General features: G+C 36.1%; 3 protein-coding genes across 5 annotated transcripts; 1 reads left to right on the top strand and 2 right to left on the bottom strand.

Annotated features, from left to right (window-relative positions):
• Positions 1–53,827: 53,827 nt before the first annotated feature.
• Positions 53,828–59,376, top strand: LOC142629610 (potassium transporter 5). Of its 3 annotated transcripts, none has more exons than XM_075803622.1 (9): positions 53,828–54,014; positions 54,113–54,335; positions 54,787–55,035; positions 55,128–55,166; positions 55,311–55,571; positions 56,087–56,139; positions 57,489–57,603; positions 57,709–57,963; positions 58,159–59,376. In XM_075803622.1, the coding sequence occupies exons 1-9, from the start codon at positions 53,847–53,849 to the stop codon at positions 59,220–59,222; spliced, it is 2,427 nt and encodes an 808-aa protein (XP_075659737.1). In that variant the 5' UTR covers positions 53,828–53,846; the 3' UTR covers positions 59,223–59,376. The 3 variants fall into 3 exon arrangements, with proteins under 3 accessions (XP_075659737.1, XP_075659736.1, XP_075659738.1); XM_075803621.1 differs by having other exon boundaries at positions 54,110–54,335; XM_075803623.1 differs by lacking the exon at positions 53,828–54,014 and adding an exon at positions 54,442–54,535 and having other exon boundaries at positions 54,200–54,335.
• Positions 59,377–62,612: 3,236 nt separating this feature from the next.
• LOC142628870 (uncharacterized) lies at positions 62,613–63,197 on the bottom strand. Its single transcript, XM_075802905.1, has one exon. It carries the CDS (start codon positions 63,195–63,197, stop codon positions 62,613–62,615), a length of 585 nt encoding a protein of 194 aa, XP_075659020.1.
• Positions 63,198–63,855: 658 nt separating this feature from the next.
• On the bottom strand, positions 63,856–64,272 carry LOC142628869 (uncharacterized protein At4g02000-like). The gene has a single exon (XM_075802904.1). The coding sequence runs from the start codon at positions 64,270–64,272 to the stop codon at positions 63,856–63,858; it is 417 nt and encodes a 138-aa protein (XP_075659019.1).
• Positions 64,273–72,089: the final 7,817 nt, after the last annotated feature.

Raw genomic sequence — 72,089 nt, 5'->3', positions numbered from 1 at the left:
TATTAGTGATTAGTCATTACTAGTGCCTATATATAATGGAAGAATATATGTCGTGTCTGTTTTGCCTTTTGCCTTTTACTTTGTTTCTCCTTCCTTTTTTGGTTTGAAATTGAATTCAAATGAAACAATTGCTATTATATCTATACTATTTATAAGAGGATTCCCCTCTTTGTATTGGACTTTTATGTGGTTCAAAAATGCCATCACTAATGAAGAATAGTTTCTCGTAAAAATAGGGTCATAAATGTCAAATAACAAATTTCATTTTGGATTCACCAAAATTAAAATTTTTTTTTCCTTCAATTCATCTTTTTATTGCCTAAAATCTAGCATTTTTTATTCCTTTTTCATTTGAATTCAAAATAAAAATAAAAATAATAGAACTTCTAAATTTAGATTTCTTTCCCCTTACGTTCATCTTATTTTTTCTACCCAAACTTTTCTCTATATCACTACACCACTTTCAAATACATGTTCAAAAAAGAAATTACATTCATAACTTATCTCTAAAGTATATCATTCTTATTTGTTTGAAAAACTCAAAAAAATATGTGCCTTTGAGCATTAGCAACACGCGTGCTTAGAGACTTGTACTATATCTAATTGCAGAAACAAATTCCACAATTTACTAAAGTTCTGTCACATGGATATCAAACATATCCCTTCCTCAAGAAAGTTGGTAAGCACATTTAAAGCTAAATAGACAAGCAAAGATTGTATGGAATGGAAAAAGACTGTTAAAGCATTATTTATTCATCGCAAAATTAGACCAATGAAGCATAGCTAAAATCATCCAAGCAAGGTTGTCAAAATTGGGATCCTACGTAAGATTGTGGGAGATAGGTGAGATCATGGATTGTAAGATCGAATCGTGGATCGTAAGATCCTACATTATTTGAGAAAAAAACAAAAAATACACATTGGTTTGTTAAATAATCACATAAATTATACATTCGCTAATATAATTATCATACATCACTGCATCCATTTGTAAGCATCATTTAAAGAGGCCAAAAATCTCAAAATGTGACATTCTATTGAGATATTATTTATTTGGGTCCAACTGATGCTCTCTCTACATTAGAATGGAAAAACTTGGTCTATTGGGATTTTATTTTTCCTTTGGGTCCAACTAAGCATTTTGTCAAGTTAAAGAAGATTACAAGAAACCAAGATCGTTTGGGATCATCAGAGTTGTATGACTCTACTAATCTTGAACAATCGCAAAGATTCTTGAAAGATTCGGATCGTTTTGGACAGGTGGGATCGTAAAATCATAGGATCGTAGGATCCATATCGGGATTTTGACAACCATGTATCCAAGAATCAAAGGAAGAATGTTATCAAAGAGAATTAGCGAGAGAATTTCAAGCTAAGAACTAAGGAAACTCAAGCATAGAATAAAAGTAAGCTTAAAAGCACATTACTTTGAGCATCATTCTACAGTACACACATGTATCCACACACAAAATATATATATATATAGACACACACACATCAATCTACACGTATAACATTAAATTAAAGCATCACATTCATAACATTATTTTGAAAACAATGGAAAGGAAAAGTATGTAAATGAGAATGGGTAAGAGAGATTACTTTGTGGACTTTTTTTGATAACTCATAGTTGGGGGAAAAAGGGGGAGGGGGAGGTGGAGGGGTAGGGGTAAGGGGTTTTGAAATCTGAATGTGCTCATTGGAAATACGGATGCCAACCAATTGATTTACAATATCTTGTATATTAGCTAGTGGGTTTTATTCTTGGTAAAATTGGGCTTTGAGTCTATTTCTAGACTAATTATCGTTGGAAATGGTAGGTCGTTTATATTGAAGAAGTTTAGGCCCATACAAGGTATGCTCTTAATTTGAAACAAGCCCATAAGCATGTAAGGCGCATACCGTGTAAATAAACAGGGCCTCTTTGGAAGAAGCGGTAAGTACATAACTACTAACTGGTATGAGTTCGAATTTTAGGTCTTTCTTGATGGTTACCGCCCACAATTTGGCCATTTTTGACCATTTCACATTGTCTTCAAATTGAGGTCAATAAAATACTACGATTTTAAGATTATTAGAAAAGTATAATAATAATTTTAGTTCTATGCTGCTGTTTAGACTTTAGACTTTAAAGTAGACTAATTTAGCATTGTCTAGTATATTCTTTTTTTATTATATATATATATATATATATATTTTTTTTTTTTTTTTTGTCTTTCCCTTCGTCATATAATATGGGTATATCCTTCATTTAGATTGTCGTGACTCTAAAAGTATAACCGCGGCACCGCCCAAGTTGTAAAGACTATGCACATTTCAACACTGTTTTCCAAAACCAGGTGCTTTATAATAAGACATTATTGATTTACATTTCCCCCTCAATGCTATATAATATTGGCAATGATTGCAATGATGTTTGATTACAACCCCCAGGTGCCTTTCAAAATGAACCTTCATCTACATTTTTGGAATGAATTTCTTTGTTGGGAAAGGATTGGTTCTCCACTTTACATGAATTAATGATATAAGCAAGAGCTCATCTTCGATGAAAAACCTTTTTAAAATTTGTCTTTAAAAAAAAAAAAAGAAGAAGTCATTTTTAAATTATTTTAGATGATAGGAATTGAATCGGCACAAATGCTTCTTGATTTTAATAACTTAAATCATTGATGAGGAATAGTCAAGGATTTAATTTTTTATTTTTACTTTGTTAATAAGTGCAACTGATTCCATTGATATACTTTAATTTTAGTAGCTGAAAAATACATAAAATTTCAATATGCTTAATTATTAATAGTTAGAAAGTTAATGTCCAGCCCTTGAATAATTTGAAAAGTCACAACTAGGTCTTCTTTTATTATTTGAGACTGGTAGAAGTTGATGTAGTATGTTTATTCTTTTTTAATGAAGGTATATCCTTTTTTTTTTTTTTGAGAATCTAATGAAGGTATATCCTTATTCATCATTAAAAACAAGAAATTATATTCATATATTTTACAATTTTATTTTTTGAGAGCGTTTGGGTTTTTTTTAGACAGAAAAAGAGAGGATTTGTGTGTAGGATTGGCACTATAGGAAGAAACTAAATCTGATTTTAGGCAAGAATATGAATTTTTATTTAAAATTTTTTATATAGAATAGGATTGTTAATTTAAACATTTTCCTCATTCTTCATCTAAAAATTATTTTTTTGGTTGCGGATAAACTTATTATTATTATTATTATTATTGTAAGTGCACAATTTGTACCCGGACCCAAACGCGTGATGGGCTCAAGCCCAAAAAGCCTTATACAATCAAATTTGTAGAGCGTGGGCTGGAAACCTAGGTTTTATGGATGTTGGATAAAAAATATGATGGGCTAGATCGTCAATACATATGCAATGAAATAATTATATGACAAAAACTATCCTCGGACATAAGCCAAGGATGACTTGTATTGCCCTTCCTTCTTTTTACAATGAATTATAGTTGAAGGTATTGTGTATAGTGTTTTCTCTCTCTTTTTTCCCAATCCCCCACCTCTAATCCCTCCTTTCTTTCTTTATACCTCCTTTCTTCTTCCTATAGCACAGACCACCAATCTAGATACTTGTCTCATCCACCACCTTCTAACAGTCTTTAAATAACAGTTGTAAAACTGATTTATACTGTTCAGATGTCATTTCCCCCATTAATGCAGCCAGAAGGGCAAGTGCATACTCTTTAATGCGGTGGTAGCAGCTTTTTCCCTTGATATTTCTCATACATTCTTTCTCTCCATAGCTATGTGGAACATATCTTTATCCAACAGACCTTCCAAAATTCTCTCTCCAAACACCATAACGTGTCCTACGATCTTCACTTGACTTAGCTGAGGAGATGCCCTTTCTCGGACAACCCCATCAACCTTTCTAACTAGAGCTGGCTTGTGGGCTTCAAAGGCTCTGCTCGAACAAACTTGCACCACCAAATTAGGCCTAAGGCCCAAATGTGTGTTTTGACCATTCTGCCCCTACAATAGCCTCTCAAAACTTCATTTTCTTCCCATCTGAGAAGGAAAGTGAAGTTTTGACCCAACACCACAACCTTCACACACCTTTCAAATCAGCACGCGTGAGAACATCATCTCGCCTCTTTTAAACCGCTTCTGACGTTTCGAAATCCGTCACACTCGCATTAATTACTATAAGTAACGCCCTGTCCCCCACGTCCAATGGTGTGATGCACATCCAACGGCTCGAGTTCTTTCTCAAATTTGAGTGGGATAACTCCCTTTCAATGCCGCCTCCCATACATCAAAATACCTAGGGAACCGAAATTCAACCCATCACTTCAGAATTCAATCAAATCTCAAAATTTCCCATCTTTTCTCCTCTCAAGAAGCTCGCGAAGAATTGTCTACCTATTTTCCTGTAAGTTCTCAATCTTTTAAATTCATTTCTCCTCGGCTATTGTCCTCGGCCATTGATTACATCCTTCCCTTCTCTAAATCTCTACTCTTACCCCCACCAAATGGGTAGATTTAAGTGTTTAGTAGATACTGATGCCGGTATGGAGGGTTTCCAAGCCAAATATCGTATTCCTCAAGACGTAGGCTTGAGATATTGCCCTCTAGAAGCCATAGCTAACGATAGGAGAGAAGGAGAAGTTGTCATTCCCATCATCACATTTTTGGAAGGTGGGATGACACTTCCAATGAGAAACGTAACCAGTGAATACCTCCGTAACCATAGACTATGCTCAGATCAATGTACACCCAACGTGTTTAGAGTCTTAGGCTATGTCGATATTCTAAATGAGCAAATGAGTCTGAACCTCACATGGCACGACGTCGTTTACATGTACGAGTGCCATAAACTTAAAAATGTAGGATATTACCTCAAATCTAGATCTAGCATTTTAGGCTCATATCCTGTCTTCCCAAATCCAATAAAGGTATGAAAGATGACTACCTAATTGCTTCTGGAATGTGGTACGCTGGTCCTCATTGCCCAGTCGAAGGGGGAATCCCAGGTGTGACTCCATAGGAATTAGATTCCCTAACCTGTGACTTGATTCTTTTAACTTTATCGTTTCTGACTACATTGTATACTATCCCCTCTTCATTTGGCATTTATTGTTGATCTAACCATATTTATTTCCTCGAACATTTTTGTAGACAAACAACACGTACGGCCCTGTCTAAGCCTTTGCAGCGTCACAGACCTCAATCGCGTTTTACAATCCGAGGTATTTGTGAGTGAAGACCTGCAGGTGAGGGCAACCCATCTCATATTAGGATATGACCCTCTGTCAGACGACTTCCAAGATATCAGCAACGCAATCACCGCGGGTGACCAGAGACGCAGAAGGATAGACATGTCGAGACCGGGCTTTCTTGCTACACACGAGTTACCAGACGACCCCTCTGTTATCCTCTACGTACGCCCAATTACAGCGGTCCCTCTTGTAACATGCTCTGAAGCAAAGGTCGTCCGAGAAGAACCCGAGTCTCCTGGCCTATCCCTTGAAGACGAAATAGACTAATTTCGACTTGAGGAAGCGGAGAAACCATCAAAGAGACATATTGTCACCATCTCGGACGAAGAAGACGAACCCACTGAGGGCTCGGGTATCGCAAGTCTGATAGCTGCTCGTATTGATAGTAGTGACGAAGAAGAGGAAAAAATGTCTCAAAAATCAGGGATAGGTTTGAGGGGTCTGCTCACTCAAAGAGGCAAAAAAGTCACAAAAGATGCTTTTGGATCCCAACCCCCAGCTAACCTTCCTCCTCCGCCTCCTCCTCCAGTCCCAATTCTTCTTGCCCCTCACCTCAAGAAGAGAAGATTAGATGAGGTTGAAGAGGAGGATTTGGTTGAGAGAAAGAAACAAAAACAACAGAGGGTAGGAAAAGGCCAAGTTCGAGAATCCTCGGTGGAAAGTAGGGACAGCCGAGATTTGGCCGAGGTGTGCCAAACACAATCCCGCTGGTCACCCCCATTGGAGTTAGATGGGACTCCCATTCCTCGCCATTCTTCTATAAGAGAATTTCAGAAAGGGCATGGTCATTACCTGGCAGAAACCTTGGAGCAACCCATCCTTTTACCCAATGACATGGATGCCTTGGATAAAATGAACCAACCTCAACTCTTCCTTTCCCTCAAAAGGGATTTGGCTCTGGTATGTGTCATTTAGCTTATCTTCTTTTCATAAACTTGCTTATATATGCTTTTCTATTCTCCACATCATACTGTACTTGTTCCCCATATCTACGCAGGCCATCCAAGAGGTATTTGCAGCTGAGAAATGGGTAGAAGATGCTCGAAAAAAAGCTAATACCGACTATCAAAGTTGAGACGGAAAAAGCTTTAGGCCGAGCTGACCTGGAAAAGAAGAAACTTGCTGACAAACTTGTGGCAGAAGAGCAATTAAGGAAGAGCGCTGAGGCTGGTCTTAACATAGCAGAGGCACAAGCCAAGGACCAACGCAAATAGCTTCAAAGCCACAAAGAGGACCTGGCCACTGTCCGACTAGAGATTGAACGCTTAAAGGGCGAATTAACATAAGTTGAAGAATTAGCTCGTACAGCTAAGGAAACTGCTGATGCTGCATCACTCGCTTCTTTTAACAGAGGGGTTGAAGAAACAGAAAACCGATTAGTTGAAGAGGTTGCTGAAGTGTGCAGAGAGTACTGTCAGCAAGTGTGGATGGAAGCATTCAATGTGGCAAGTGCTCCTGCCACATTTGAGTGGAGAAGAACCGAGAGTGTATGGTATCCTCTCGATATTCGTGCACTTGAGGTAACACCTGCTACAGCTGCCTCTGAGACAGCGTCTTTTACCCAGCCTTCCACCATCCAAGGCACTCTTCCCCCCACACAAGCCTTTACGGGTCTTGGCCAAGTCATACCCTAAGGAGAGAGCATCGACAAGGATCCAAGCAAGATAGCTGGCTAAGGAGATCCTCCACCAGGGGCTAAGGTCAAAGGAAAACAAACTGTGACTTCGACCAAGGTCGTGCCTTCAAACGCTCCTATTACCATTAAAGTCGTGGCCCCCAAATCCCAAGAGATCAAGCTTAAAGCAAAAGGAGAGGAAGATAAAACGAAAGAGATTGAACCTAAGTCCGCAGAAGATCTCACATCCAAAAGCAAGGCATAAATGACCTAGGACCTCATCTTTGTTTTCTGCCTATTTTTGTATTAGTTTAACTTAGTTTTGTTTTGTTTTTTTGTTTTTTTTTTTCAATATTGTCACTGTTTTGTTACGCTTTCATTCCCATTGTAATTTCAAACAATTGTATCATGAGTTCAAAACTTTAATTCTGACTTCATTTACTGGGAATAAATGTTCTTTTATTTTGATACAACTCATATTCATAACATGACTAGTTGTAATGCACAAAGGACTAATATAGGCCTTAGTGATGGATTTAACTAGCAACAGCAACATAAGAATATATCTGAACTCAAAGCAAGAGAGATAGGGTCTGAGGCTAAACTTTATGTAAAAGTTAGGCACAAGAGTAAATTACCAATCATAACAAAGTATATAGTGCGAAAATAAAAATATAATCACAGAGTTTCTTGACACTTAGAAACAATAAACTAACATGTTAATTTTCCAAAAGGAAGTGATCCGAGGACCAAACTTAATTAAAGTTCTGTTTTACATCCAATAAAATATCAGTTTCCAGGAGGACCAGACGTAACTGAAAAAATGAACTGAAATGTTAATTTCTCCAAAGTAGATGATTTGAGGACCAAACGTAACTAAAGTTTTGTTTAACACTTAATAAAATATCAATTTTCACAAGGTATGTGGTCCGAGGAGCCAGACATGACCAAGTTTCTGTTTGATACTTAGAGAAAATGAACTGAAATGTTAATTTTCCCAAAGTAGATGATTCGAGGACCAGATGTAACTAAGGTTCTGTTTAACACTTTATAAAATATCAATTTTCACGTGGTATATGGTCCGAGGAGCCAGACATGACCAAGTTTTTGTTTGATACTTAGAAAAAATGAATTGAAATGTTAATTTCTCCAAAGTAGATGATCCGAGGACCGGATGTAACTAAAGTTCTGTTTAACACTTAATAAAATATCAATTTCCACGAGGTATGTGGTCCGAGGAGCCAGACATGACCAAGTTTCTGTTTGATACTTAGAAAAAATGAACTGAAATGTTAATTTCCCCAAAGTAGATGATCCAAGGACCAAATGTAACTAAGGTTCTGTTTAACACTTCATAAAATATCAATTTTCACAAGGTATGTGGTCCGAGAAGCTAGACATGACCAAGTTTCTATTTGATACTTAGAAAAAATGAACTAAAATGTTAATTTCCCCAAAGTAGATGATCCGAGGACCAAACGTAACTAAGGTTCTGTTTAACACTTAATAAAATATCAATTTTCACGAGGTATGTGGTCCGAGGAGCCAGACATGACCAAGTTTCTATTTGATACTTAGAAAAAATGAACTAAAATGTTAATTTCTCCAAAGTAGATGATTCGAGGACCAGACGTAACTAAGGTTCTATTTAACACTTTATAAAATATCAATTTCCACGAGGTATGTGGTCTGAGGAGCTAGACATGACCAAGTTTCTGTTTGATACTTAGAAAAAATGAACTGAAATGTTAATTTCCCTAAAGTAGATGATTCGAGGACCAGACATAACTAAGGTTCTGTTTAACACTTAATAAAATATCAATTTCCACAAGGTATGTGGTCCGAGGAGCTAGACATGACCAAGTTTCTATTTGATACTTAGAAAAAATGAACTGAACCACAACACAATAATAATAGAACAAAAATGGCAGAAGTGCCTTTCATTAATAGTAGTACCTTCATAGGTTATTTACATTCCAAGGACGTTGTACAACTTTTTCATCTAAATCTGCTAAACGATATGCCTCTATTCCTGCTACAGAAGTGATACGATACGACCTTTCCCAGGTAGGTCCCAGCTTTCCCCACGCTGGATTCTTGGCGGTACCCAAGACTTTCCTCAAAACCAAATCTCCAAGTGCGAGTGGCCTTAACTTCACATGAGCATCATACCCCCATTTGAGCTTATGCTGATAATAAGCTAACTGGACCATGTAATTCTCTCGCCGTTCCTCAATTAAGTCTAGGCTCTTCTCTAATAAACTATCGTTATTACTTGGGATAAAAGAGCTCGTTCTCAACGTTGGAAACCCAGTTTCCAAAGGGATCATGGCCTCGGCTCCATAAGTCATAGAGAAGGGCGTTTCTCCAGTGGATCTACGTGGTGTAGTTCGATACGTCCACAGAACGTGTGGCAACTCTTCCACCCATCTTCCCTTTGCATCGTCCAGCCTCTTCTTGAGTCCATTTACGATAACTTTATTAATTGCCTAGACTTGCCCATTCCCCTGCGGATAAGCTGGAGTGGAGTATCTATTCATGATACCCAGGTCACAACAGTATTTTCTAAAGGCCTTACTATCAAACTGCAGGCCATTGTCTGAAATAAGAGCATGAGGTATTCCAAACCTTGTGACAATGTTCTTCCAAACAAACTTCTTTGCATCCACGTCCCTAATGTTTGACAAAGGCTCAGCTTCAACCCACTTGGTAAAGTAATCGGTTCCTACGAGTAACCACCATTTATTTCCCACAACCTTTAGGAAAGGTCCTACTATATCCAGTCCCCATTGAGCGAACGGCCAAGGACTAGACATAGGGTTTAGTGCACCACCGGGTTGATGGATGTTAGGAGAAAATCTTTGGCATTGGTCACATTTTTTTGCATAATCCTGGGTCTCTCTCCGTATATTAGGCCACCAATATCCCTGGGTCAGAGCTCTATGAGCAAAAGACCTTTCTCCCGTATGACTTCCACAAATCCCTTCGTGCAATTCCTCCAAAAGTGACTACGTTGCTTCAGGGTGTATACACAGCAAGTATGGTCCAGAAAAGGAGTGTTTGTACAACTTTTGATCCTCAGACAACCAAAATCAAGGTGCCTTTCTACGAACTTTATTTGCTTCAAACCTCTCCTCAGGCAGAGTATCGCTCTTAAGAAAGGATATTATGGGGTCCATCCAACTAGGTCCGAACCTAACTTGATGAATACGGACGGTATCTACAGCCGTCCAAGCAGGTTTGAAAAAATCTTCAACGAGAATGACTCTGGGCAAATCTTGAGCCGAAGATGTTGCAAGTGTGGCTAATGAATCAGCATGTGTGTTCCCACTCCTAGATATATGCATCAAGGTAAAAAAGTCAAGTTTGGATTGTAAACACCTGACCCGGGTCAAATATTCTTGCATTCTTGGATCTCTAGCATCCAATGTCCCTACCACTTGGCCCACGACTAATTGAGAATCTGAGAACATTTTGACTGATTTTCCCCCCATTTTTTGAACCATATCCATTCCGACCATTAAAGCATTATATTCTACCTCATTGTTGGTAGTCGAGAATCCCAATCTCAGCGACTTCTAAAACGTAAGCCCCTCCGGAGACACAAGAACTAGCCCCACACCTGATCCTCTTTGATTCGTCGATCCTCTTTGATTCGTCGCTCCATTAACATACACTTTACAAATTGGAAGCTCCTTGCACGAGATCATACCAACTGATTTTTCATCCATGTCCGACCCCTTTGCACTTTCTTCTAATGAAGGTTCAGCGAATTCTGCCACCAAATTAGCAAGGACCTGGCCTTTGACAGAGGCGCGAGGCATATATTTAATATCAAAAGCCCCCAAGATAGTTCCCTATTTAGCTACTCTCCCGGAGTAATCAGCACTTCGCAATATCGATTTAAGGGGGAGCTGAGTTAAAACAACAACTGTGTGGGATTGAAAAAAGTGAGAAAGCTTACGCGTAGTATGCATTACAGCCAAAATCGCTTTCTCCAATGGCAAATAACACACCTCTGGTTCATGCAGAGATTTACTCACATAGTAAACTGGTCTTTATAAACCATTATTGTCCCGTATTAGAACCAAACTGACGGCGTGAATGGCCACAGCTATATACGCAAACAGGATTTCATCTACCTCTAGCCGAGACATGATGGGTGGTCGAGAAAGGTACTCTTTAAGTTGTTGAATGCTGAGGCATACTCCTCGATCCATTCGAATCCCTTCCACTTATTCAGCAACTGGAAGAAAGGTCTACACCTATCAGCGGACCAAGAGATAAACCTGTTGAGAGCAGCAGTCATCCCAGTCAACTTCTGAACTTCCTTTGGATTCCGAGGTGGTTGTAAGCTGTTAATTACCCTGACTTGTGCCGGATTTACTTCTATTTCTCTATGAGTCACCATGTAGCCTAGGAATTTACCAGAGCCTACACCAAAAGAGTTTTTAGAGGCATTGAGGCACAATTTGTACTTCCTGAGCATTTGAAAGGTGTCATCCAAATCTTTCACATGCATAGGCACCATCTTGCTTTTCACCACCATATCATCCACATACACTTCAATAGTCTTCCCCAGCCGCGACTCGAACATCCTGGTCATCATCATTTGATAGGTAGCCCCTGCGTTTTTCAAATCAAATGATATCACCTTATAATGATAATTCCCCGTAGGAGGAATAAAGGTTGTCTTCTCCTGATCATCCAGTGCCAAAGGTATTTGGTGATAGCCTTGGAAAGCATCCAAAAAACTCATCCGAGGATGTCTAACTGTAGCATCCACCAACTGATCTATACGAGGCCTTGGAAATGAATCTTTAGGACAAGCCTTGTACAGGTCTGTGAAGTCCACGCACACTCTCCACTTCCCATTCTTCTTTTTCACCACAACTGTGTGTACCAACCATTCCAGATAAAAAACTTCTTTGATTGCCCCGACCCTTTTGAGCTTGAGCACCTCTTCCTTAACAGCCTCGGCATGCTCCTTAGAGGAACGCTGAGGTGGTTGCCTCCTCGAAACAACGGTAGGATTGACGTTCAAATGATGACAAATGAAACTTAGATCAACCCCGGGAGCTTCATAGGGATACCACACAAACACGTCTACATTCTTTTTCAAAATCATAACCAATTCCATCTTCTCCTGATGTGGTAGCCGAACACTAACTTGAAAGAACCTTTCAAGGTCATTGCCTATAAGAAACTTTTCTAATTCTTCACATGTTGACTCCTCTACTGTCACCGCATTGGGCACATCCAGAGACGTTAATTGCTTTAAGTCCTCCGTAGCTGAGACCGAGAATCCTGGTTCAACCTAATGCAGGATTGCCGCCGATATACACTGTCTTGCACTGATTGGCTCCCAAGAATTTCTTCAATCAGTCCCCCGACGGGAACTTCACCTTAACATGTAGAGTTGAGGAAACAACACCCAGAGCATGCAGCCAAGGCCTTGCCACGATGGCCGTGTATGGGGAATAAGCGTCAACCACAATGAAATCCACATCGACTGTTTCCGGACCTGACTGCACAAGGCAAACGAATTTGTCCCTTTAGTATGACAGCTTTCCCTTCAAAACTTATTAATGGCAAATCATAAGCAGTAAGATCCTCGAGCTTTAAATTAAGCCCCTTAAACAAGTTAGGGTACATAATATCCGCACCACTACCCTAATCAACCATCACTCTCTTCACATCATAGCCTCCTATCCTCAGCATAACCACCGGAGCATCATTATGCGGTTGAATGGTCCCAATCTTATCTTCATCCAAGAAGCCCAAAATAGGCGAAATATTCCCTTTAATCCTCTTCGGCTTCGAGCCAGACTCCTCGGCGAGAGTATGTGACACAGACATCACCCTAGTAGGACAAGAGCCAGTCCTGCCAGAAGCAGCAAAAATGACATTAATCGTTCCCAAGGAAGGCCTGGATGAGTTGTTCCTTTGATTAACCAAACCTGAATGGCTTCCTTGTCCATTGGGATGATACAAAAATTGCTTCGACTTTCCTTCACTAACCAACTGCTCCACATGGTTCCATAATGTCTGACAATTCTCGATGGTATGACCTACGTCCTGATGATAGTGGCAAATGAGATTCTGATTCCGCTTAGTAGGATCCCCAGCCATCTTGTTGGCCTATTTGAAGTATGGTTCCTTCCGAATCTTCTCCAACAACTGATGCACCGGTTCTCGGAATATGGTGTTGACTACCTGAGGAGTGGTTGAACTAGATTGCCCAGCGAAATCTCTCCTCGGCCTATTGTTATTGTATCTATCCGACCTAAAATCCCTCCTCTCCTGAGGGATAACCTTCGCCTTCCCCTTACCTTGCTGCTGATCTTCCTCAACCCGCTTGTACTCGTCAATACGATCCATGAGCTAACGTACACTTCGTACAGGCTTTTTGGTTAGAGATTTCCTTAAGTTGTGATCAGTTGGAAGGCCCACCTTGAAAGTGTTAATTGCCACCTCATCAAAATCGCCATCGATTTTGTTAAATATCTCCCAGTATCTATCAGAATACGTTTTCAAGGTCTCTCCATTCCTCATGGCCATGGACAATAATGAGTCCAAAGGTCGAGGAACTTTACTATAGGTGATGAATCGAGACCCAAATGTCCTAGTAAATTCCATGAAGGAATCAATAGAACCCGCCTTCAGGCCATTAAACCATCTCATCGCAACATGTCCTAAGCTAGAAGGGAAGACTTTGCACATTAAAGTTTCATTCTTAGAGTGTACAACCATCCTCTAATTGAAATGACTCACGTGTTCTACAGGGTCTGTTCTGCCATTATAAATGGTGAATGTGGGCTGAGTGAACTGTCGTGGAAGCTTTCCCCTCTCGACCCTACGTGTGAAAGGTGACTTGGAGATCTGGTGCAACGCCCTGCTTATAGCATCGTTTCCCAAGACCCTGGAGGAAGAATTCTTGTCCTTATGACCATGAAGATCGTCTTTCGCATATGAGAAAGTTTCACTAGGAGGAGTTCTAGACCTTCGCCTGTAACTACTACTACCTTGGGAACCTTCAGAAGAAGGATCAGAAAGAGATGGCGTTCACCTTCGTCTCGCACGGTGTAACTTCTTCTTAAGGTAATCAATCTCCCTTTGCATGGCCTTCGCATCATCCTCATGGGGGATTCTGCTTCCACCCCGCGAACGACTCCTTCCGGTGTGCACCGTGTGAATTTTGCCCTCTCGATCTCTTTCTCGCTCAAGATGTTAGAAATGATCCTCATGCTGGGACCCCAAAGACTCTGCATGATGCGGATCCGAGCCTGCCATAGTGTTCTAATTCCTTCAACACAAGATTCCCCACAGACGGCGCCAATTCTAAGTGCACAATTTGTACCCGTACCCAAACGAGTGATGGGCTCAGGCCCAAAAAGCCTTATACAATCAAATTTGTAGACCGTGGGCTAGAAACCTAGGTTTTATAGATGTTGGATAACAAATATGATGGGCTAGATCGCCAATACATATGTAATGAAATAATTATATGATAAAAACTATCCTCGAACATAAGCCAAGGATGACTTGTATTGCCCTTCCTTCTTTTTACAATGAATTATAGTTGAAGGTATTATGTATAGTGTTTTCTCTCTCTTTTTCTCGATCCCCCACCTCTAATCCCTCCTTTCTTTCTTTATACCTCCTTTCTTCTTCCTATAGCACAGACCACCAATCCAGATACTTGTCCCATCCACCACCTTCTAACAGTCTTTAAATAACAGCTGTAAAACTGATTTATAATGTTCAGACGTCATTTCCCCATTAATGCGGCCAGAAGGGCAGGTGCAAACTCTTTAATGCTGTGGTAGCAGCTTTTTCCCTTGATATTTCTCATACTTTCTTCTCTCTATAGCTATGTGGAACATATCTTTATCTAACAGACCTTCCAGAATTCTCTCTCCAAACACCATAACGTGTCCTACGATCTTCACTTGACTTAGCCGAGGAAATGCCCCTCCTCGGACAACTCCATCAACCTTTCTAACTAGAGCTGGCTTGTGGGCTTCAAAGGCTCTGCTCGGACAGACTTGCACCACCAAATCAGGCCCAAGGCCCAAATGCGTGTTTTGACCATTTTGCCCCTACAATTATTATTATTATTATTATTATTATTATTATTATTATTATTATTATTATTATTATTATTATTATTATTATGTTTTGGGTATCATAATTCATAAGTTTATAAACATTATTGTTGGCAAAATGATAAATATTATGTTGGTCTTTAAATTTTGCCAAAAGTTTATTTTTATCCCTAAACTTTGAAAAGTTTATTCTTCGTTTCTAAACTATTGAAGAGTTCATCTTTTATCTTTAAATTATTAATTTTTTTTATTTGTGTCCTTTAATTTTACGAAATGTTATTTTTTCCTCCCTAAACTATTGAAAAAAGTTTTTTTTTTTTTTCATTCCTATTTTTGCTATTGAAAAAACTCTTAACAAAGTCTAGGAATGAAAAAAGAACTTTTTAAAATTTAGGGACAAAAAATAAATTTTTGATAAAATTTAGGTACCAAAATATTAATTTACCATATTTCCTATAATTTGTTGAAATGATAGATTCTGTTGGGTTGAAAATGAAAATGATGTTGATAGTGAAACCATGTAAAAATGATTGTCCACTAATCACAACATGCCATCTCAACAATTTGTGACCATAGTAAAGTCCATTTTTTTCATACACCAAAAGGTAATAGACTAATAGAGCAGTGCAAAAAAACCCAGAACAAAACCTAAATAGCCCTCAAACTATTTCAAACCCAAAAGCCATTAAAAAGAAAGTAGTGTCTATTACACACTCACTAATATACTCACTATTGCACTCACATAAAAAATGAACTGAAAAAAAAAAGTCACAATTTTTAACTTTCTAACTTATAAGGATCATGACTTTTAAATCACGATTTCAGTTATTTTGTTCGTGCAATAGTGTGTCTATTAGTGTAAGTATAACATAATTTCCCCCTAAAAAAATTCTTAGATGCTAAAAGTTTGCTAATTGCCAATTAGCCGTCCGCACTATAAAACTTCTGATGTCATTCACATTCCATTTTGTTTGCCATTTAACTTTATGTCTTCGATTTGCTTGTTGCCAATCAAAAGGATATAATAGACCTGAAATTAAACTGTACATAGATTTTATTATTGCTTCCCAAAGCAAATCCTCCCCCATCATCTTCTATTCCTGCTCAAAGTCCAAAATCTTTAACGCTGCTGAGCTCTTGAGGGGCAGCTCCACACAATTGGAGGCTTAAGCTGATATATTTAAATGAAGCCTTTTTATTATCATTTAATTTTTTTTTTTTGAGAAACCTACTTAAATAATATTTAAATAGTGTTTAATATCATAATTTTTATATAAAAAATCCATTCTTTTTATTTTGTAATATGTTTTTTTTTTTGTTGGAAAAATGCTAAAGCTATAACAAATTTTACTACAAAAAATTTAAACGATGTAACAATGAATGTGATTAGTGACACTTCAAGAAGATAAACAAGTATTTGAATAGATTATGCTAGAGATATTATAAATTTTACAACATGAGACTTAAAAAGATATATCATTAATCACAAAAAGTAATTCAAAAATGCGTTTAATAAGTTGTTGATGTCCACAAATCATATTAATTCTCATATCAATTTATAACACCCATGTATTTAAATTTATAGCATTTTCTTATCTGAATTATTTCTTGTGATTAGTGACATATATATCTAATTATTTGTATAAGAGTTACACATTTTTTAGACTATTGATTTTCATTAGATCTGATAGTTAAAAAAACACTAAGTGCCATGTCAGACTTAATATCATTAACTCATTACCTTTTCTTCTAAAAATAAACAAAAAGTCATTAAAGTCTTTCACCCTCCATGTTGTCTTCTTCTTCTACCTCTCTCTCACTCGTCTGCCTGGACATGAACTCCTCCAATGAATCAAATAAATCAACAAGGGAATTGATGTATGGTACTTCTATTGTGGTACAAGCAGCAGATCTGAAAACATGCAACAACTAGAAGATCCTTTTAAAAGACTTATTAGAAGTACCAGCTATCCAAATCCTAGATTTAACATTGTCTAACATGCAACAGCCACTAGATTGCAACATCTTCTCTACAGTATATTCATATGGGATTTTGGGTGGAGGGCATAACTTCTCTATTAGGAATACTAAAGAGTCAAGGAAAAATGCACCAATTTGTATCCAATCTTACATTCCCATCACAACAAAATAAAGTTAATAAATCAGTTAGTCTACTAATGTAGTGAAGGTTGTTTATTACTTATACCTGTTTGCTTCAGGAGAATTGTCAAATAACAAGTTAATTCAATCGTTGCCTAATCCCTTGAAAAATATTTACACAGATGCATATCATTCACGTCTAATTGAAAAGATGAAAAATGCTAATGCCTTATCACTTATTGAGTTATTTGGTTCCATTAGAGGAGTTCATGGAGGTCCTGGCATATGAGAGAGGAAGAAGAAGACAACAGTGGAGGGTGAGAGTTAAATGACCTTTTGTTTTTTTAGAAGAGAATTTAATGACTTAATAATATTAAATTTGACATGGCACTAGTGTGTTTTTAACCATTAGATCTAATGGAAATCAATGGTTTAAAAAAATATGTAACTCTATAAGAGTTACACTAGGTGTAATTTAAACCCATCTCATATTTGTAAGACCGATATATTTAAAGTTGTACTTTCTCTAGCATTACTCAATTCTTTAAAACTTCTTAAATGTAGACAAAAATGTAAAACTAACTTTTTTTCCCATATTTCAAAAAAAAAAAAAATTAAAAAAAAAAGAATATATCAAATTCTGCCCCAATTTTGGGGGCCTTTCTCTAGTAGGGGCCCTAGGCGATTGCTTAAGTGGCCTAGGCCTAGGGCTTGCCTTGAGCTCTTGTATGAATCAAATCTACTTCTTCAAGGCTTTACAGTACTTGTAATTAGGGGTGACAATTTCTATCCATATTCATGAATCTACCCATTACTCACCTAAGTTGGATAAGTCTTAACTCAACCTATTTGAATATTTGGGTTAAATGAGTAAAAACACATTAGGTTATTTAATTAAATGAGTTTTAACAGATAAACCCATTAATACCCACTAAAACTCATCTAAAATTTAAATAAACAATAGAAAATTTTAACTTCTAGAAAATGTCCAAAATACCCCCAAAAAAAAAAAAAAAACCAAAATAACCCCATGAAACCTAAAAATTACCAAAATACCCTTAAAACTTGAAAAATACCAAAATAACCCTAGAAATTAAAAAATGACCAAAATATTCTTAAAACCTAAAAATTACCAAAATATTCCCTAAACCTAAGGGTCCGTCCGTTTGGGTGGAAAATAAAGAAGGGAAAATAGAGTGAAAAATACTGTTTTTCATTGTTCGTTTGGGGAAGGAAAATAGGAAGGAGAGAAAACTGGGGAGAAAGTTTTCTCTCCGGACCCACATTTTTTTTCCTTCCAAATCGAAAGGAAAATCTAGAGAGAAAAGTGTTATGGTAGCACTTTTACAAAAATACCCTTTTCCTACCTCTATATATATATATATATATATATATATATATATATATATATATATATATATATTAACATTACCTTAACTTCAACTTCTTCTTTTTTTTTTCAATGTTACCTGAACTTCAATGTTCTTTCTTCTTCTTATTATTTTTTTTTTTTTTTTTTTTTTTTTTTTTTTTTTTCACGTTACCTGAATGTTATTATTATTTTTTTTCAATGTGACATAATCTAATTTTTACATTATAATAACAAAAATAATAATATAAATTTATATATATGATGTGGTAAATTTTATATATGTAATGAGTACAAATAAATCTATTTCTTACCTATTATGTAACAAAGGTGTAATAGTCAATTTATATAAATTATATTTTCCATCCTTCCATTTTTCTCTCCAACCGAACAAAAGAGTTTTCCACCCTCTTACTTTTCCACCCCTCCAACCAAACACACAAGAGGGAAAACTAAATATTTTCCATCCTCCCACAATTTTTCCATCCTCCCCACTTTTCCACTCCTTCAACCGAACAGACCTTTAAAGATGACCAAAATACCTCCCAAAACCTATAAAATGACCAAAATACTCCTTAAACTTAAAAAAAATGACCAAAATACCCCCCGAAACCTATAAAATGACCACAATACCTTCGAAACCTAAAAATTACCAAGATACATCCTAAACCTAAAAGATTATCGAAATACTTCCAAAACCTATAAAATGACCAAAATACCCCCAAAACTTAAAAGTTACCAAAATACTACCTAAATGTAATAAATGACTGAAATACTCCCGAAACCTATAAAATGACAAAAATACCCCTAAAAACTAAAAATTAACAAAATACCCCATAAACTTAAAAAATGACTGAAAGACCCTCGAAACTTATAAAATTACCAAAATACCCCCTAAACTTAAAAAATAACCGAAATACCTTTGAAACCTAAAAAATGATTAAAATACTGCCAAAACCAAAAAAAAAAATGACAAAAATACCTCCAAAATCTAAAAATCACTAAAATACCCTCAAAACCTAAAAATGATTGAAATACCCTCGAAACCTAAAAATTACCAAAAAAACCCCCCTAAACCTTAAAAAATGATCGAATTACCTCCAAAACCTAAAAAATGACTGAAATACCTGCGAAACCTAAAAAAATTGACCAAAATACCCTTGAAACTTAAAAATGACCAAAATACACCCAAAACCTAAAAATTACCAAAATTCCTCTGAAACCTAGAAATATATTGAAATAGCCCCAAAATCTAAAAAATCTAAAATACCCCTAAAACTTTAAAAATGAAATAAATTCCCTTGTAACCTAATAAAATGACCGAAAGACCTTAGAATCTAAAAAATAACCAAAATAACCCCGAAACCTAAAAAATTACTAAGATTCCCTAGAAACCTATAAATTGACCGAAACACTCTTATAACCTTTTGTTTGTCAAAAATACCCTTGAAACATCCAAAATGCACTCGAAACATCCAAAATACCCCAAATGTCTATTTTGTTAATTTTAGATGTTTTAGGTGTATTTTGACCATCTTCCCAAATTTAGGGGTATTTTGATCATTTTCAAGGTTTCAAGGGTATTTTGTAGGGGTGTGCAGAAAACCCACCAACCCGCCCAACCCGACCCGGGTTGGGTCGGTTTTTAGGGCTTGGTGGGTTGGGTTGGGTTACAAAATTTTTTTTTATAGCTGGTCGGGTTGGGTTTGGGTCATAAAATTACAAACCCGCCAAACCCGACCCGACCCACCCATATTTTAATATATATTTAATAAATATTTTTTAAAAGTTAAAACCCAGCTGTAGGGCACTTCATCGATTCCTACAAACATATATAATATAAAATCCAATTACTTTCTTTAATATATATTTAAATATATTATATAATTAATAAAAAAAATTAAAAATTAGCTATCCAACACTTGGTTTCCTCCTATGACCTATCATATATAAAGTCCTATTACTATACAATCACACAAAGTCACAAACCTACCGCCTCCCTCTTCCCTCTCAGTTTCTCACATTTTAGTATTTCACTCCCTTTTGAACCCTAAGTCTCTAACACTCTCTCCCTCTGCTGAGCCATTGCCGTCCATCAAGTAAAGTTTCTCAATGTTTTCTCTCTCTCAGTCTATCTATTTATCTCTCTTGCTGTGGTTGATCAATGTTTAGCCTTTGCTTTGTTGATTTCTTAGTTTTCTTTTGGCTGATTTTTAAATGTTTTTGCTTTGTCTCAACCTACAGTTGTATTTCTTACTCTACAATATTTTCTCTTGCAGACTTGTCTCTATCTTGCTTTGCAGGTTTGTGTCTGTCTGGCCCTCTCCCTATTGTTTTTACGATTGTTGTTTAGTCAAAGTGTTGTTTACATTATACTAATCTTTGGGTTTTTATTTATTTATTCATTTATTTATTATTATTATTATTATTATTATTATTATTATTATTATTATTATTATTATTATTATTATTATTATTATTTATTATTTTTTTTTTTTTTGTAGATGGCATCTACATCTGAAACTCAATGCAGCACAAATAAGGTTCTTGTGGCACCCACTTGCTCAATTTAATAATAATTAAAAAAAAATTGTCCAACCCATGGGTTCAACTCAACCCAACCTGACCCGTGTGGGTTGGGTTGGGTCAAAAAATCCCCTCAACCCGACCCAACCCAACCCATGCACACCCCTAGTATTTTGGTCATTTTAAATATTTTGAGGGGGTATTTTGGTTGTTTTAGATGTTTAGGGCTATGTTGGTCGTTTTATATGTTTCAGGGTATTTTGGTAATTTTTGAGGTTTCGAGTTATTTTTGGTCATGTTAGAGGTTTTGGGTGTATTTTGGTCAATTTAAAGGTTTAGGGGTATTTTGGTCATTTTATAGGTTTGAGGGTATTTCGGTCATTTTTTAGGTTTAGGGTGTATTTTAGCCATCTTATAGGTTTTAGGGGCATTTTTGTCATTTTATAGGTTTTAGGGGTATTTTGGCAATTTTATAATTTTTGGGGGTATTTTAGTAATTTTTTAGGTTTCGGGTGGTATTTTGGTAGTTTTAAGTTTTGGTGGTATTTTGGTCATTTTTTAAATTTTGGAGGCATTTTGGTCATCTTTGATGTTTTAGGGGTATTTTGGTCATTTTTTAGGTTTAGGGGGTATTTCAGTCATTTTTAAGGTTTAGGGGGATATTTTGGTCATTTTTGGGTTTTGGGAGTATTTTTGTCTTTTTTATGTTTCGGGGATATTTTTGTCATTTTAGAGATGTTGGGGGTATTTTGGTCATTTTAGTGGTTTTGATTATATTTGGTCATTTTAGAGATATCAAGGATATTTTGATCATTTTAGAGATTTCATGAGTATTTTGCTCATTTTAGAGATTTTGAGGATATTTTAGTCATTTTAGGAGTTTTTAAGCATATTTGGTGATTTTACAAATATCGGGTAAGTAATAATAGGGTTCGTGGGAAAGTGGAGTAGGTGGTTATTATTATAATTGGGTGGTGTTTTTTTTTTTTAAAGCTTGACCTGTAGTGCTGTTTGCAAAACGTCATTATAGGGTCTTGTAAGATCCAAGACCTATAGTAGCGTTTATGAAATGTTACTATAAGTCCTTTTTATTTTTTTTTTCCCGTTGCCTTTTTTTTTTTTTTAAATGACCTATAATGGTGTTTATGAAACACTGCTATAAGTCCTTTTTAATTTTTTTTTTTGGGTTTTTTTAGGTAGCCATTTTTTTTAATGTTTTTTTTAAGAGGACCTATAGTGGCATTTATGAAACGCCACTATAGATCCTTTTTTTTTGAATTTTTATTTATTTATTTTATAAGGACCTATAGTGGTGTTCATAACGCCACTATAGGCGCTTGTAAGACTAGGACCTATAGTGGCGTTTATGAAGCGTTTCTCTAGTGGCATTTATAAGGAGCACTTGTAAGACCAAAACCTATAGTGGCGTTTATGAAGCGCTGCTCTAGGTCCTTTTTAAATTTTTTTTTGTTTTTTTATTTATTTATAGAAAATTACCTATAGTGGCATTTATGAACTCCACTATAGACCATTGTAAGACCAGGACCTATAGTGGCGTTTATGAAGCACTGCTATAGGTTTTTTTTTTCCTTTTTTTTTTTTTTTTTTTTTCAGTTACCTTAAAAAAAACCTATAATTGTGTTTTTAAATGCCATTATAGGCCCTTGAAAATGCTGCTATAGGCCTAGTGTTTTAAAACGTTGCTATAGGCCCAGTGTTTTAAAAAGCCATTATAGAGCCCCCTAAATGCGGCTAAAGATATGCTTAAAGCAGTGTTTTTAGAAAATGCCAATATAAGGTACCTATAGTGGCTTTTTTGTGAACACAACTAAAAAAAAACACTACTATAGGCAGTTTTTGTGTGTGTGTGTGTGTGTGTGTGTAGTGGTGGTGTGAATTTGGAAAAGAGCTGTTGTATACATGAAAATTTAGAAAATGATTGGGATTATGAAATAAATAAATAAAGAAAAAGAAGAAGAAGAAGAAGAAGAAGAAGAAGAAGAGGAGATGGTGTGAATAGTGTCATTGGTGTGGTAAAAACTAAAAACGTATAATAATGGCTAAAGTCTAAAGTGAGAGTTTGGTGCGTATTCTTTAGGTGCAAGACTGGTTATTTTAAGTAGGACAGGGTTTTTTTTTTTTTTTTTTTTTTTCAATGTGAGAATAGTGAGGAGTGAGTGGTTTAGTTAAAATGAGAAGTGAGAGTTAATAATTACTTGGTAAACCAAGTTTCAAATTTAAACATGGGTTCTCTGTATCAATTTTGTTTTGTTTGTATATATAACCATACAACACAATACTTGCTAATTGATAAAGCTCATGTATATGTAGCAATCACCATAAATCGTTGTTGATGGTGTTCAGCTATGCATGATAATCTTATTATCCAAAATTATTAAAGGGTTAAAGAAAAAATTATGAAATTGAAAGAAAAGTATTTAATATCATGAGAATAATGAATGATGCGTCCCATCATAAATCGAACTACTGATATCAACTATTGTGTGAAAGGAGGAAACAAAATATTATTCCCAAAATACTTAATTAATACTTATGTATTTTTGCATTGTTAGATGCCTCCTATAGGCTGACTTAACATATAGATTGGGGTGGGTGGCTCCTCTTGTTTAAGGTTCTCAAATAGTTTGTGAGTGAGGTTGTTATCTATTGAATACAAATCCAATGCCTAAATTTGGATGTTCTATTTATGTTTCACTAACTATATTAAAGTGATACGTAAAGTTACTTATTCAAAATTTCAAATCCCTTAAACACTATTCGCACCAAAAGTTATAATAATTAAATCCCTTAAACTCTATTCGCATCAAAAGTTATAATAATAATAATTATTATTATTATTATTTAAAAAAACACTTGACTCACCTACTGGAAATTAATTTATTGGAAAAAATACCAAGGATATGAATAGCAGAAGTCTCCAGTAATTGATATTTGAGAATGGAATTTGAAATAAAATAATAGACAAAAGGATACAAAGTGTCTGTTTGTTTTCTGCGTCTAGTGTGCGCGTTTTGCGAGTCAGGCATTTTATTTTATTTTATTTTTTATTTTTAAACCAGCGCCTATTGCACTGTTCATTGGACATGAACAGTGCAAATAGGCATGTGTACAGTGTTTTCCTTGTGAACAGTAATCCGAAAAATATTTTTTTTATTGTTTTTAGTTTTCAGTTTTTAGCAAAATAAGCGGTATCCAAACACACACTAAGTGTCTGTTTAGAACAATTTATTTAATTAAAACTAAAAGTTTTTTTGTTGAAAGTGTAGAAAAAAAGGTTAAAAAATAAGTTAAATAGTACAGTGAGACCTATGAATAGTAGCAAAAAGTGCATTGGGACCCATGAATAGTAGTAAAAATAAGCTAAAAGTGGAGATAAGCAAAAAAAATCAGCTCATCCCAAACACACACTAAATTAAGTAATAGCCTAACAGGAACGATGTTTCTGTGTCTACAAAAGGAAAGCTTAAGCATGTAGCAATTGGCCAATGTAAGAAAGAAAGCCATCTTAGAGAAACAAAAAAACAACAGAGAATGACATAGAAAAAGGTATGTTTAAGACTTTAAGTATACCGTAGCACTCATACCCCTCAGCTCCTGATGAAGACTTTTTATCATCAGACCAAGACACCAATTAGTTTTTGGTGTAGGTGGGGATTAAACCCCAGATCTCTTATTCAACCATCTGAGACTTTACTAATTGAGCTAACTAGAACCTGTTGTGGACGACTAAATTTCTTTGTTTGAAGTAAATCAAACAAGTAAAAACAGTTTCATAAATGCGAATTTGTATTGATGAATGTGTGGTACAATTCTCAGTGATTACAAAAGAGCGATCCTCTAATTCGATCTCATTGAGAGTTTTATTGTTTGGAATTATGGTAATGTAATTTTGACTTGAACACCAAATATCCTTCAATTTGGCTGAAGGATGGATCGAAGATCCTTGAAATAGAATTACAATGAATCTCTGGCTATAAGCTTGTTAGAAATTATTTTTTCTTCGTGTTCTTTGTATTCTTCGTGTGCTCTTCATGTTCTTCATGCATTCTTCATTTTTGAAGGTTTTGTGGTGGAAGTTCTTCGGTGCTTTGGAGGCTTGAATCTGTAGAGCTTCACTGATTTGTGGTTTGTTGAGGTTTCTAGAGGCTTTTGAGCCTAATTCCAGTGAACTTTGAGATCTAGGAAGATGATTTAGATGATTTCTCTTCAAATGTTCTTTGTATTGGAAGGTTTGTGGCGGAATTTCTTCAGGGTTTTGGAGGCTTGAATCCGTAGAGCTTCACCAATGTGTAGTTTCTTGAAGTTTTTGGAGACTTTTGAGCTTGATTCTAGTGACCTTTGAGATCTAGGCAAGTAGGTTGGATAATTTTTCTTTGAATGTTCTTCGTATTCGAGGTTGAAGTTCTTGAAGTTCTTGGAGGCTTTAGGGCCTTGATTCCAGTAAAGCTTCTATATTTCTGAACCTTCTTTGATGCTGCTTGTAGCATGGATCCCTTGGTGTGTGTGTGTGTGTAGAAATGCCTTAGGAAGGCTTCTATTTATAAGAGTTTGGGGGTGGGTGAGCGACATGTGGCGAAGTTTGATTGGTGACATGTGTCATAGTCTAATTAAAGGGGCTTTAAGACTTTTTCTCCAAGACACGTGGCATCTTTTGATTGGCCGAAATGTTTTGATTTTCAGGTGACACATGTTAGCACCCGATTGGATTGCCTGTGTCATCGCTCACACGTGTCGGGCTACTTATGTCATTGCTTACACCTGCTAATGTGTGATTGGTTTTTGCATGCATTTTATGCCCCTATTTCAATGACACTTGGCAAATTTCTGTTGATTTTTGAGTAGCGATAGAAAAACTTAGTAGTAGTACTTGGCACTATGTAATTAGTTGTATTCTGTGGACTTTGTAGTGTGATGTGTTAGCTTGTGATAGGTCGGGAATTTTCCCTTTCTACAAATGCCCCCTCGAGATTTTTTCACGCACACAGTTTTGGAGTGTGGTGCGGGAATGAGTTTTGAAAATGGACTTTTACACTTGACTTTTCAAGTAAAGTAGTTAAAGGTGGTGAAGCTTTCAACACGATGAAGTAATTTCAGAAGAGTAGACCCACCCATATGAAAGGTTTTGATGAGATCGAAAAGTAGTCAGCAAGTAGTTGTATGTACCTATGTGACTGAGCCTTCTCAACAAAGGTTAAGTTGAAGTAATTTCAAAAGAGTGTACCATGGTATTTGAAATGGGTCAGTGGGGCAAAAGTTATTTGCAAGTAGCTAAATGTACTTGCATGATTGAATCATATCGATAGAGATTAAGCTAAGGTCATTTCAAAGGAGTATTTTGGATTGTTGGTGGTGATCACAAGGTGTAGAAGATGGTGACGAGGCAAGGATGTTGGCTGGGTACAACATGCAGAGTTATGGGGCTAGCCTCACATTTTTAAGAACTCCTGGTGAAGTTATCTCAAAAGGACACACTTCAGATTACAGAGAGGACATGTGGGAAAGTGGTTGAGTGTGCTTGCGTTATTGTAATTCCTGAGTTAAGTTGAGGTAATTTTAGAAGCATATGGATTTTGTGCCTGCTGGTGGTGGTTGTGAAAAAAAGTTGATAACGATGAAGCAGAGATGGTGACTGTGTGAAACATACGACACCATGGAGCTGGCCCTGTACATCAGGTAATTTTTGGTGTAGATGTTTTTGGGGAGTATACTTTGGAATATGGACTGACTGCATGCTGAATGAGGTCTGGCGGCAAGTCATCGAATGTGCTTGTGTGATGGGACCATGCCAACGGACATTAAGTTGAAGTAATTTTAGAAGAGTACTTTCTGAAATACTTCAAGAAGAATTTAAGTTGAAGTAATTCTAGAAAAAATGTGTTCTAAAGTACTAGTAGTGATGACCTTTGTGTCTAGAGTTGATGGCGACATGGACTGAGGCTTTGGTGGAAACACATCCTTGATTGACCGACACCAGCGACTGATTTCTGATGAGCTGGGACCTTGGAGATTGCTGTGAGTATTGGATGGGAGAAAATTTGTAAGATACCCCAACACCTTTACAACCCCTATATAATGACACTTGTTGAAAGATATGAACAAAGTCGGGAGGTTGGTTGAGAGATATGGAGTTGTGGTCTTGCAATATGTTGGAAAAGCCTAGAAAATGAAAGACGGAGGTAACTTGTGATCCTAGTTTTAGAAACTAGCCAAGTTACTGTTTGTTCCGAATCTTTACTTCCGCTGGAAGACTAAGAAATTGGAGAGAGACTATGGGGTCCTCAAAGCAATTTGGAGGCTCCTTGAGCTTAGAAACAGGTGTGTCTGTTGGACTTAGATCTCCTGACTAGGTAGATCTGAGACTACAAGGAACAATGATGCGGGCTATGTTATGTGAAATTTTATGGACAAATGAGATTGTTAAGTGGAGAAACAATGTTTTTTTGGATCTCAAACCTACAATGATGTTGTGAGGAGGGTTTCTACAGAACCATGAGAAGGTTGAGTTGAAGCTAATTACGAAGCAATAATGGTTGCTAGGTATCGAGAATGATGAAGTTTTAGTGAGAAAGGATTTGAAAATTTGAAAGAAGCAAATCTTCATTTCAAGATTTAGTGTGTTTTTCTTGATGAGCTTCAATGAATCCACACCTTCTATTTATAGCGGAGAGACGAAGAATGGTAGATGGGTATGTTAGGTGAGAATGTCGGATGAGATTTTTTTTTTTTGGGTGGGAATGGTAGATGAGGATGGTAGGCACCGAATGTGAATGGTAGGTGGGAGACTAGTAGGCACCGAACGAGAATTCTAGGTTGAACTGGTGACCCAATGTAATTTCAAGTTCAAGACACACTTGTGACTGTTCATTTTTTCTTTGAAAGGGAAGCTTTGATGAAGTTTGGCGGATAACCCTAAGGGAATCCAAACTAAATGGATGAATCTAAAATTTTGATTTTGGGAGCTTGAGTTTTGGATAATACCAGTACTTTGGAGAAATGGGTTAGATTGGTGGTTTTCAAGTCCTAAACAAATAAATGGATTTCAAAATCAAAATATTCGTGAAAAACTGAGTGGGACAAGCTTTGCTCGGACATCTTGATTCTTGGTCAAAGTTCACATCAAAGCCAACAGTTGTAGAATCACACTATTTGAACATTTTTGGATTCTCAAATGAAGAAATAGACCGCAAAATTGGAATGTACGTGAAAAATTGAGCAAGACAAGTCTGGCTTGAAAATTTTGACTTTTGGTCGACTTTAACACAAAAGTAAACTATCTTGAAATCGAGCCTTTTGTGTAGTTTCAGAGTCTCAAATGAAGAAACGGACTCCAAAATTAGAATGTATGCAAAAAATTGAGCAAGATAGGTCCTTCTTGAAAATTTTGACTTTTGGTCTAGATTTATGCAAAAGTAAACTTTCTAGAAATCGGACGTTTGCACAATTTTCGAGTTTCCAATGAAAAAACAGATCCCGAAATCGGAATGTACTCAAAAAACCAAGTGGGATAGGTTTGTTTTGAAAATATTGACTTATTTGTTAAAGTCAATGGTCCAACTTGGTCAAAGCTTTTTATTTTTATTTATTTTTTATTTTTTATTTGCAGGCGGTTCGGATCCGAGTCATAGATTTGGGTCGGGTCCAAGAAATCGGGTTAAGCTGAAAGTGGAAGGTGACGTCTTCAATGACGTCATATTCCTATGCTGGCAAGTGCAACGCGAGTGTAAGAGCGAGTAATAGTTCACCACGGCACGTGTTAATGCCTGATCCTGAAGGTAGAGAATGCCTGATCTTTTGGTGGCGCGTGGCAGCACGTGGCTGATCGGTTGGGTCTATAATTTTTAGGTTTTGTAGATCGGGGCTTGCTGGCAATCGTTCTTCTTTTCATGTGACTGAATTTAGTGAAAAGTACTAAGCTTCCTACGTACCTTGGAGAGGGATCAAGTCATTACATAGTTCAAAAGATCTTTTTTTTTAAATTATTTTTTTGTGTTTTGTTTTTTTGTATGCTTTTTAAGGTAATGGGAAGACATCATGTACCCTTGCAACATTGTAGTGGGCAGTTTAAGCTCTTACTGAGGGGCAATCCTCGATTTTCAAGCATAGAAGCGTTTGAGGAACTTCCCATTGATGGGGCTGATCCTTAAGCCATCATTGTTAATAAATTTGTAAGCCTTATTGGTGTTTGCCCCCTGCTTGATAGTTGGAAATACATCACAAGAAACGGTCACATGCTTTGACCCGACAACTTCATCAAAGTCTAGATCAATCTTGTTTTCTTTGGCAAGCTTCATGATTTGTTCTTTGAAGATGAAGCATTTTTGGATTGGATAGCCAATGATGCGATGATATTTGCAGTAGTTGGGGTCATCAACTTTCCCCATGTCTTCTAGTGGCTTGCATCCTGACAGTTCAATCAGCTTCAATTGCAATAGCTGTTCTAAGATGTTTGACACATCTTCATCGAGGAATGGATATACTTTTTTGCTCACGTTCCTTAAAAGTCAGACGACCCACATCATTCTTTTGCCATCCTTCAAGCAATTTTTCATTTGCCTTCGCTCCTCTTCTTGGAACCTTGACTACAGCAACGTTAACAACCACTGGGTCTTTGAGATTGCCTTTTGCATTCCTATCATTCCTCTTTACTTCCTTTCTCCTTTCCTCAGGTATGGGAGGGTTTGTATTTCCATGGCTAGCAATGCTCAGCTCCATGTCATGCATGCTAGTTGCTACCTCTAGTTGCTAACTCTTCAAATGTTCGAGACTTTATCCCTTGAAGGATGTAAAGAAGTCCCCAATGCATGCCTTGGATGCATATCACTACAGCAGAAATTTCAGAAAGTCTATCCTTGCAATCCAAACTCAAAGAACGCCATCGATTGATATAATCGACCACTGGCTCATTTTCCTAGTGCTTGGTATTAGTAAGCTCCATCATGCTCACTGTGCAACGCGTGCTATAGAATCGGTCAAGAAACTCTCTTTCGAGTTGTTCCCAACTATCAAATGACTCAGGTTCTAAGTCTGTATACCAATCAAAGGCATTCCCCTTGAGTGAACGGATAAATTGCTTTACAAGGAGGCCTCTTTAAGTCCCAACATTCTCACAAGTTTCTACGAAGTGAGCAATGTGTTGCTTAAAGTTTCCTTTGCCATCAAATTGCAAGAACTTAGGGGGTTGATACCCATTTGGCATTCTCGTGTTATCGATGCGCTTTGTGTAGGGTTTTGAATATGTGAGAGAACTTGTGGAAGAACCTCCAAATTCTGCTCGGATGGTATTTGTTTTCATGTCTTGTAATTGTTGAACTGATAACAAAGCAACTGAAGTAGATTGTTCCCGTCAAGGAGTGTCTTGATTTTCTTTCCTTTTGTCATCCTTTGTAGAAGTGAATCCTGGGAACTTAGGACCATGGCTTGATTTGCCAAGATCTTGTATTTCGAATTTATTCATTAGAGTTGCAATTTGGAAGTCCTTATCTTCAAGTTCTTTTGTGAGAAGGACGACCATTTGTTCCATTTTAGCCATCTTTTCTTCCATGGTAGAAGTGTTAGTCATCATGTCTAACACAACTTCCCAAGATGATGAAGAAGGAAGTGAATTGAAGTGAGCACATGAAATCTCATCTTTTGGGTTCCTTTTGATGGGAGAGAAATCGTGCGACCAACTTCTCGTGGAGGAAGAAGGGGATTTTCCCCCATACTTGAGGTGTTCCAAGGTGGAGATGTCCTTGTTGATGACCTTGTTTCTTGTAAGAGGGTCTAAGGAGATGATTGTCTGGACCTTGGCTTCCTTGGTTAATTAAGATTGAGGTTGATTATGAGCTTTAAGTTGGCTACAATTGATTGCACCACTGTAGTTGTTGGTGGTAGCCGTTCCAAGAATAACGGAAGTAACTATTTTTGAAGCTTGAATGTTCTTGCTAGAGGCCATTGAAGTTGGTAGCAAGATGATGGAGATTTCTTTCTTTGAAGGAGAATGAGATGAGAGGCAGAGATGTCCCACCGAGCATGCTAGAATTTGTGGACGACTAAATTTCTTGCCAATCAAAAGAAATCAAACAAGTAAAAATAGTTTCACAAATGCGAATTTGTATTAATGAATGTGTGGTACAATTCTCTGTGATTACAAAAGAGTGATCCTCTAATTTGATCTCCTTGGAAGATTTGTTGATTGAAATTATGGTAATGTGATTTTGACTTAAACACCAAATATCCTTCAATTTGGCTGAAGGATGGATCGAAGATTATTGAAACAGAATTACAATAAATCTTTGGTTATGAGCTTTTTAGAAATTCTTTGTTCTTCATGTTCTTTGTATTCTTTGTAAGTTCTTCGTGCGTTCTTCGTTTTTGAAGGTTTTGTGGTGGAAGTTCTTCGGTGCTTTATAGGCTTAAATCTATAGAGCTTCATTAATTTGTGGTTTGTTGAGGTTTCTAGAGGCTTTTGAGCTTGATTCCAGTGACCTTTTGAGATCTAGGCAAGTAGTTTGGATGATTTTGCTTCGAATAATTTTCGTATTTGAGGTTGAAGTTCTTAAAGTTCCTGGAGGCTTCAAGGCTTGGTTCAAGCAGAGCTTCTGTATTTCTGAATCTTCTTTGATGCTACTTGTAGCATGGATCTCTTGGTGTATGTGTGTAGAAATGCCTTAGGAAGGCTTCTATTTATAGGATTTTGGGGGTGGGTGAGTGACACATGGCAAAGTTTGATTGGTGACATGTGTCACAGTCTGATTGGAGGGGCTTTAAGACTTTTTCTTTAAGACACGTGTCATCTTTTGATTGGCTGAAATGTTTTGATTTTCAAGGTGACACATGTCAACACTTGATTGGACTGCCTGTTTCATTGTTTACACGTGTTGGGTTGCTTATATCATCGCTTACACTTGCTGGTGAGTGATTGGTTTTTGCATGCATTTTATGCCCCTTATTTCAACGGCACTTGGCAAATTTCTGTTGGTTTTTGAGTAGTGATAGCAAAACCTAGAAGCAGTATGTGACACTTTGTAATTGGTTGTATTTTGTAGACTTAGTAGTATGATATGTCAGCTTGTGATAGGTCGAGAATTTTCCTTCTTTACACCTGCTTGAAAAAAAAAAATTAATGACCAATTTATCTTATTAGAAGTCAATTATTTATAATTTATTTTGTACAAATCAATGTCTTATTCTAGTACAATGAACACTTATAAAATTCATCTGATAACCATGAATTTTGTATTGCTATCATCCAATTCTAAGATATGCTTGACAAATTTTATCTCAACAGGATAATCTCATATCGGTGGTTGTAATCCAACATCAGGTATTGCGTGTGTGTCTATATATATATATATAAAAGATAGAAATTCTACTCTAACTTAATCTAAATATATATGTGTGAAACTCTCTCTTAAAAACTTAAACCCCGGCCCTTACCCTCTACACCACACAAGTACGTATACTTGTGAAGCGACCATCATCTTTGAAGTTTAATATATGAAGTTTCAACATTTGGCACAAAAGATTGAGCTTTTGAATTTAAACCTTTTTTTTTCTCTCTTAAACATTTATAATTGCATCAAAACTTTTTCTTTCTTAAAAAAAATGTTGTGATCAATCAATTAAATAATTGTTTGTCACCAAACTATTAAAAAGTTAATTATTAGTCATTATCTCAAAAATTCCTAATATTATCTATACTATTAATAAGAGGATTCCCTTGTTTTGTCTTCAATTTTTGGTGTACCAAAATTTCCTCATACAAATTCTGAAATAACATACACTTTAATTTAATTTTTTTTCATACCAAAAAAAAAAAAAAGTTAAAACAGTAATACTATCTCACGTGACAAAGGAAAAACAATATTCAAATGTCTGATACCTATATGTATTTGTTATTTATTTGAATTTAAATACTTCAATTATCTTTATAAAAAAAATACAAAATTACTTCTTCCAAAAAAAAAAAAACTCACTACCTCACATATGATCTTTCTTTTGTTTAAATCTCAAATTTTTTTTACTTATCACAATTCTTATTACAATTAATAAATTCAAATGTCTCATTGGATTTCAACTTCATGGGGTTCTTTATCTCATTTTTAAGCATTATTTCACGTTACCTTACCTCATTCTAAAAAAAAAATACACAATGTTATTTGTATATCACTTTTAAGCATTATAACAGTAAACCAAAAAAACAAATAAATAAAAATAGTATTTTTGCACACGCAAAGCGTATGTGATAAGTCTAATCAAATATAAATATAAAATATAAAAAAATGCTATTATATATAAACAACTATTATATAACATAAACTCAATACCACTTTTCAATCACGTTTAGCTACAAGTTCACAACATTGAAGTGTTGTACAACACTAGTCAATAACTTGCTATCAACAAAGCTAGAAAAACTTGCTATCAACAGAAAGTTACAAGACTGAGCTGAGAGAGTAATAGAGAGAGATAGATAGATAGTTAGGTATTATGAGATTTTTGTTTTTGTTGTGATATTATCTTGTTAAACACTTTAATAATATTATTCAATTTTTTCTAAAAATTAGTTTGATTCGATGAGATAAATTTATTTGTAATTTCAAGAATATTTTTGTTAACGAAACATGTTTTTATTAAAAACAATTGTAATAGTCAAAACCATGTGGGATGAGATTTCACGAGGTGGGATGAGATTTCGCGAGGCTCCAAGAGGATGGAGTACGATAAAACCATGTGAGGTAAGGGCAAAGACCCTATCATTCAGACCTGCTCTGCCCCATTGCTATTCCTACTCATGACCTATAATTTTAATTGTTATGACTATAAAATTATTTCATGGAATGTATTTAGAAATTAAATAGTCAAAATTACAGTTTTACTCTTGATATGTGAAATGACCATTTTATCATTAGATGATGTTAAATGTAATTTGCAAAATGGGATGTTTACAATATTTGGGGCTTCTTTATCCACAACATGACCTAAGCTCATCCAATTTTTGTTGGTTCATGGGTTTGGATTTTCAAGCTCCCTTTTGAGGCCCAGAGAAAAATGAGGCCTAAATGGCTGAACAGGTTCTTAAGTCTTAATCTCTTTCTTCGTGGTAAAACCCATTAACCCTGGAACACAAAAAAAAAACACCGCCCCTGAACAACTACTGCAACAAGTTATTAGACAAAAGGCCGATGTAGCAGGTTGGAGGTTGACTCTGTTGTGCCCCCTTTATTTTTGTCTCAATGACACGAACATAGAACTAACAAAAGAACACGGGGGGATTAAGCAATCGCCGGAGACAGTGACTTTAAATCTATAACAAGCTTCCTATGCTTACCTATGAATTATATTTATACCTAATAATTTCTTAATTCCACCACCAGGAATAATTTTTCGGGTCAAACACTTCTTGTCCCAAACCATAGATATTTCATAAAACTGAAATTAAGCAGCAATAGTTTAGCCAAATAGAGTACTTATCATATGTTCCATCTCTAAAAAGTACGTTTATATGTTTTATAAGGCTTATGATTTTTTTCCTTTTTGAATAATATAAGGCTAAGACTTAAGCCGCTAGATATGATATTTCAGGCAGCCTGTTTATTCTAGGGTTTATTTATAATCATCACTTCCATCTCACTATAAATGAAAGTGTACAAATGATACTTATATAAAAAAAAATTTGATACGTATTTTAATAAAGCAAAATAAATTTAACATATTTGTTAATATACTCAAGATAAAGTGGTAGATATAAGTGCAGATAATAAAAAATAGGTACATGGACCACCTAAGAGTTAGAGAAAATTGTTATTTTGTTTTATTAAAATACATGCCATTATTGCAAAGTTCTATGTATTATGAGAAAAATATTTTCATAAACACACATAATTATAAATTGAAGTGTAAAGTCGTGAGAGTGATGCATCCACTAGTTTATACTTAATTTATAGACACTACCGTAGTTTTCGGAATAAAAAAGCATCAAGGCTGAAGCCAACTCAAACGTACTGGCCGCTGAAATTCTGCAAAATTGAAAATTTCAACTCTAGCTGTAATTTTATATATAGCATGGGTGGCTTATTTTACGACATTGCTGATTCACATTAAACGTAAATGCTTACTATATTGACAATAATTGCAATATAAATTAATTAATGATTTAAACTTGAAAGTTTACTTTCAGGATTCAGAAGTGCGAACGTCTTATGCTGCATTTGGCAACGACTTCCCTCATCGGAACCTCAATTAATATGGATCTCCACTTCTTCCTAGAGCGTGATAGATTTTTTTTTTTTTTTTTTTTTTTTTTTGGGGTGGAATAAAGAGTGTGACAGATTAATGACATCTTTTTTTGAGAACACGGTAACCCACCAACAATAACGATACATCCATATTGAATTCCTTACCGTTCAACCCCACTATTCTTTTAAGCATTTATTTGTTTTTTTTTTTAATAATGTTACTGAAAATTCAAATAGCGTATAAAACACCAATAACATCAATGAACATTTAGACCCCTAAATACAAAATTACCAACACAAGCTTATATACAAATAACATATGTGCGGAATGATGAATATAAGCTAAACCCAAATTGGTAAAGCACTCTAAACCAAAATTAATCACAACGACAGTAGTAATTAAAATGTAAAGAGTAAGGGAAGAGAGATGCAAATACAAAGATAACACGGCGATGTGTTATCGAAGAGAAAACCGAAAAACTCGGCAAAAAACATCTCCGTCGCCTTTCAAGCGGTCAAATAATCTACTAGAAATTGAAGTTGGGATACATGAATAGCAATAGACCCTCCGAGCCTAATCTACCCGATACACCTAAGCCCTCTAAGCTTCTTGCTCCAACAGGGTTACATCGAACCTTGTCCTCTTTAGCTTACCGGATCCCGCAATAAGACTATTGCATCTGCCATCCTTGGCATCTTCCAATACTTCCCAAGCTCCAATTCAACACTTTGAATGGGTATGGGTAGTGTTTGGGTACATATCTCATCTCAATGGGTATAACAATGGAAGAAGGAATGAGAAGAGACTACAAATATTTCTCTCTAAGAATGAGTAGCTCTCTCTAAATAGGGTGGGTGTGTTATAGAAACTTCTCTTAGAATTTTTCTCTCAATAGGCTCCTTTTTCTGCACATTACATTTCATGGGTATAAGGGTATTATAGTAGGGTATGAGATAGAATGTGAAAAGTCAGTTTTCAGCAACATAGGACATTCTAGCGACTTGGCCTCGCGACTAGAATGAGTCGCGAGTTAATTGCCAGACCAGACTGTACTTTTTGTCCTGTAGTGCTCCAGTTGTCGTGACCCTTCAGCTTCTTGTATACTTTACACATGTGAAACTTTGGTGACTTGCTAGTCACAAGCCAGTCGCAAGATCTAGTTGCGAGACTCCTCTTGAATGCACATAACTTGAGTTTCTTCACACTCTCTCACACACAACCCTTACATTATTCCCACCTAAATACAGGGTTTCTACATGCTGAATTACAAGCAAATTTGGCACAGAATAAAGCCAACAGATGGTTGATTAAATTCAACCTTACAATCTCCCCTTTTGGCAATTCTGTGACAAAACACCCTAAAACAGATTCTAGACTTAAACGTGAGTTGGGAACAGTTGCTAAAACTCACTCACATCTAACTCTAGATTCTGAGAAGCTTTTGAACCATACGAACAAGTTACTTGAAAACAATAACACAACAAGATCTTTGTAAGCAGACATCTTGAACTGCATATGGAGCAAGCATAATGCGATCAAGCAATAGATAGAGAAACAATATGGCATGACTTGACCAAACAGGAACAATCACTACAAATAGTAGTCGCAATGATCATTCACACAAGGAATAAACATCCGGACATGCAAGCTTATAAGTTCAATGCAAAGTATCATTTGCATGTCCAACACTCAACCGATACAAAAACACTAAGTTATTTGTATCAAAGATACAAGATCTAACAAAAGGCACAAGAGTGGAGTACTAAAGAAAATGCATAACATTAACTAAAATTACTAAGAAGCTACAAAGCATAAGTACAAAATTAAAATAGGCATAGTCTAAATAGCTAAACATGCACGCCTTCATAACACAACATAGTCAAGTATTAATAAAAACAAGTGCTAAAGTCATAGAATACTTAAAAACCAAACCAAAGTACTTAAATAAGTGCTATGAAAGACTGATTAAAACTAACACACACTTAAGCCATAAAAACTATAAAGAATTTTAAAAGTTCTCCCCCTCAAGATAAGGCTCCCCTCAAAAGATACTCCATACTACTCCCCCTTTTTTACTAGAATGGCCAAAGGGCTAAGGCTGGTCTGTGAAACTATCAAACTTGGCTGTAAGCAAGTTGATTTGATTTTGAATGGCAGTCAGCCTATTGGAGTGCCCAGTCTGGACTTCTATCAAGCCGTCAATAGATTCAAGAATGATATGAAAAGCATCTAGAGGGGCTGCTGAAGATGAAGCTCTGCTCCTTTTACCACGACTCCTAGAAGTTGATGGTTGTCCTTCTGCTTCAATTTCGGTGTCCATAGGATCTCCATGTGCAGGATCAACCTTTTCTTCATCACCCGAAAGACGAACTTTGATCCTTTCGATAGATAGAGCATTTATGACTGGAGGAGTAGACATGACACCGATATCTTGGGGAGTTTCCACACCTTTTGTATGGAGGATCCTCATGATCAGACTAGGGAAAATGAGTTTTTCCCTTGAGGATGTCCTTGTTTCATTGGCAATGATGTTGAATACATGAGCACTGATGTCAATGTAGATGTTCTCACGAAGTTCTATGAGGAAGATGGCTCTAGCATTGTTGACGGTGGTCATCTTCTTCATCGGGTATAGATTGAACATCATGATGTATGCGAGACATCGTAAATCTAGTGGGAAAGCAGATGTGTTAAGGCATCGCCCTTCTTGAACTCCACCAACATGGGATTGAACAGTTTCTATGGATAGCATCTTGTCCTTGAAGCGAGTAAATTCATGTTCCACTTCTCCAAATCCAAGAACCCCATCAATATCCTCCACTTCAAGGGTGAAATCGTGCTACAACATTGGCATAGAAATCCCTAATTAGTGGTTCACACACCATTGGGAGATCACCAAGAAGATTTTCCCAAACTCTCTCTTCAAAGCAGCTTGGAATGAAAGTATCATTAAGATCAACTAGATCCATAAACTGCTCTTGGATGATTGGAGCCTTTTCAAATTGCCGATTGTATCACTCAAAGTGTTGTGTGGAGTGAAAACGAGTATTGTCCATTTTCTTCCTCTAGTAAGCAAGTTGTGCAGTGGTTTTCTTCTTTGGAGTCATCTGAAAAAATTGAACAAGTACCACAAAACAGAGCATAAAATATGATAACAAACTTAATTAGAAACACGTTAGTATCAACATAATGGACAATGAAGTTCAATCCTAAGGCCAGATATATACAAAGGAATATAACTAAAATTGACAAGTGACAACATGTATCATCAAAACATGATAGAATCATGACAATAAGCACTTAAACATGTCAAAGTGTGTGTGTGTGTGCATCAAATGCAAAAAGTGTGCAAACTAGGGCAAAGTGGAAAACCACATAATCATATGAAGTTTTGAGATTAAAGAAACATGATTATCCCTACACCTTTGTATTTCATGAAATCCAAAGAAACACACAAAAGCATCTAAGAGACATTTTATCATGAACATGATATGCACAACACAACACAAACATGGTATAATGCACAACAATGAAGAACAAACATGGAAAACATGTTGAATAGGCATTATACTGAACAAGATCAACAAAACCCATATGACAAACTCAACAAAAGCATCATTAAAAACATATTCAAACATCATATTTTTAAATCTCATCACAAACATAAAATCCAAGAAATTTAGGGCTAGAAACATAAAATACTTTTGAAATAAAAGAAAACCCATACCTTTTCTTGAAGAGTGATGAAAGACTGAAGAAGAAAATGGAGGTTTTGTGAGTGAAAATGGAGGTTTTGGAAGAGGGAGAGGAGGACAAGACAATGTAGAAGCACGTGATGCGAGGGAAAACTGAAAAGTTTTTGAAAGCTGTCATTGATTTTACCCTATTTGTGCAAAACACGCGTTTTTCTCGACTAGAATGAGTCGCGAGCAAGTCGCCAAGTCAAGTCACCAAAATCCCTTAACACAAATTTTGAAAAATTTGTCTAAGTGTGTTTCACATCTAGGATGTCCACTCGCGAGCAAGTCGCGAGGGGACCCACGAAACCTTCTGATTAAACTCGCGACTGGAGCTTCACTCGCTCACTCACTAACAAGTCACCAAAATGAGTCGCAAAAATTGCAAAAACCCAGATTTTTTGAAGAATTTTCTAAATCTTTTTCGCTACTGGGGGACTGACTCATCAGAGAGTCGTGAGAGCTTCTGAGCAAGCTCGCGACTGGGGTTTCGCGACTTGCTAGACTCGTGAGTGAGTCGCTAAAAAAGGGTTGCAAAGAATTTTTGAATTTTTCCAAAGCAAAACACTTTCCAAAAGACAATAAAAATACTCAAAAACTTTTTTGTGCTTGATCAACATATGATTGAGCATGTGCAACACATTTAAACAAGTACAATCACACAAATGAATAAGGAATTCATTGAGCATAGACATGTGTGATGTGTGTGGATATCAAAAATGAGATAGTCCTTAATTTAATGTGAAACTTCAATGATCTATTCAACCAAGGCATACACAATTAGCATTAGGAAGAGTGACCAATCTAAATTACAGGAAATATGCATATGTGACCTCTCACACAACTTGATTACATAACTTTGAAACTTTTCATTTGGCTTCTTTACAATTCATAACATTTGATCATTTTTTGATCTTTACATATCTTTTTGAGATTGATGCTTGAAATTTTTGATATTTCAATTTGATGAACAAGCCTTTAGCCTTTTGGACATCATACATTTTCATTATAAATCGTTTTTCCTTTTTCCTAGTCGAATCCTAATATGTGCGACGGCTTTTGTAGCTCATTATCTCTTTTCGAAATTTAACATTGGTTGAGCTATATTAAGCAAAAACACAAAAAACGTGGGAAGATACATAGACACAAGTCTATGCATGTATCATAATCAACAAGACTATTGACTAATCATCCATGACAAGCTTGAAGATCGATTTACAACAATCACATATAGATTTCAAGATTTTTCCCACAAAGATAGATGTGCATACAAAACAAGCTAAGCTCGTAAATGCACTACGCCATTAGAACGAAGGTACTAGGCTAAACTCACATGTGATATATGCTCAAACATATACGATAAAACTTTTTGAATTTTTCACTTTTTATGTGGTTTTGGATTTTTTACCCACACAAAACTAAAATATAAAAGTAAGATCAAAACAAAAATAATGCATATAAAGAAATGCAAGATGCACAAAATGCATGAATATATAACATCTAATGCATGAAGGGTCCTATAAAGATCGAAAGAATTAGATCAAGAACCAAAAGAGCAAAAGTTCAAACATAGGGACCCTTCCTCATCCAAACAGAACGATTGTTTGGAATGAGTGTCTCATGAAAAGTGAGACGAGGGTTGAAAGTATGAGAATCAGAGATGCACATAGACAAGGAGGTAAGAACATCAAAAACTTTCTTCAACAACTTACCATTTTCCCCCAAATCCGGTTTTGCTTTCATAACACAACTTCCAATAAGCTCATGTTTCTCTTCTCTTTTGATTCTTTTAAGAGCATGAAACTTAGAGAAATGAGGTCTAAGATGACCAAATGCACCACAATGGTGACAAACAATGTGTTTAGGTCCACTAAGCTTTTTGGGAAGGGATCTAGTAACATGGTTTTGTTCTCTTTTCAATTTAGAACATTGAGGTCTTATATGACCAATCACACCACAATCGTGGTAAGTTAGAACAAACTTAGATCCATCCAAAACCTTAGGTTGAGACTTAAACAGAGGCTTTGGCTTAAGAGTCTTTCTCTCCACTTTTTGATTTCTTTTATGTGGAGGAATGTACACCGATTTGTACTTTGAGGTAGAACCCACAATAGACACAAAATTAGGTACCACAACATGATTGCAACAAATATTTTTATCATTTTTAGCAATAGGTTTAGTAATCAAACACTTGGCATGTATCTTAAGAGATTCATTTTCACATTTTAGCTCATTAACAAGTTTGTTAGACAAAATAAGTTCAGCATTAAGTTCATATTCAAACATTCAAACTCCTTTAATTTTTCAAGAGAATGTTCTACAAGTTTCTTATACTTTTCAACCAATTTATTGGATTCGTTGAGCTTAGCAATCAAATCATCATTTTCACCAATGAATTTGTTGAAATTTTCATGAAACTTCTTAGCCTTTTTCTTTAAGAGTTTGACATTTGGAATATCAACAACACCCAAAGAATCAAGTAACATGTCATCACAATCATAAAAGTTAACACTCATAGAGGAATTTTCACAAACACATGGCATGCCACAATCATCAACAACCAAAGAAGCATACAGATTACAATCCATGGCAAAACACAAGGGGTCAAGGATCACACTTAAGTATTTAAACCACAACAAGTGTACTCGCTCTGATACCAATTGAAAGTTCAAATAGCGTATAAAACACCAATGAACGTTTAGATCCTCAAATACAAAATTACCAACACAAGCTTATAGACAAACAATATATGTGTGGAATGATGAATATTAGCTAAACACAAATTGGTAAAACACTCTAAATGAAAATTAATCACAACCACAACAGTAATTAAAATGTAAAAAGTAAGGGAAGAGAGATGCAAATACAAAGATAACACAACAATGTGTTATCGAAGAGGAAACCGAAGCACTCAGTGAAAAACCTCTCCGCCGCCCTCCAAGCGGTCAAATAATCCACTAGAGAATGAAGTTGGGATACACGAATAGCAATAGACCCTCCAAGCCTAATTTACCCGATGCATCTAAGCCCTCCAAATTTCTTGCTCCAACAGGGTTATGCCGAACATTGTCTTCTCTAACTTACCGGATCTCGCAATAAGCCCATCGTATCTGCCATCCTTGGCATCTTCCAATACTTTCCAAGCTCCAAAAACACTCTCAACACTTTGAATGGGTGTGGGTAGTGTTTGGGTACGAATCTCTCTCAATGGGTATAACAATGGGAGAGGGAATGAGAAAAGACTACAAAGATTTCTCTCTAATAATAAGTAGCTCTCTCTAATAGGGTGGGTGTGTTGCATAAACCTCTCTTAGGGTTTTTCTCTCAATAGACTTCTTTTTCTGCACATTACATTTTGTGGGTATAAGGGTATTTATAGTAGGGTATGAGATAGAATGTGAAAAGTCAGTTTTTAGCAACACAGGGCATTTTGGCGACTCGGCCTCGTGACTGGAACGAGTCGCGAGTTAACTACCAGGCCAGAATGTACTTTTTGTCCTGTAGTGCTCTAGCTATTGTGACCCTTTAGCTTCTTGCATGCTTCACACGTGTGGTACTTTAGCAACTTGCCAATCTCAAGTCAATCGCGAGATTCAGTTGCGAGACTCCTCTTGAATGCACACAACTTGAATTTCTTCACACTCTCTCACACACAACCCTTACATTATTCCCACCTAAATATAGGGTTTCTACATGTTGAATTACAAGAAAATTTGGCATGGAATAAAGCCAACACATGGTTGATTAAATTCAAACTTACAGTTACAAACTATTTTACAAAAAAATTTACAAATTGCTGATGTGGTGAGTGATTATTGGTAAATGAAAAAATGATATTAATGATGAGCTTAGATGAAAACCAATAAGAGATTGGCCACATCAACATTTTGTACAAATGTTGTAAAATAGTTTGTACCTATAACATTACTCTTGTTTTTTAACGTGATAAGAGATCCAAGCTCCATGTTTTTTCAACTCATACAGACTATTTTCTAGGCCCATGAATTTTGATCACTAAATTCATACTGTTTTTTTTTTTAATAATAACAAATTTGATAGTTACAATAATGGGGAATAGAGATTTGATCCCTACTCTCTCTCTCTCTCTCTCTCTCTCTCTCTCTCTCTCTCTCTCTCTCTCTATATATATATATATATATATATATATAATTGAAGTCTTTAACTTTTGGTTGACTTTTCCATAATTTTCCACATTAGCATTTTTTTTATTTATATTTTTTAATTTGATTTAGGACTTTCAAGATGTATTCAAATGCAAACATCTCTACTCTTATGCAGTTTTCTATTTTGTTTTGGACTTTTCCTTTTCTCCTTCTCTAATTCCACGATCACTACATCACTATTAGGGTTTGGTTGTCCCCAAAATGTCAGGTAACAATTTGTTATTTTGTGAGTTGTAGGTCACAAGTAGAGTGAAGACTAATAACAATGCCATCACAGCATATGAAGAAGGTCATTATTGATAATCAAAGAAACTTGCCAACTTGATTGACCTTGTTTTCTTAATAAAGGAGAACTAGTTGTTCTAATTAATTACAATGCTCTTATCATGTTGAAAATTTTATAACCAATCACAAAGTGTCAAGTTGTACTTAGTGGAAACCATCAATGACATATTCTAAGTGTCATTGAATAGAAATTACAAAAAAATACTTAAGAGCCAATCACATGTTGATACGTGCTAAATATTTTAATTTTATTGAAATGAGTGGCTAATTAAATATTGTTGTGTGTTATTTTAAATAAAGACACTTGGCTAGTCAAATAATATCACGTGTCCTTGGAAAAACAAGATGTAAAGTCCCTTCATTTAAATTATGGCACATGTCATCAATGATAGCCAATCATGTATCATTACATTTCCTTAAGATTCCTACAAATAGACTCTTCTCAGTCTTGTAAGGAGACATTTAGAAGCATATATTGAAACTCTATCAAAAATTCAAAATCAAGTTGTAAAACCTATTAGAACTTTAACCTTCGACTACGAAGAACATTCAAATCATCCTCCTAAATCTCAAAAGTCACTAGAATTAACCTAAAAAGCCTCTAGAGACTTCAAAAGACTACAAAGTAATGAAGCGCTATGGATTCATTCCTCCGAAGCCCCAAATAAATTTTACATCAAAATCTTCGAATACGAAGAAAATTCGAAGAATATTCAATGATTCTTCATAGTCTTAGATTTCTATTAAAATTAAGGTCTAAAGCCTCCAAAAACTTCAAGAATTCTAATATGTCAAAACTTTATAAGATTCAAGCCCCAATTCCCCAAAGAACTTCCACTGCAAACCTTCAATGGTCAAGAACATTCAAAGAACCCACAAAGAAGACGTAGAATATGAAGAATGAAGAATCTTTAACAAGTGCACAATCAGTGATTCATTGCAGTTTCATTCCAAAGACCTTTCAATCCACTTTCCAATCCAAATGGAGGACATTTTATGTTTGAATCAAGACTGAATCAAGACATTTTATGTTTGAGTCTTGTGACTCGTGAGGCCTCGATTGCATTGAAGTGTTATTTGTACAACTATTGGGAGGTATTTTCGATATTTGAGAATACATTACCTTCCGTAGGTGTACTATGGTAATTTAATACGTGCACGTAGCTTACTAATAATAAATAAATAAATCCTATTTTGGATGAACCATCTAATTTGGTAGAGCATTTACAAATTACAATGAGTTCAATAGAGTTTGAGCAAAATTTTGCTTGAAAGTCATTTTTACTATTTTAACAAGCTATCATTTCAAATTTATCCTTTTCTAACAAATTCTCTATTTTTCTATATATATATATATATATATATACATATATGCACACACTAATTTATGATCCCTAAACTTTTTTTGTAATGTGTCATAATGATAAAAGGTTGACAACGTTAATGACATATAAACCCTATTTTGGGCGAACCACCTAATCTTTTAGGGAAAATTATTAGGTACTTCCGGAGTACTATAAATGCGTACTCCCTCCTCTCACATGAATGGTGGGTCCCACCATGAATTTAATTAGTGGGACCCACCATTTATGTGAGAGGAGGGAGTATGCATTTATGGTATTCTGGGAGTACACAATAATTTTCCGTCTGGTAGAGCATTTACAATGAATTTAGTAGAGTTTGAGTGAAAATTTTGCTAGAAAGTTTCTATTTGAACTACCTACACTTTCAAATATATCCTCTTCTAACAAATTTCCTATTTTTTTTATTTTTAAATTCCTTCCTTATTCTTTCATCAAACAATCATAGTTATCACAAATCTACAATTTTCTTCACCAGCTCCACCCAAATCCACACAAGTGACAATTTCATCCCAAAATTCCAAAATACAAAATTTAACACATCATCCAAACCCATTTTCATTCACATAACCCATCAAAGAAAATAAATTTTACCTGTAGAACCTTCCCCTCGAACTCAGAGAGAGAAAGACACTTCAAAACACAGCAAGCAAATAAAAGAAATTTCACTTGTACAAATCCTCAAAACCCAAATTCTTAAGTGTCACTTTGATCCAAACTCTAATCAAATCACCTGAACACATTTCCACTGTCGGAGTGTCGTTTTAAACTATTGGCAAGAGGCGAGCTATACCTCAAACAAGCAACGGTAGTACTGAACTATGCCTCTCCACAATTGGCTACAATATACTGATCTCCCTATATCTTCCCACCCATTTGGGTTCTCTCTTCAATGGAGAACCACTACATTATCTAGCCTTGTTATATACTCAAGAATATCGTTAAGTTACTATATAGCAAAGTCAAAAAAATTTTGAGAAATTGTTGAGCTCGTTGGAGATGAAAAAGAATAATGCTATGTACTAACAATTTTCAAAATAGTTGAGAAAGCATATTTTGTTAGTTTTCACACAGGTCCATCACTTATGATGCCTTGTAATCTACCATATATTTGTAAAAAATGTTGTATCTCTAGATTTATTAATATGAAATATGAGTATTACTAACTAAAATTAGGAAAAAATAGGGTTTGTGCTAAGCTTATTGTGCATGCTCTGATTCACTTGCTTTATTTACTTCTATACTTATTCTTACTCCTACCACGTGTAGGAAAATAAGGATAAATGAACAAGTTTGATTCAACAATACAAACCCTAAAAAATTAGTAATGACAAAAATAAATAGATAGAGTTAGAAAGATCTCACAAACTATAGAATCACGCAAAATGCGTTGTCTTTAAAGGTTGATTTGTGCCACCCGGAGTAGAACTCGGTGTGAATGGCTCTCTTGATCGAACAACCCCCCAAGATTAGACTATAGTGATTTTTTCAAGTTGATCACACACTCAAGCAAGAAGAACTAAGAACAACCTTAATTTGCCTTTCCTTAAAACTAAAAATTGATGCTGAAAGTTTTAGTGGAGATGAGCATAAAAAAATACCGTAAAACAGAGGTAGGAGGCGACTGCTGTAGTTGAAAAACTGAAGACCTAAAGAGTGGAAAAGAGGGGTTAATATACTAACTAATGTGAGGGCTAAATGGCTGCATGCAATGGTCATTGTGCAAGCCAACGGGTAGTACATTAAATGCCCCAACGGGCTACTTGTTTAATGCCCAACAGGCAAAACCAAATTGGGCTAAAGGAAAAGAAATAGAAAAGGAATGAGAAACAAGAGAGATAGAGACAAGCCTAAATCCAACCCAAGCCCAACTCTAACCCTTAGCCCATTATCTTTCAAGCTAACACTTAAGTGGTGCTATGGTTTATAAACATATATGAAAGCTCATCTCTAACCAATGTGGGACACAAGCATATTTAAAGTGTTTGAAACACACATACTCCAACAATCCCCCACATGTTACAAACACTAAACTAGGAAAAACAATAAATTCAAGAAGGCATGCATCAATATGGTACCCTAAGGTTTTAACCATACTTAGGGTAAATAAGTAGGAACTACTAGACAATGGTAGAGTTAGACTCTTTTAACCAAGCTATTAGATAACCAAACTTACCACCCACATACCTTTCTTTACCAAGGTTGTTCCATAAGCGTGTTGGTGCCTTATACAGGCCATGCATCATTGGGTTTCATGAGAGCTCTAGAGACCTACCCAAGTCTCATAGGAAGCGGCACAACTTCCACTCCCACATAGGTGGCATCCATCAAGAGTGTGTGCAGTACACCTCATCCCAACAGGTAGGGACTATGGATCCATTAAGAGCTAGAGCTCAACCTCCAACAATCTACAACTTAGCACTGTCTCACACCATGGGGATGGACTCATCACTAATCTCCTCAATGACCTTTACCCATTTAACCCCTTGCATGAAATCACTCATCATAGAGGTTGGGCATTGGCCATAGTGTCACAATTTGGGTATCAGTCCTATCCCCCTCGATGTCTTACTCACCAGCCTTCTTGCTAGTGGCTTGGTCAAAGGATCGGCCAAATTCCTTTCTGGTCTCACAAAGTCCAAGGACATTACACCATTATCAATGAGCTGCCTCACAATATTGTGCCTCCATTGGATATGTCGACTTGTCCCATTATAGATTTTGTTCTTAGCACGTGCTATGGCAGCTTGGCAATCACAATGCATGCAAATAGAGGCAATAAAGTTAGTATACAATAATATATCAATTAACAAACTCCTAAGCCACTCGGCTTTGGACCCAGCCTTTTCTAAGGCTACTAACTCTGATTCTATGGTGGATCTCGCTATGCAAGTCTGCTTGGATGATTTCCAAGAGACAGCCCCTTTAGCTAGTGTGAACACATATCCACTAGTGGGCTTTACCTCATCTATATCAGAGATCCAATTAGCATCACAATATCCTTCTAATATAGCAGGATAACCACAATATGACAAACCATAATCAAAAGTACCCTTTAAATATCTCAACAGTCTAGATATTGCATCCCAATTTTCAATACTAGAATTATGAGTATCAACAACATATGCAATATCAGGGCGAGTACAGTTTTTCAAAAACATCAAACTACCAATGATTTGTGCATATTTATCTTGTGAAACACTGTCACCACGATTTTTAAACAAGTGCACCTTTGAGTCAAAAGGAGTAGACATAGGTGACATAAGTGTTCAAACTTTTTAAGAATTTTCTCTACATAGTGAGATTGTGATAGTGTAATGAAATCATTATCCCTAAGGATCTTGATGCCCAAGATTATATTTGCCTCACCCAAGTCTTTCATATCAAAATTAGAGGCAAGAAAGTGCTTAGCATCATGCACAACATCAAGGCTAGTTCCAAATATAAGTAAGTTATCAACATATAAACATATAACAACACCTTCATTATTAATAAACTTGCTATATATGCATTTATCGGCACCATTGATCACATACCCATGTGTAAGCATAACATTATCAATTTTTTTCATGCCATTGTTTAGGTGCTTGTTTTAAACCATATAAAGATTTAACCAACTTACAAACTTTATGTTCTTGTCCAAGAACTACATAACCCTCAGGTTGCTTCATATAAATTTCTTATTCTAAATCACCATTTAGAAAAGCAGTTTTAACATCCATTTGATGTACTACAAGTTTGTAAATAGAAGCAATAACAAATAAAATTCTAATAGATGCAATTCTAGTAACCGGAGAATAAGTATCAAAATAATCTACATTATGTTTTTGCTTATAGCCCTTAGCCACTAAGCGAGCTTTAAACTTATCAATTGTACCATCCAGTTTTAATTTCCTTTTAAACACCCATTTGCAACCAATAGGTTTAACCTTGGGTGGAAGCTCAACTAATTCCCAAGTACGATTAGATATAATAGATTCTAATTCGTTATTAATTGCTTCCAACCAAAAAGGTGCATCTACAGATTTAATTGCATCATAGTAACTTACAGGTTCATCTTCAACAACATAGGCAAGGAAATCGTTACTGTAATTCTTTTCCTTCCTAGCTCGCTTGCTCCTTCTTATTTCTTGCACATCATAAAAAAAGTCATTAGAAATTTCAATAGAATCATGCAATACTTTTTCCTTATTTTTCAAAGGAAACACATGCTTAAAGAATATGGCATTTTCGGATTCAATGATAGTGTATGATTCTAATATATCATTTTTGATGACAATAAATCTATAGCATGAACTATTGCAAGCATAACCAATAAACACACAATCACATGTTCTAGAACTAAGCTTTTTCCTTTTAGGCTCTGGTCATATGACCTTAGCCAAGCACCCCCACGCTTTGAGGTATTCCAAGTCAGGCTTACGCCCTTCCCAAAGTTCATAAGGAGTTTTACCGGTTTTTTTATAGGGTACTTTATTTTGAATATAACAAGCCGAAAGAATGGCCTCCCCCCACATGTTGGAAGATAGCCCAAAACCAACAAGCATAGCATTCATCATCTCTTTAAGAGTTCTATTTTTCCTTTCGGCTATTCCATTAGATTCTGGTGAATAAGGTGGAGTTACCTCATATATTATGCCATTTTGTTCGCGAAATTCCTTAAAAGGATTAGACTCATATTCACCACCTCTATTGGTTCTAAGTCTTTTAATTCTTTTATTCTTTTGGTTCTCAACTTCACTTTTATGCTTTATAAACATCTCCAAAGCTTCATCTTTGGTTCTTAGTAAATAAATTTTAGTGAATCTAGGGTGGTCATCAACAAAGATCACATAAAATCTTTTACCACCTCTAGTCATGGTGTGTTTTAAATCACCCAAGTCACTATGTACCAATCCAAGAAGCTCGGTTTCTCTTGTTATGGATTTACAAGGTTTCTTGGTGATTTTAGTTTTGGCACAAATTTCACATTTGTCCATATTAGCTTCACTTAGTGAGTTAATAATTCCACATTCTTTCATTTTCTTTATATAGCCAATATTAACATGTCCAAGTCTACCATGCCAAATATCAATGGAATCAACTAAGTAAGCACAAGAAGATGAATATTTTTCATTAATAACTTGATCAACATTAAGTACAAAGAGACCTTCATCATCATAGCCCTTACCAACAAAGACGTCATTCTTTGTTAACGTAACTATGCCACCATCAAATAAAACTTTAATACCAGCCTTACCAAGTAAATGTACCGAAATGAGATTGTGTCGAAAGTGAGGTACATGTAGGACATTATTGAGTGAAAGAGTTTTACCGGAAGATAGCTTCAAGAGTACCTTCCCTTTACCACTCACCGACACGGACCTATTGTCCCCAACAAAGACACATTCGGTGCCTTCCACCATAGGAGTGTAGGAACTAAACTCCTATTTAAATGTACCAATGTGTCTTGTGCAAGCCGAGTCAACTACCCATCCCTTCACTTTTGTCACCAAGTGTGCCTCACACACCACCGCCGCAATGATCTCTTCAATTTGCACCACATTTGCCTTATTTGATGTAGAGCCTTTGTTGTTGTTCTTATTGTTGTTGAAGTTGCCTCTTGCTCTATATGTTGCCGCATAATGACCTACTTTGCCACAAATAAAATAATTACCCTTTTTCTTTTGGATTTGAGGATTTGGGCCATTTTTATTATGAAATTTTCCTTTTCCCTTGAAATCATGTTTCTTATTATGTTTTGGAGGTCTAGAGGGTCCTCCCTCTACAACATTAGCCTTGGAAGTAAATTCCTTAGCTCTAAAAACCTTTTCCGACATCCTATTTGTTTCTTCAATTTGAATATCAACGATAGTATGTTGAAGATTCAAACAGGTTCTATGGTGGCTATACCGGTGTTTATACTCTTTCCAAGAGTCCAGCAACTTATACACAAGGTCATGAGCCATAAACCTCTCGGGTAAGACATCACCCTTTTTAGTTAAGTCGGATACTAATTTTTGAAAATCTTCAATTTGGCTAGAAACACTTTTTTCCTCAACCTTTTGAAAAGACATAAATTTAGCCGTAGCAAACTTTTTAGCACCCTCATCCTCAAACCCATAACGACCATTAAGTTCATCCCATAAATCTTTAGCACAAGTAAAATGACAATAATTATCAAACAACTTGTTAGATAAACCACACTTAATAGTATGAACACATAATTTATTTGTTTTTTCCCACTTTGCTATTTTTTTAGGATAATCTTCGGGTTTAGGCTCATAAAGAACCCGGTCAATTTCGGTAAATTCCAAGATGGGCAAAACTCTTTCTTTCCAACGCTTAAAATTATTTCCATCAAAAGCCTCAAGCTTTGAGCCTCAAGCTTTGTAATTTCCGAAATGACCTTAAGAGAATCAACAACTTGTTTCTTCATTTTTAAAACACACTATTCAACCTTTAAAATTGTAGGAAAATAAGGCTAACTGAACAAGTTTGATTCAACAATACAAACCCTAAAAAATTAGCAATGACAAAAATAAATAGATAGAGTTAGAAAGATCTCACAAATTATAGAATCACGCAAAATTCGTTGTCTTTAAAGGTTGATTCGTGCCACCCGGAGTAAAACTCAGTGTGAATGACTCTCTTGACCGAACAACCCCCCAAGATTAGACTACAGTGATTTTCTCAAATTGATCACACACTCAAGTCAGAAGAACTAAGAATAACCTTAATTTGCCTTTCCTTAAAACTAAAAATTGATGCTGAAATTTTTAGTGGAGATGAGCATAGAAAAATAGAGCAAAATAGAGGTAAGAGGCGGCTACTGTAGCTGAAAAAACTAAAGAGCTAAAGAGTGGAAAAGAGGGTTTAATATACTAACTGATGTGAGGGCTAAATGGCTGCATGCAACGGTCACTGTGCAAGCCAACGGGCAGCACATTAAATGCCCCAACGGGCTGCTTGTTTAATGCCCAACGGGCAGAACCAAATTGGGCTAAAGGAAAAAAAATAGAAAAGGAATGACGAACAAGAGAGATAGAGACAAGCATACTTAAAGTGTTTGAAACACCCATATTCCAACACCACGCACATGCGCATACAGGCCTTTGGAGGTTTTGTTTAAAATTTATGAAATATAAAGGTGATGTTCATATGTACTGAAATTTAATTCGTACAATAGTCATATTTCAAGTTTCCGCACGATTTTATCTGTGTTAAGGGAATAATCTCTTTGCCTTAAATCTTAGGTTATCTAAACCTTCTGTTGCCTTGGCTTGGTTGAGTGGTTTTTCTTAACTCTCAGTCAAAAGTTTTGAAGGCAAGTTTGTGACCATCTTAACACTAATTAAAATATCTCCCTTGGATTAGAAGGTTGCTCCAATCTCCATTCGAATCTGAAAATAAACTATAGTAAATGACAGTACCAGGGACGGAGCCAGGATTTTAAGTTAAGGGGGGCGACTTTGACCTCTAGTTTGGCAGCTTCTTAGTCGTGGAGGTTTTTTTTTTTTTAAATTTTTAATGTGTGCATTTGCTAGGTAAAGACAAAATTATTCTATTTAAAACTTTTTAAAGGGCAATTATTTATTTGAGTAAAATTGGTTAATTAGACTTAATTTTTTTAGCTTTGCTATTGGTGATTTTTGTTGTTGCACAAATGTTTTTGGGCTAGTATATGTTGTTTTAGATTTTAGATCTATAAAATTTTAATGGCCTTTAAAATGAGAAAAGTGCTAGAAGTATATTGATGATATAGTGAGTGATTATTGATAAGTAAAAAAGTTATGCAAGTAATAAACCCAGATGCGAACCAATAAGAATTTGTATCTCAACAGTTTATAAAAATATTGTAAATAAGTTTGTATATTTAACGTTACTCTAAAAAGATTCAATAATATTGTTAATAGGGTAAAATATAATTTTATAGAACAAAATTGCTAAAATTAATACATATATATATATATATAATTTTTTTTTTTAAATTAGGGGGCCACTGCCCCCCTTGGTCAATGAATGCCTCCGTCACTGGACAGTACTACTTGGAACATAATTATATATCAAAAAAGAAACGAAAAAATAATACTAACCTATTCCAATTGGACAAAATTTAAATAGATATTAAAATATGCCAACGATATGACTAGTTAACACGTCTCCAATGATTGAGACCTGAGAATGGTACTTGGAAACACGGCAATAGATTTTAAAACAAGAAAGAAAGAAACAAGGAATTATAAAACTTATCCGGTAAGAAAAGGTAAAGTAAATCTACCTCTACAGGTCAACACTTTACTTTCAAAAACAAAGTTTATTGCAGGCAGAGCTTGATACAAATAAGTTTTTTTTTTTTTTTTAAAGAGATAATTATAATATTCGGTTAATTTGTTCGAAACTTTTTCAGTTTCCTCTAGATTCTCAAGTATTTTATGCATGTTAGATTATGTATTTTAACTTAAATTTTTAATCTTTAACATTTGTTCAAATTGTTAAACTAATTAAAAATATATATGTTTTAAAAAGTAATTATACTTGTCAGTTGGATGAAAAAATGCCAACTTAACAAATTGAATTCATGAAACTAAAATTATTATGATGATGTGAAACCTATGATGTACAATAAATTACATTTGCCGCATTAGCATTTTTCATTAATCAAATGACAATAACAAAATTTTAATTTGAAACAATTTTGAGGGTAAATGCACTAAAGTGAGTCATTTTAATATATAAGCAAGATTTTGAAACAAAGTTTGGGAAGCAATATATATGTGTGTGTATATATATATATATATATATATATATATATATAACTTTAAATCTTATTTTAAAAATTCGATTCCTTGTATTTGCAAGATTGAAAACGGGATTTGGATAAGAGACCTTATTTATTGCGTTTGCTAGCACGTTGCACCGACGTTGAATTTATAACTTTAACAAAATGCATTAAAAAAATTATATACTACTAAAAAAAAAAAAGTCTAAGCAAATAAATATTGCCCTTGCATGTATGACTTTCGTGCTTATAAATCCGGTATAGCAAGGCATAGGTAACAAAGAAAGCCATCACTGGAGAAACAAAACTGTAGCAAACGATGGCAGTGGTGGAGACTAGAGAAACTGAGATGAACGAAGGAACAGAAATAACAGTTGAGGAAAATAACATGAAAGAGCGAAAGCTATCATGGGCAAAGCTGCGCCGGGTAGACTCTTTGAATATAGAGGCTGGAAGAGTTTCATCCTTTCAAAACCATGCCTCCAAGGTTTCTCACTGATAGCATTGCTTTGATTGTTTTGATTTATGGTACTTAACTAATAAGTTGTGACTTGTGACTGACTCGTATTTTTGGGTGTGAAGCAGGTGAATTGGCAGAGGACGTTAAGTTTAGCATTTCAGAGCATAGGGGTGATATATGGGGACTTAGGGACTTCACCGCTTTATGTGTACTCAAGCACTTTCCCCAATGGTATTAATGATCAAGAAGACATTATTGGGGTGTTGTCTCTCATCATCTACACCATTGCGCTCCTGCCCATGATAAAGTATGTCTTTATCGTCTTGTGGGCCAATGACAATGGTGATGGTAAGAAATGGATTATGTTTCCTTAATTCGGATTCTCTCTGTCTTATTAACAAACAAGATATTTTCGTGTTTTGACGGAACCCCTCTTGTGGTGCTTGGACATTAGGGTTCGGATTCCACCATTCCCCTCTCTTTATTGGCAATTCTTACTTACTCCCAGAATAGTGCTATGGGCTTTAACAAAGGAGATGGGTTCCAAGGTGAGTCCCACCTACTTTGTGACTATCCAGAGCATTACTTCGGGAGTATGTAAGTTTTTTCGCTCTCTATTTTTGTAGTCTGTGAATGCATTATAACTTAAGGTAATATTTATGGCAATCACATAAGCCTGACAAAGTACTTTCAATTCTCTAGGTGCTAGGTAGCACACATTCCATGCATAACTGATGCGGTGATAACCTTCCATTGTTCTATTTGGTTCAGTGCCCTGAAAATCTAATGTAATTTGTAGGTGGAACATTTGCACTCTATTCTTTGATATGTCGTTATGCAAGGGTGAGTTTAATACCAAATCAAGAGACAGAGGACAGGGAGCTATCTCACTATAGACTTGAATTGCCATCCAACGAGTCGAGACGAGCTCATAAGATCAGGGAGATGCTTGAGAAAAGCAAAAGTGCACAAACTGTACTTTTCCTTGTTACCATCATGGGAACTTCCATGGTAATTGGAGATGGGATTCTTACTCCATCCATTTCAGGTCAGTTGCTGCTTTGTCACAAATTTTTTGACATAGTGAAACAGTACAAGACTTGTCTGTTAACATTTCACAATGATTGGTCTTTGCTGCAGTTCTTTCTGCGGTGAGTGGGATACACTCTCTAGGCACAGGTATTATGTCTGCACTAGATTTTAGTGTACTTGATTCTAAGAGAACCCAATAAAATAGAAAGTAGATAACGCTTCAAACATCGGCAGTCAATCAATTTGCGGCCATAATTGGGAATACCTCTGATGTGTTAAATATTCATCCAGGTGCTGTTGTGGGGGTTTCAGTAGCAATCTTGATCCTACTCTTTTCTGTTCAACGATTTGGCACTGATAAAGTGGGCTTTTCGTTTGCTCCTATCATCTTTGTGTGGTTTTTGTTTATCAGTGGCGTTGGTCTCTACAACTTATTCAAATATGAGCTTGGGGTATTACGTGCTTTCAATCCAGCATATATCGTAAAGTACTTCAAAAGAACTGGTAAACAAGGATGGATTTCCCTTGGTGGGGTTCTTCTATGCGTAACAGGTGAGAGATAAACTAGGGTTTTACTAACATTTGCCGGGCAAATTTATTTTAAGAAACTTTTTTATATAAAAATGAAAAAAAAAATTTACAGTTTTCTCGAATTTTCATAAAATATTTCTTAAAGTAAATTATTCATACGTGCCTTTAAAATATATATTAGTTAGATTATATAAACTAAAGAAAAATTATTAATTTATATTGTACCACTAATATAAAATTTACACTATAAATTAAAAAAATACGTACAATATTATATACATTTGCAAAAAGTGTACAATTATTTACATATAATTAATTTTTTGTTTGGTAGAAAGAGGAATTTACATACAATTACAATTGTTTACAAAAAGTGTACAATTTTTTTACCTAAATACGCTGTACACATTTGCTAGTACAATTTGAATCTATAATTACCCTAAACTATAATCTCTAGTGTTGTTTATATTTCTACTTTCTACTTTCTTTCTTTTTTCTTTTTTTGATTGTTTTTCTATTTTGACTGGGGACAAAACCAGGGACAGAGGCCATGTTTGCTGATTTGGGCCACTTCAACGTTCGAGCAGTCCAAGTAAGCTATACAATAATCATTCCATTTCCATTTCTATTAAATCGAAAATTATATGTTGTACCCAGCATATATGCCGGGTCTCTCACACAGAGGCGGGCCCCACAGTGTGTGGGACCCGCCAGTGTGTGAGTGACCCGGCATATATGCCGGGTACACCATATACCAGCTTCTATTAAATTGTGAAGTGTACTTCCTAAATTTATGGTGATTTTGATTTTGACTCCTAAAATTTAATTTAATTTTAATTTTAGACCCTAACACTAAACAATTTTTTTTAAGAGAGCGGTAAACAATGTTTTGAATAGAGTCCTTCGGCCCATACCCATTAATTAATGAGCTGGCAATTAAATGCCAACTAAAGTTAGACAAGTTTTATTTATTTATTTTTGAGAAAGAAGCTTAGACAAGTTGATGTGTATTTCTAGCGTTGGCTTATATCACTTTGCTTATATATGTATTTTTTGAATAAATTGGCATATTCTAATTACAAATTGTCATAATGATCAAATCATTAAGGGGACATGGACAGAAAGACTAATAAAAAATACTATATAACGTTAGGGTTCAAAATCCATCATTTTAAACTTGATTGGTAAATTAAAATGATCCTAAACTTCAAGATTGTGATTTATAATTCAATCTTTTTCTTTTGGAATTCACCTTGATACTGTGGTTTATTTTATTTAAAAATATATTTTAAAAGCCAAAAATAATTTTTGAGACATACGGTAAGAACCCAATGGAGTATGAAACCCCATTAGAGAATTCATAATTGATTGGGTTTGGGGTTTTATATGGGTTTTTCTATAAGTTAGGTCTCTTTATAAAATTCATTGCAGAATAAAATGTAAAAAAATGTCATGCCATTTAATATTATAAGTAAAATGTTAAAGGTATTATAAAAAGTTTTACTATATAAAACTTACAAACTAATGTGACAGTTGATGTGAATGATCTTCAACCACCTCATAAATAAATATTTAAATTGCTTTAATATAAGGAAACTTATAGTACTCATAACACTACTCATATTATAAATGGCGTATCACTTGATATATTTTTAGATTTGTAACATTTAATTTGAAAGGCAAAATTGGTTTATTTTAACAGGAGAAAATCCACATTCATTACATCTATATCTTAAGCTTTTAGGTTAAATGCTTTAATTTACATGGTATGAGAGTCCTATTTGTTTGTTTTTAGATTCCACATGTCATACCTATTTGTCTTCTTTTTCCATTTTGGTTGGGCTATATTTTTGGATTGGAGCCCCTCTCTCTCAAGAACCATTTTACTAAATAAGCTAATTATGATCAGCAGGATTATTAATCTTTCTCCTTGTATTGCAGATCAGTTTCTCTTGCATTACGTTTCCTGCGGTAGTAGCTCAATATTGTGGACAAGCAGCGTACCTCAGGAAATTCCCAGAGAATGTGTCTAATACGTTCTACGACTCCATACCAGGTTAGTTTTGTTGGCAACAAGGAAGAGGTGACTCCACTTTTAGAAAGGTTCTTGATGTAACTACATCTGTTTTGCTTGAGCAATTAACTGCTAACTTTTATGCAGGACCAATATATTGGCCAACATTCGTTGTGGCTGTAGCTGCTGCCATTATTGCCAGTCAAGCTATGATATCTGGGACATTTGCAATTCTCTCTCAATCGCAAAGTTTAGGTTGCTTTCCTAGGGTTAAGGTCGTTCATACCTCTTCAAAGTATGAGGGTCAAGTTTACATCCCCGAGGCCAACTACGCTCTCATGATTGCTTGTGTTGTAGTCACACTGGCCTTCAAGACTACTGATAAGATCGGCAATGCATACGGTAAGCTTGAAAAACTTCAATTTGACCATCTATTAGGCAATTGAGGATATAAATGTTCCATGTCCTATTGGAGCGGTCAAAGGAGCAATTCTATTGTACAACATCTATTTATAGCATAATAGCACAAACAAAAATAATTAGAAGTTTACAGCATCAACAATAATGATTATAAGCTATTTTCCATCATTATTGCAGGAATTGCTGTGGTGACTGTAATGTTAATTACAACAGGTTTGCTTACAACAATAATGCTAGTTGTTTGGAAGACAAGCATATGGTGGATTGCTCTCTTCCTTGTAGTGTTCGGTTCAATAGAGGGAATATATCTATCATCTGTCCTATACAAGTTCATACAAGGTGGCTTCCTTCCACTAGTCTTTGCCTTTGTCCTAATGACAATTATGGGTATTTGGCATTATGTACACAAACAAAGATACATGTTCGAGCTCAAGAATAAGGTTTCTAATGATTTCATAAAAGAATTGGCTACCAAACCAAATATTAACCGGGTACCAGGAGTAGCATTCCTGTACTCTGAGCTTGTACAGGGCATACCTCCAATATTTCCTCATTTTGTCTCTAATATACCCTCCATCCATTCTGTTCTAGTGTTTGTCTCAATTAAGTCCATTCCAATTAGCAAAGTTGCAATGGAAGAGAGGTTTCTATTTCGACATGTTGAACCAAGAGGCTATCGAATGTTCCGCTGTGTTGTGAGGTATGGCTATAATGATGTGATTGAAGAAGCCAAGGAATTTGAGCAACAATTAGTGGAACAGTTGAAAGAATTCATCCAACTTGAGCACTTCAAGCTTCAAGGAGTGACCACAGAACAAATGGCTGAGCCGGTGAACCTCCAGCATTCCTCTCTATTGGAGAAAGATGGAAAAACAAAAGGATCAATTATTCACATTGAGGAAGCACTGCAACAGCCTAATCTATCTTGTATTTCATCAAGTTCTAATTCCATTCAATCAACCAACGCCGCTAACTCGACAAATTCTTCTAATCGAATTATCTCTGTTCCCATCCTGGGAGTTGAAGAAGAGATTGTGTTTGTACAGAAAGCGATGGAGAATGGTGTGGTTTATCTTCTTGGAGAAGTAGACGTGGTAGCAGAACATGAATCTTCCTTGTTGAAGAAGATAGTAGTTAACTATGCCTATAATTTCTTGAGGAAAAATTTTAGGCAAGGGGAGAAAGTACTAGAGATTCCCCATTGTAGGCTTGTCAGGGTTGGAATGACATATGAGATATGAGTTTTTGAATCTTTGTAAAATCAAATAAATATGTTGTGCATAGACAGTTTGGCTTGAATCTCGTTTAAGATGGAAACATGATAGTTTGCTTCTCAATATGAAAATATGTAAAATATCTAGTTTAATTTCTCAAGTTATAATGGAGAATGTTTTATGGGACTCAAATTCTGTTGTGCAATCACATCAGTACAATTCTTTTTTTTTTTTCTTTTTTTTTGAGGTAAAGACAATAGAACTTGTATTATTTCATAAAGAGTATACAATCCCATGTATAACACCACGGGTAAGAGGGGCACCAACAACACGTTAATGTTGGGCCCAAGAGCAAAAGAAGAAACATTAAAAATAATAGACAGACACATCCATGCGAAAGGAAAAAAAGCAGGGCATTCACGCTACTCTTTGTGCTTCCATAAAGCTTTGGTATTCCTCCAATAAGCCCCTTGCTCATTCCCAAATTATCTGTGGCTGAGGTTGGAACTATTCAAAGTATATTGTATTTCTTGCATTCCATATTGCCCAAGCTGTGACCGCCCATATCTCCAGTTCTTGTTTGCTTATTTTAGTTTGTATTTTCTTGAAAAGAAGGAAAAAGTCACCGTCTCCATTACTGCATTTTTGGATTCTTCCCTGGATCAATGCCCAGACATTTCTTGCTAAGGGGCAAGTCCATAATATGTGAGTGGTAGTCTCGGGTTCTTGTTTGCACAGCTCACAAGTCGGTTCCACTAGCACTCGCCTATGGTGTAGGTTGTCTCAGGTAGACAAGCAATTGGAGCACGCTCGCCATATAAACATTCGTATCTTCGGTGGCACATTAAGAGACCAAATCACTTTCCATGTACATGCATGAAGCCGAGCTACTGAATGTTCTGCCTTGGGCTAATTTTTCAAGCGAACCGCTACCTTATAAGCTGACTGTATGGAGAATTTTTGTGCTTTGTTTTCAATCCAGCAAACAGAGTCATGGGAGTTAAGGTTTTTTAACGGCAGTGACAGGATCTCATTCTGCGTTTGAGGGCTGAAAATGGCATCTATTTTTCCCCAGTCCCATTGTCTTGAGTCTTGGTTGATTAGCTCACACACCTTCATATCTAGTGGTACATCGTTTAGTGGTACAGGGGTGTGAGATAACCAAGGATGCGTGAACACTCCAATACTGCGGCCATCCCCCACCTGCCATCGTGAGCCCTCTCTAATGAGATCCCTTGCTGCTAGGAGACTACGCCAAACAAAGGAAGGATTATTCCCCAACTCAGCAAACATGAAAGAGCAATTTAGGAAATAACGAGCTTTGTAAACTCAGTAGAACAGAGAGTGGTTTTCAAGTATTAACCTCCAGGCTTGCTGGGTCAGCATCGCTAGGTTGAAAGCATGGAAGTCACGAAACCCTATCCCTCTTTCCTTCTTTGCCATACACAATTTCCTCCAAGTTACCCAATGTAGTTTCCTTTCTGTCTGCGTTTGTCCCCACCAGTATTTGGCAAGCAAGGAATTTATGTTGTCACATATGGAGTTTGGCAGCTTGAATATACTCATAGAGTATGTCGATATCGCTTGTACCACTGTCTTAATCAATATCTCTCTCCCCACCTTCGAAATAAATTTTTCGTTCCACCCCATTACCCTATTTGTAATTTTTTCCCGAAAGTCTTTGAAGGTATTGACCTTGGATTTCCCTGTGGCCATTGGCAGTCCAAGATACCTTTCACATTCTGTCATTACCCGTGCTACAAAAAGTTGTTTAAGCGACTCCTTGACCTCCTGTTTTGTGTTCTTACTAAAGAATAATGTGGTCTTTTGTTGGTTTATGGCTTGGCCGGATGCAGCTTCGTATTGCTCTAGCAATTGTAGAAGTCTTTGCCCTTCCTCCGTAGTTGCTTGACAAAATAAGAGACTGTCGTCAGCGAAAAGGAGGTGAGAAACCCAAACTCCATGTTGGCTTGATTTGATCCCTTTTAGCACCCCTGTCTCTCCTACTTTCCTCAGTAGCGCTGATAGCCCTTCCGCACATAGTAAGAATAGGTGTGGAGAGAAGGGGTCTCCTTGCCTTATTCCCCTTGTTGGAGTGAAAAAACCCTTTGGTTCACCATTGATTAAAACTAAGTAAGATGCCGTGGTTATTGTCTCCATTGCCAAGTGGACCCAATTAGGATCAAATCCCAATTTCACCATCATTCTTTGTAAGAAAGTCCACTCAACCCGGTCGTAGGCTTTGCTGATGTCAAGTTTTACAACCATGTGTCCCTTCCTTCCTTTCCTTCTGTTTCGCAATCTGTGGAGCAGCTCATATGCTACAGTAGTATTGTTAATGATTAATCGATTTGGGACAAAGGCACTCTGAGCATCAGAAATCACATTAGGTAAGATGACCTTTAGGCGATTAGCAATAACCTTTGATATAATACGAGAAACTACATTGGCTAAACTAATCGGTCTAAAATCAGACATGTGTTTTGGGTCATTTTTCTTGGGGATTAAAACAATATGTGTATGGTTCATTTTTCTCAACATATGCCCTGAGTTTAAAACAGATAATACTGCTACTGTAACATCATGCCCCATAATATGCCAAAATTTCTAAAAAAAGAATGGAATCAGACCATCAAGACCTGGTGATTTGGAAGGGTGCATTTGAAATAGGGTTGTCTTGACTTCTTCCAGAGTGTATCGTTGAAGGAGAGTGGCATTCATACCTGGAGTGACCAATCTGTCTACTGAGTTGAGCACTCCATCAATAGTGGTCGGGTGGGAAGAGGTGAATAGTTGCTGAAAGTAGTGCTCTGTAGTGTGGGCAATGCTTTCCTCTGATGTGCCCCACCTTCCTTCACTGTCAAAGACGCCCAAGATTTGATTTTTTCGTCGGCGTTGGTGAGCCCTTTGATGAAATTTTTTTGCATTTTTGTCACTCACCGATAGCCAAATGGAATGAGACCGTTGTCGCCAAAAAAATTCCTCCTGGTGTAATATATTATGGATCTCTACCTTTAGTCCTTTAATAGCATTTAGATGTTCAACACTGTTTAGAGAGTATAGGTCTTCCAATTATTTTTTTTTCTCTTAGAGTATTGTTTTTGAACTAGCAACTGATGCATGACTCCAATCCACCAAGGCAAATCTGCATCTTTTGATTTTTTCAAATAGCTTTGACATAGGGCTGCCATGTCTCACGTCTGCCCTCCATGCATCTTGTATCACAGTCTCACATTGAGGGTTGGTAGCCCATTTTTCTTCAAACCTTCGTGGCACTTTTCGTCTTCTAGTCCGCTGGGTTGGGTTTTGTGTGGTAATGACTATCGGAATATGGTCCGAGTATGAGGTTTGGAGATGAGAGACCCGAGTTTCCGGATAGATTTCCTTCCATTCCACCGTTGCACATGCTCTATCAAGTCATTCCTGTACAAATGCATTCCCATGTCTACCATTGTTCCAAGTGAAAATGTTTCCTTGAAAACAAAGGTCCTTAAGTCCACAATGCAGAAGGGTAGCCCGAAAAGCTTCCATGTGGTTCAACGGCTTTGGTTTGCCACCTTGCTTCTCTTCGGATGACAAGATCTCATTATAATCTCCAACATAGATCCAAGGGGCTGAGATGCTAGTGTGAAGATGCTTAAGTAGCTGCCATGACTCGTGCTTCCTTTGTTCTTCCGGCCATCCGTAAAAACCTGTCAATCTCCATGTAGGGTTAGAGCCATTAAAAATAAGAGCATCAATATGGTTATGTGTGTAAGTTTGGACATGCAAGTCCACCTCCTCCATCCACAAAAGTGCCAGCCCGTCACTTCTACGAATACTCGGCACCGCTAATATGCACCGATATTGTAGATCTGCTTGAATCCTCCGCATCTCATCAACTGACTGTTTTGTTTCCATAAGAAACAAAATATTGGGAGATTTTTCCCTCACCAAGTGAGAGAGGACATCGACTGCACGTTGGTTCCCAAGCCCCCAGCAGTTCCAGCTTAGGATGATCATTGGTCTCGGCGGGGCTACACCGTAGCCTCCACCGCTGTGAATAGTTCTTTCTGGTTGTCTTCACTGGCCTTGCTTCGTTTTCTATCCTCACCCTTCTCTTGGTGGCCATCTTCTGGTTGTGCTCATTTTACCCCCATATGTTGTGAGCCAATATTGGTTATACTCATAGAAGGGTCATTGTGGCGTTCAATCCTCTTCCACTTTGCTGTATTTTTGGTGGGCCTTCTTCTTGTGTTTTAAAGATCTCACGTGCCACTGCACGTGGTATTATGTTCTTGTCAACAGTTGCATGGCTAGGTGTAGGTTTCATGACTTCAACGTATTGAACATGGACATTAACTAAATCTTCGGCTGCAATAATGGGATGGATTGCCTCTATTGAGGTTATTTCCTTATCCGTTACCTCACTCGATTTTGAAGCCACAACCATTATGCTTTCCATACGGGTTTGATTCTTTTTCGTGATATTCGCTCCCCTGAACTCCTTGTTAATGTGCTGCTGTGAAACCGTATCATTTATAGAGTCGTTACCCAAATCTCTGTTTTTTCCATTTTGATCATTATTGCCAGCTGGAACATTTACGCTCATTGATTGCGGCTGATCCCTACTGCCCTGATCGTGATCCTACCTTGTTTCCCACCGTGGTGAGCTGTTTCGTCATCTTTCTGATGTTTCGCCGCTTTTCCGATGCCCCGCATTCAGCCATTCTCCATATGGGTTCTCGGTCAGCTGTTGGTCCCTGGGGGTTGGGCACTCTTTTGCATCATGGCTGAATAGACCACATTGGTAGCATAGCCCTACCATTCTTTCATATTTGAATCCCACTCTTACACGGTCTCCTTCAGGGCTGAGTACACATCCTCCCCGCCGGATTGGTTTATTCAGCGGTATCTCCACTCGAATTCGGATGAAGCGAGCTTGTTCCGACGAGAAAGTTTTGTTGTCCACTTCCACCACATGACCGAGGCCTTTGCCAATGTCCCACGCAGCCTCCTCATTGATGAGATCGAATGGCAATCCCCATACTTGAACCCATATTGGTAGCACCGAGAAAATTACCGACCTTGCCGTCATGCCCCGTTCCCACCTACGGAGGACAAGGAGGTTATTGTCGAAGCTCCAGGGTCCATTATTATGGACCTATACCAACTGGATTTCCAACGTGAACTTAAATTGTAGTATTCCTTCCCCTACGTCAATAATCCTGACGTCACTTCCCAGCTTCCATGCAGATCGTAACATTGTCTTCGCTGCTCTCAAATTATAGGGTCAAGTGGAGAGGAAGTGTCCCAGCAAGCTTAGTGAGCATTCTTCTAATGTTTTATCTCGATTTGTAGATCGAATCTCTAATACTTCACCTTCTTCCTCTGTTAATCGTATCTGTTGCATCTTCTCAATGAAGTCAGCCTCCATGGTGCACGTCAGAGGTGGTCCTTAGTATTGTGGTATCACCTTTTGACTCTAGTCCACTACTAGAACCTGTCGAAAAAAAGACTCACCTGAAGTGAGAGAGAGCACTCCTACCATGAGGAGAAGGAAAGAAAAATTAAGTAGAAGGAGGCATCAGTACAATTCAAATCAATAGCAATAAATACAATAAATTAACACCAGCAGAATTTAGACTAACAATATAGGTAAAATATATTAACAATTGCGCAGGCAACATATATCCACAACATTTAAAAAATCACTACAAAATAGAGAGATTAAAATAGTTTAGAATTTATTTAAAAGTTACCTGGCTTTTGAGTGAAGTTGTTGTGTGCCTTTGTATTAGAACCAATTCCTTTTCCTCTCTCTTTTATGGGTGTGTTTGTTTCTTAAAAAAAAAGTTTAAAATCTATTTAAAATTAAACAAATACGTTTTGCCACCAAAAAAAAAACTGCAGCACTCACATTTGCAATAATGAGGTGTAGCTACACCAATTGGAAGACCTTTATAAGAAGTTCAAATATAAAACAGAACCAACTTCTTAAGCATGTGTATCACTCTTAGGCAATTGGCATTCCATCACATTTTAAGGTACCAACTTTATACAATTTGGTGTTGCGGTTAGAAACCTATTCAATCAAGAAGTAGGCTGGTTTAACATGGAAAACTTGCAAAGTTGATTTTTTGTCGTCATTATTTTTAAAATCAACATGGGTTTTTTTTATTATTATTTAGAATTAACGTAAAAATTATATAGAAAAAAAGGTGAGATAGAGAAATAAACCATGTGATATCCTATCAGAATGATAAACAGAAGGAAAGGTGCTTGATCGAAGAATAGAAGATTGAGAAGTCTAAGAAGAAAACAAGTTGTAAATAGAAAGAATGAACTAAATGACATTTTTGTTATTTGTTAGAGCATCCACAACAGTGGAGCTGTTTTTTTTAGCTATTTGGTACTACAAAAAACTACTTTATCTATTTTACCTAGTCATTTTGCAAAACATCCAGCAGCAGTGGATCTATTTTAGCTTTCAACACAATAAAATAATATAAACATCACAATAAAATAATATATCTACTATTGTAAAATAATACATCCCACCACCACCACCACCACTTCATACAGCCCACCACCACTACCACCACCACCACCACCCTGCATATAGTCTACTCCTACCGCCACCACAACCACCAAAATCAGCCCACAACTACCCAAGAAAATCAACCCATAACCACAAAAATAAAACCCACAGAGCTTCGATCACAAAGCCAACAATCTAAAACCAGAAAAATTCCATGAACCCAGAAAAATTCCTGCAAAAAGGAGTGAACGGAGAGTGGAAGGCTTCGGCAGAGAGTGGATCGGTTGGTGAGGAGTTAATGGAGCTGGGTCAACGAGTGGGTCGGCCAGTGAGAGTTTTTGCTTTGTGGAGATGGGTCAACGGCGGAGCTTTGGCGATGGTGAGCTTCGAAGAAACGGCAGAAAGGAGAAAAGTCAGAAAAATGAGGGAAAGGCCGGTGAGAGTCTGAGCTTGAGAGCTGATCTGAGGAGAGAGGGAGAGAATGAGAGCCACAGGCAGAAAGAGAAAAGAAATAAAGAATAAAAAAAAATAAGTAAAGAAGTAGCTAAAATATTTTAAAGAATAAGTAAAGAAGTAGCTAAAATACTTTAATTCCTAAAGTTTTAGCTGCACCTTCCGTACAAAGCCACTTTAATTCCTAAAGTTTTAGCTGCACCTTCCGTACAAAGCCAAAAGTAGCTTTTTACGGAAGCTTGAAGCTAAAAAACTTTAGCTTTACATACATTGATGTAGAGCATTTTTTGTGTTTTGGTGAAGCTAAAATAGCTCTATAGCTATTTAGCTTCACTACTGTGAGTGCTCTTACTGTGCTAAAACCACATGTAGCATTGCTTCTTTATTTTGGAAAGTTTAGTAACCATGTGAATAGCATGTGCTATGTTAAAAGTTAGTTCATCAGTTTATTTAGACGGTTTTATGTGTTAGTTTCTCTCTCTTAACCTCTAATATATAAATAGAGGTTGTAATCTTTGTTAAGTTAATCAGAACTTTCATTTTCACAGTCTCTCTCAGTTTCTTATTATGGTATCAAAGTGAAGCTTCTACGTACGGTTTTCTTTGTTTTTTTTCTTCCTCTTTCTTTTATCTTCCTGAGAAGCTTGAAGTTCATCAATGGCTGTTGTCATAGTCAATGCTTCTACTTCTGAAAATCCTCCATCTTTATAGTCCTTTGTTTTTGCATCATGGAGAAAATCCTCCATCTTCTCGTTTCTCAACCCTTTAGTTGGTGAAAACTATCTAACTTGGGCTTGTCCAATTAGGAAGGCCTTGATTGCTAAGAAAAAATTGGGGTTTATAGATAAAACCCTTACTCTTTCATCTTCTTTGGTGAAAACTCCATTAGAGATTCAAGCATGGATTTAAGCAAATAATATGGTAGGAACTTGGATTATCAATGCAATTTCACCACAAATTCAAGCTGGCATCATTTACATGCATCTTTGGAAATTTGGAATGTTCTTAAAAAAAGATTTTCACAATGAAATGGACCACAAATTTTCAATGCAGAAAGAAATCTCAGAGCTTACACAAGGTGAAACTTCTATTTCGGATTTCTTTACTCAATTGAAAGTTTTATGGGATCAATTGCAAAACGTTAGTCCTTCTTCTATGTGTACTTGTGGTTAATACATTTGTAGTGTGAATCAAAAGTTGACTTATGTAGAAGTCAGAGAATTTGTGATGAAGTTTCTCATGGGATTGAATAAGTCTTTTGCCCAAGTTAAGACCCAAGTTCTGTTGATGGATCCTTTACCACCTATGAACAAAGTGTACTCTTTGTTAATCCAAGAAGAGATGCAAAGAAATTTTGGAAATGGATCATACTCTAGAGTAGAATCAACAGGTCATGCTACAAAAAGGCAAAACTTCACTATTAATGCTAGTTCTAGACATGGTATTAATCATCCAAAAGGAAAGGAAAGACTGCAATGTACACAATGTGGTAAGTTGGGGCATACAAATAATAAGTGTTACAAACTTCATGGATTCCCACCAGGTTTTAAGTTCAAGAACAAGAATTCAATGACACACAAGTTTCTTCCATTGATCAGTCTCGAGAATCAAGTTGTGTTCCAATTCAAACATCTTTGTCCTGCACACCAGATCAGTTTCATCAACTCTGGGCTTTGATTGGTGCTCACAACCAACCATTATCAATGAATTGTTTCCCAGCTGCTCATGGAAAAAAAATTTCACATGGCAAAAAATGTGGTTGTACCTTCTTTACCTTCTAATTTTGTGGCAGGTAAGACATCTTTTCTTCTTGCTTTATAGAACCAAATTTTCAGCATTCAGTCTTTCATAACAAGGTTATAAATAAAAGGGCTCATAGTTCTAATACATGCACTACAAGAAATCTGTACTATTGCAGCGGGTGCAAAAACTACCGCTATATGTCACATATTGCGGCGTTTTTTGGGACCGCTGCTGTACATGGGGTCTATTGCGATGTTTCATTGGACCGCCACAGTAGCTCTAGTCTTTTGCGGCATCCTACAACGGTGGAACATAGAACTGCCGCAATATATATGTTGTAGAGACGTTAACTTAGATATAGCGGCGCTTCAAAAACCCGCCGCAATAAATATATCATTTTGCACAAATACTATAGCAGCAGTCTACAAAACCGCCGCAATATGTAAGTTTTAGCGGCATTGAGATGACCGCTGCAATAGGTACCTATTTTTGCGGTGCTTTTTCTTAGTTATAGTGGCAGGTTGGACCACCGTAATAGACCTTTAAATCTCCCTTTACAGCCCCAAAATTTCCCTCTGTTTTTTTTTTGGCCTTCCCACTTAGGTTTTCACACATAGCGTCGTTACACTCTCAAAATCTCTCTCACTCTCTCACTCTTTCCAAACTCTTCACTCACAAATTTCTCTCACTTCAGCCAAGCTTCCGCCATCAACTCCATCTCCGCCACCACCGCCTCGTGTCCTCGCCATCACCACTCTCTTCAGGTCCAGCCCCGGCCCAAGCTTCCGCCTTGCCATCACCATCACCATCGCACTTGCATTCTCTCTCACTGACGGTTTTGAAATTTGGTTTGCCAGAGATCCCATTCACCAAAGACTAACCCACTTAGATTGATCAGATTGATCTGTAAGTTTATTTTATTTTATTTTTGTTGATTAATGAGTGCCATTATGCAAGGAATGTACTTCTGGAGCTCCATGTAGAACCTTCCTAACATTCATATCACCTAAACCTAAAGCCTTGCCGTAATAAGCCACTTATTTCCATTCCAGGTACTACTCTCTCTCTCCCTTTGTTTGGTTACTTGAAACTGTGGAGATTTAAGGTTTTGATTGCTGAGTTGGTGGTTGGATTTTTGTGTTTGCCTTAAATTGGAGCTTGTGACATCAAATTTAGGACCTTGAATTGAAAATTGATAACCTTAATCTCAGTCTCTCTATGGGTCATGGTGATTTTAGGAATTTTTTTCATGAATATCTTGAATGTATTTATTTGGGTTTATGAATTGACTTAGGTAGCTTTCTAAATTGTATTTATTGGGGTTTATGATTTGAAGCATTTGAAATAAACCAACTGTAGTGTCTGCTTTTATTAGCTAAAAGGGTGTTTGTAGTTTTGGGACTTTTTGTAAATATGGATGTTCTAGTAGTCACACAGTCAACTAATTAAGTTAGTCATGAACAAGATTATGCACTAGCACACGCTCGTTTAGACTTGGGTTTTCAAGTGCTTTCTTGATATGTGAAGGGAGCATCGGTGGACTCTTTATAGGCGGTGGATTTTTTTTATGCAAGTTAAATAGATATGTCTTTGTTGGTGAATGTAGCATTTAGGAAATATCTATAGTAATCTAGTACTGAAAAACTCATAAAAGTATTAGTGATTTAACTATAGTTATCTAAAATAAAATTATATGGTTACTCTCACTATATATGGTGATGATATCAGAAGTGGTTTCCTTTAGATGTACCATATAGGTATGTTGAATTTCTATTCTTTAAGTACTATGGTGTGTAAATTATATGACTGTTTTGAGTTGTAGTGAATATACTTTATGATAAAGACACCAAAAGGTCTAGAGGCTTTGGGTTTGTTAATTTTTCAAAGGAAGATGATGCAAGATGTGCAAAGGATGCTATGGATGGGAAGGTTAGCTTGTGCTTATAAGAATCATATACCTTAAATGAAATTCCGAAAGTATATTCTATGTGAGTTATTGATTAATGTAGCTGATTGTGGTGGATTTGGTTCCAGGCATTGTTAGGTCGACCACTGCGGATAAGCTTTGCTCTTAAGAAGGTTCGTGGTGGTCTCGTTGTAGTTCCTCATCTTTCACAAATTGGAGATATCGCAACTCACAATACTTAAATGCCCTGGTAGTTTATGTCAATATCTTTGGTGAAAAATGACAAATGAGAGCTAGAATATCCTTAATTTGTATATGATGCTTGTCATCACCAAAGTAAAATGAATGGTGAATGTGTGAAGTCAACTATCAATCAGTTTATCTGCTAATGTATTGAATTCAGAGATAATTGAGAATGCTTTTTTAATTGGTTTAGATAGAAGATTTTGTAAATTGGAATTCAGCAGCCTGATGAACTGTATCAGAACCATGGGTTTCACTTCCAGCTGCCAAGTGACCCCCTCCCTCCAAAAGCCTTTTCTCTGTGACCATTCAGCCTTGGCTGCCTTGGTTCCCCCCATAGGATAAATTGCCTTCCTGTTTTGGTCACTAAAACCCAATCCCTCCCCCAGTAAAGATGTCAATACCATTTGGGCTGAAGGCCATTGGCACTATGTTTTTGTTTGGAGCAATTACAATGGGCTCTGTGTTTCTTTAGCTATTGCTGTGAAACTTCTTTGATCAATGTAAATTAATGAGAAAACAATTGATCCATATTTAGGCATGTCTGTGTGTGTTATTTTGTGGAGGGGGCAGTAAATAAAATTATATTATGGTGTCACTTGATCTTTTTTCTCATTCTTCTCCATTTTTTAACTTATTTGAAAATTTGTGCACACACATTTTAGCAACCCTCTTCAACTATCATTTTGTATCCCCCCCTCCAAATCTTCTTGTCTATGTTTTTTGCTAATATAATTTTTAAATTTTGCTCTTTCTTCTCTTTTCAACCATAAATCAAAGCTTTCCTCTTTTGAAACCTAATCATGCTTCTAAAACTGTTCTAAACCCAAATATACACAAATCCTCCTAAACCTTAACCCACAACAACCACTTAGACAAATTCTCTAATTTGTGCTATGTCATATTGGTATGCATACTATACATGATATGCTTCTCTTAGAATATATGTTACTACATGTTATATGTGAAAATTATAATTATCTGATTCCACAGTTCCTAGAAATGGGTTTTGGAGCTTGCCCAAACTAAATACACATTTAACTCACCTTTTTGCTCATCTAGTTTGAGATTAGTGAATGATAAAACTTGATTTGTAAATTGAATATACATTATATAGTCAAATTCAAAGATGGGATATATAGACGAGTACAGACTAACAAAAACATAACTAAAGGATCATCCACATTGGTGGTTTACCAATTTTGAATACTTTATTAGGCTTTGAGCTTTGATTGTTGTAGTTTTCTTAAGGGTGGTTGTGTTTTCCCTTTTTTTATTTGCAAAGAAATGGAAAGGGGAAAATATCAATAGTAAGTCAGTAAGCCATTTTCATATTCATATATTCATTGATTTTCATGAAACCTTCTCTCTGTTTTCTTTCTTGAGGTTGAGTTAAATAGCTATGGTCCATATAAGTTCTGCAAGTAATCACAATAATTATGCTAAACTAAATGCATTAATGGATTCATGATTAGAAAGTTCAAGGTAATATTAATCAATTTCTAAAATAAGCTCATGAGTTAAAGGTAAGGCCCTGTCTCATTTCATGGAAATAATGGAATTTAGAAATATCAATTCCTATAAACTAAAAATTATCTTCATTCAAATCCATACGCATTGTTCATTCATTATTTTCAGTTAAGCAGTGGACATTAAACCAACCAGAATTTCTTGTATGCATATACCATATTTTAAGTTCATCGTTGGTCTAGTACCAACACTTACAAGAGATACAAAGTTTGTTAGGATTAGTGCCCTTAAATCCTATTGTATGATACTATATATGATATTATGTATGACATTATGTATGACATTGTGTATGACTTAATATTGTGATTAATAAAGTTGTTTTATTATTATCTAAAATAATGGTAACATGAATATTGGGACATTATCATATAGTCCATGAGATGCATAATATTTGATTTAAGTCCAATTGGAGCAGGGAATCAAAGGAAATTTGCATCAAATCCAAGTTCAATTCGGATTAGGATTCCAGCCTGCATATCAGTTAGTATTTTTAGTATAA

Source organism: Castanea sativa, chromosome 3 (assembly GCF_040712315.1).
Source record: "Castanea sativa cultivar Marrone di Chiusa Pesio chromosome 3, ASM4071231v1".
Classification (NCBI taxonomy): Eukaryota; Viridiplantae; Streptophyta; class Magnoliopsida; order Fagales; family Fagaceae; genus Castanea; species Castanea sativa.
Note: the sequence above shows the minus strand (reverse complement) of the source record. Positions and strands in the feature narration are given on the sequence as shown.

Bases quoted from the DNA above. Each gene is read 5' to 3' on its own strand.
- LOC142629610 (XM_075803621.1), top strand. From the start codon at position 53,847: ATGGCAGTGGTGGAGACTAGAGAAACTGAGATGAACGAAGGAACAGAA. The intron at 54,336-54,786 runs GTAAGAAATGGA...TGTAATTTGTAG, and splicing joins GGCCAATGACAATGGTGATG to GTGGAACATTTGCACTCTAT. The intron at 55,572-56,086 runs GTGAGAGATAAA...GGACAAAACCAG, and splicing joins GGTTCTTCTATGCGTAACAG to GGACAGAGGCCATGTTTGCT.
- LOC142628870 (XM_075802905.1), bottom strand. From the start codon at position 63,197: ATGATCATCCTAAGCTGGAACTGCTGGGGGCTTGGGAACCAACGTGCA.
- LOC142628869 (XM_075802904.1), bottom strand. From the start codon at position 64,272: ATGACGGCAAGGTCGGTAATTTTCTCGGTGCTACCAATATGGGTTCAA.